Genomic DNA, 72,089 nt, shown 5'->3' on the forward strand with positions numbered 1-72,089 from the left:
GTCTTGGTACCTATTTATTTCAAGAAGCCATAGAAAATGACACTACTGTTCAGAGTGCTAACAAAATGTGAAAAAAAATTATTCCATTACTGATTTAGAAGCTTTAGCTATCGTTTGAGCATTTAACAAATTCCGTTTCTTTCTTTCTGGTAAGCACGTAAAAGTATACAGTGATCATCGGGCATTACAATTTCTTATGTCTTCAAAATTAAACCATGACAAGTTAAAACGTTGGGCATTGTCTCTGCAAGAATTCCACTTCACAATAGCCTACATTCCCGGCAAGGAGAACATTGTTGCGGACGCATTATCACGTGCACCGGCTGGGCTTGAGAAAAATAACACAGAAGGAACCTCGAAAATAATTCAATCTTCTTTACATTCAGAAAGTCGCCTCTAAAAACTTCGTCAGCACATCCTTAAAGGGCATTGCTCACGAACAAGATAAGGATCCAATTTGGAAAGACATCAAAAGTAAAGGGCATGAAAGGACAAACACGCAGATTCGGCATTATTATCTGGTTAGAAACAACATACTCTTTAAACGTTGCACTGTTGATGACAATCTTTGGGTACTTTGCATTCCTGACGATTTGGTTTATAAGCTCATTTGGTTCATTCATTTCAGCTACGAACATTTTGGTCCACGAAAATGTTATCATATTCTTCGGACAACTTGTTATTTTAACAATATTGAAAAGAGAATTCGAAACGTCTTGTCTATTTGTAAACATTGTCAAAAGACTAAACCATCTCCTATTTCACACCTTGCTCCGTTGTTTCCTGTCATTCCTTCTAAATTAAAAGAATTTGCTGCTGTTTATCTTTTGGGAGCCCTTGTCAGAACATCGAATGGATTTTCGTACGTTCTAGTCGCTGTTGAACTTACTTCAAAATTTGTTTCTTTCACACCGTTACTTAAAGCCACTGGACGGTCTGTATTCAACGCCTTTGTTAAAAACTTCTTATGTGAATTTTGACATGTTAATAAAGTCATTTCAGGTAACGGACCGCAATTCAGATCTGCTGTTTGTTCACGCATGCTTCGGAATCATAAAATCAAACCTGTTTTTATTTCATTGTACTCACCACATTGTAACTCATCTGAAGGGATTATGAAAGAAATCAATAAGCTTTGCAGACTTTATTGTCAAAGAAAGCATCAGTATTGGGACAGATATTTACACTTATTTCAAAACGTGCTGAATGAAATGCCTCATGACTCCACTGTTTTATCACCTATTCATGTACTGAAGAATGAAGAACCACCAAAGAGAATCAGAGAGCTTGTACCTTTTCCGAATACACGTAAACTTCGACACAATTACATAATTGATTTGGCTATTAAAAATATAAATTCTGTTGCAGATAACAGGAGAAAACTACACAGTAAGCAAATGCAAAGAAACTATATGCTGGTCAATAAGTTCTCATTAAAAATCATTCGTTGTCACATAAGAAGAAACACTCGAGTCACAAATTCTTTCGGATTTACAATGGACCTTACAGAATCCGATGTATACCACATGAGAATTCCGTTGAAGTTGAAACTCTGCGTGCTAGGAAGAGTAAAGGATTGCATCACATTTTACATGTAAGACCGTTTATTGAGAGATAATCTGCTTTTTAACTTAGTCTTTGCCATAAAAATTTTCACCGCACATTACTGGTACGCTTTGTGACACTTAGAAACTGTTAACATGCTGCAATGATTTAAAGTTAACTATCCAGTCAAGAACCTAGGGAACTTATTTAGACAGTAATTACGAATGCATTTTTGTAGTGAACAGACGACACAGTGTTATTTTGAGTACATTCTTGCTTGTTTGTTGCACTATTATGTAACGACTATAAGGCTTACATACTTAGAACATGTACCAGTACTGATAATGAGATTTTAATGCAACATTTTGGTTTACTTGAAAATACATTCAGGATTTAAAGCACTTTCTGAGAGATACCAGGTGACAGTGGTTAGTTTATTTGACAGCTACATGATTATATCACAACGCTACTAATGGTAGACACAATTTATGTTATTGCTTTTGCGCTGTATCTGTTTTATATCTACTCAGTTTTCCTGAATTCTTCTGGAAAGTAAAACATGTTTTAGTAGTAACTTTTGTGTTATAGCTGCAATGAGACAGCCTTTTCTGTAGCACAACAATACGTTACAGTACAGTACTTTCTTGATCACGGTAATGTACGCAATAACTTCGATATCTGTATGCATAACATTTCACTTTAGTTTATTACGAGGTAAGTACATTGACTTCTACAGAACTTTGCTTATGGACTACGATAATTATGACACTTGGCACATTTTTACCGTTAAGTAATGACAGAGATTATCTTACAACAAGACGCACAGTTTAGTGCTACAGTACACGTATTTGAGTGATTAATTTTGTACTTAAAACATTTATTTTTAAAGATTTTTGAATTATAAAGATACAAAGAAGGTATCCAGTGCTACATTTAATTCCATTGCTGTAATCTGTAACACCTGAGGGTATAATTACATTAATCCTCAGGGGGTACACGCCTACGTTGTGTACTAGGCGTGTGGCAAACGCTAGGAGCCCTAGCTAATATGTTATTTGCTTATACAATTTTAGACATTGGTACCATATTTCTCTAACACAGAATTACACAGCTATCTGACCATTTAAAAGGGACAAACATTTTTTTTATTATGTCAGTGAATTCACACTTATGAAACTGTATTTTGTCTGTACTTTGTGAACTGTTCACAGTTTTTTGAACCATTGTGATACTATGAAAAATTTGAATGAGGTATTTGGTATGGGATCATAATTTTTGAAGTACGTTCGAGGTGGATGACTTTATTGAACCTAGCAGAGAGCTTCTTTTTTTAGGTTTTGAAATTACTGGAGGAAGCTACGACGACTTTGAGATTTGACTGATGTGCTATGATGATATTATTACGACAACGATGTGTATTATGCTGTTGAGGTATGTTTATGATCAATGAGATGATGCTATATGAGGAATTTGATTATGATACGTATTTATTATGATGAAATATTGAAGAAGTGTTGACGAATATGTATATGTGTAATAAGGTAAGGAATAATGAGTTGTGGTTAGGGACTCTGATTTGTGAAAAGGATGTTGGAAACCAAGAATCGCACTTTAACAGTTATGAAATGCATGTACATACGTGAATGTATCACAGCACTGCTATTCATGAGATTCCGTTTCTACACATGTCTACTGTAATTTTTCAAACTGTGAATTTTTTTATCTTATATGAGACTGTCACTGTAGCAGAAATTGCTGTCGTAAATATTTCGGTAAGGAAGGTAAGTGCCCTTGACGTAATGCATTGTGGGCTCCCAGCTGCATGACAGTCGCCTGAAAAAAAGCCATTAGAGGGAGAAAAAAGAGGCCATTAATCTCGCTATTGACATTTCTTTTTAGAACGCATCGCAAAAACAACACGCTCATACTTGAAGACATATGATTACACTTTTTAGCTCGTAATTTCTGATATATACTGAAATTTGATACAGCTAGTCAATGTTTCATGCTTTGAAAAAAGAACACATTGACACCGGTGTGTCAGACCCACCATACTTGCTCCGGATACTGCGAGAGGGCTGTACAAGCAATGATCACACGCACGGCACAGCGGACACACCAGGAACCGCGGTGTTGGCCGTCGAATTGCGCTAGCTGCGCAGCATTTGTGCACCGCCGCCGTCAGTGTCAGCCAGTTTGCCGTGGCATACGGAGCTCCATCGCAGTCTTTAACACTGGTAGCATGCCGCGACAGCGTGGACGTGAACCGTATGTGCAGTTGACGGACTTTGAGCGAGGGTGTATAGTGGGCATGCGGGAGGCCGGGTGGACGTACCGCCGAATTGCTCAACACGTGGGGCGTGAGGTATCCACAGTACATCGATGTTGTCGCCAGTGGTCGGCGGAAGGTGCACGTGCCCGTCGACCTGGAACCGGACCGCAGCGACGCACGGATGCACGTCAAGACCGTAGGATCCTACGCAGTGCCGTAGAGGACCGCACCGCCACTTCCCAGCAAATTAGGGACACTGTTGTTCCTGAGGTATCGGCGAGGACCATTCGCAGCCGTCTCCAAGAAGCTGGGCTACGGTCCTGCACACCGTTAGGCCGTCTTCGAGGGGACACTGAATAGTGCAAGGTACATCCAAACCGTCATCGAACCCATCGTTCTACCATTCCTAGGCCGGCAAGGGAACTTGCTGTTCCAACAGGACAATGCACGTCCGCATGTATCCCGTGCCACCCAACGTGCTCTAGAAGGTGTAAGTCAACTACCCTGGCCAGCAAGATCTCCGGATCTGTCCCCCATTGAGCATTTTTGGGACTGGATGAAGCGTCGTCTCACGCGGTCTGCACGTCCAGCACGAACGCTGGTCCAACTGAGGCACCAGGTGGAAATGGCATGGCAAGCCGTTCCACAGGACTACATCCAGCATCTCTACGATCGTCTCCATGGGAGAATAGCAGCCTGCATTGCTGCGAAAGGTGGATATACACTGTACTAGTGCCGACATTGTGCATGCTCTGTTGCCTGTGTCTATGTGCCTGTGGTTCTGTCAGTGTGATCATGTGATGTATCTGACCCCAGGAATGTGTCAATAAAGTTTCCCCTTCCTGGGACAATGAATTCACGGTGTTCTTATTTCAATTTCCAGGAGTGTATATTTGCTCATTTTGTTTAATATCTTTTTCTTAGTTAAACTGCAGAACTGGTTAAAATAAAATTTAATAGGTGTACTAATATCACTGTTTTATGGATACAGATCCATTAAATAATAATTTCATGATCTACTGTCTTAAAATAGGGAGCACATATATATATTTCCCGTTACAGGAATTGCATACATAATTTTTCAACGATTTGGTATCTTTTTTGGTAGAGTAAGTTATTGTGATGCATCACTCTAGTATTAAGATCTGACGTAGATATTAGACATTTCCTATTTTACGGTAATATTCTTTCTGCTGAGCTTTTGTTTGCCATGCTTAGTTCTACTGAATTTTACAATGCTTGAAGCTAGTTTTACTACAGATTTATTTTTATTTTTGCTTCACAATAGCTCATATTAGTTGTAATATTGCATTTGCTTTGCTAATTTATATACACTCCTGGAAATTGAAATAAGAACACCGTGAATTCATTGTCCCAGGAAGGGGAAACTTTATTGACACATTCCTGGGGTCAGATACATCACATGATCACACTGACAGAACCACAGGCACATAGACACAGGCAACAGAGCATGCACAATGTCGGCACTAGTACAGTGTATATCTACATTCCGCAGCAATGCAGGCTGCTATTCTCCCATGGAGACGATCGTAGAGATGCTGGATGTAGTCCTGTGGAACGGCTTGCCATGCCATTTTCACCTGGTGCCTCAGTTGGTCCAGCGTTCGTGCTGGACGTGCAGACCGCGTGAGACCACGCTTCATCCAGACCCAAACATGCTCAATGGGGGACAGATCCGGAGATCTTGCTGGCCAGGGTAGTTGACTTACACCTTCTAGAGCACGTTGGGTGGCACGGGATACATGCGGACGTGCATTGTCCTGTTGGAACAGCAAGTTCCCTTGCCGGCCTAGGAATGGTAGAACGATGGGTTCGATGACGGTTTGGATGTACCTTGCACTATTCAGTGTCCCCTCGACGATCACCATAGGTGTACGGACAGTGTAGGAGATCGCTCCCCACACCATGATGCCGGGTGTTGGCCCTGTGTGTCTCGATCGTATGCAGTCCTGATTGTGGCGCTCATCTGCACGGCGCCAAACACGCATACGACCATCATTGGCACCAAGGCAGAAGCGACTCTCATCGCTGAAGACGAGACATCTCCATTCGTCCCTCCATTCACGCCTGTCGCGACACCACTTGAGGCGGGCTGCACGATGTTGGGGCGTGAGCGGAAGACGGCCTAACGGTGTGCGGGACCGTAGCCCAGCTTCATGGAGACGGTTGCGAATGGTCCTCGCCGATACCCCAGGAGCAACAGTGTCCCTAATTTTCTGGGAAGTGGCGGTGCGGTCCCCTACGGCACTGCGTAGGATCCTACGGTCTTGGCGTGCATCCGTGCGTCGCTGCGGTCCGGTCCCAGGTCGACGGGCACGTGCACCTTCCGCCGACCACTGGCGACAACATCGATGTACTGTGGAGACCTCACGCCCCACGTGTTGAGCAATTCGGCGGTACGTCCACCCGGCCTCCCGCATGCCCACTATACGCCCTCGCTCAAAGTCCGTCAACTGCACATACGGTTCACGTCCACGCTGTCGCGGCATGCTACCAGTGTTAAAGACTGCGATGGAGCTCCGTATGCCACGGCAAACTGGCTGACACTGACGGCGGCGGTGCACAAATGCTGCTCAGCTAGCGCCATTCGACGTTCAACACCGCGGTTCCTGGTATGTCCGCTGTGCTGTGCGTGTGATCATTGCTTGGACAGCCCTCTCGCAGTGTCCGGAGCAAGTATGGTGGGTCTGACACACCGGTGTCAATGTGTTCTTTTTTCCATTTCCAGGAGTGTATATTGTTGCTTTCTTTGCCAATTTGCATTTTTTGTCATTTCTGTTTGTGTTAATTGTTTTGTGCTGCTGTATTGCCTTGTTCTCTAGTATATGTATCTGAGCTCAGTATATTTAAGTTAACTTATGAGGGGGTAGGCTATATAAGAGAATGAACTGGATGAAATGCATTGAGAAGCTATAAGAAAAAGGTTTGGCCAAACAAGTAGTGTAAAATGAAGAATAATTATTTTGAAAGAGGATATGAATAAAACAGTAAGGTTTAGGGACAACAGGTATAGATAGGACTTTTTGGGAATAATGATGAACTAAGGGAGATCTCCAAGAAGTAAAGAAAGTTTTGTTTGCAAATCAAATACGATAAATATTGCAGTACCAAATGTCATACTGAAACAATCCCTATCCTTTCCTTTTGTATTATTCCGCTATGTGTTTATGTACCCTTGTGTATTTGTGTTCTTCCTGTCTTTATGTGTTTATCTGATAAGATTTATGTCGTAGAATTTTTTTAGTACTAAGCTACATTCACTATGACAAGGAATACTGTTATCCTCAAATATAATTTGCATTAATAATATGATATTTACTTTGTAAATATGTTTAGACATTATTTATTCTGTTTTAATGCTCAAGTGTGAAGCTAATGTTTCGAAAGCTCTTCTCATTTTATAATTATTTTATTTACTTATGTCATAATACCTGTAAAACTGATGTATATGTTTATTTCCATTCTTTTGCAAAGCATGTATTACCACAAATGTTATCTTTATTATTATGTTCTTTATTGATGTATTTTGAACCTTTGTAATTGTATTCTCATGTCTTAATTTGTAATTGTATAGACACCAGATGTTCAAATTAATTTTTATTTCACTGCACATGTATTCGTTGATCATAGCACATGCGCAATATGTGAGAAAAAAAAGGGGGACTGTTAGCGTTTGTATGTGTGTTGATAATTCAGCAAGGGGCTGGTTAACAGCACTGCTGGTTCTAAGGACATTCCAAAATGTTTGTGAGTGTATAAGTGGTGGTTCGTGGACTTCTATATTGTCCGCAAGACTCTGGAATGGTGATTATGCACCCGCACAGTCGCAACAGATGCCTGTTGGCCATCTCTACGAGGACTACAGTGGTTCTACAACTTTGATGGCCCACCAATACCATTATTTCTACAAGGACGTCAGTGGGTCTGCACCTTTCGTGGCCCACCAATACCACAATCTCTAGTAGGACTACAGTTGGTCTGTACGTTTGGTGGTCCACTAATACCATTATCTCTACAAGAAATACTGTGGATCTGCTCTGTCATGAGCTATCTACCAGCTTCCATCAAAACTTCGACTGACTCTGCTGTGGATTTGCTCTGTTGTCGCCTATTACCTGTCTGCATGTCAAGAGTCAGCACTGTCTTTCCATTGGAAGGACAACACTACTTCTTAAAGACTGCATGGAAATCCACTACTTCCACGTGCATTTTCTTTTACTACTCAGACTTTGAAAAAAAACTGCAATCACTAATGTGATGAATGGTCAGGACTGTCTTTATGGAAACAATTCTTGCTTTTGACCAACATTGTATCAACAAATGTGTGCATTTCATATATGTGTCAACATTAATTTAAAAAAAATAGCAAATGTGTATTGATCACTGCTCTACACAATTTGTAAAAATTTTTGTAGGGAGCATGGGGGCTACGTAAGTAGGCTGTTTAGGTCTTTATGTTGGTAACACCACGTAGCGCTCCGTATGAAAATCGCTGACTGTGCTGTGTGCAGTCTGTGGCTGGTTGGCATTGTTGGAATATTCACTATTGTAGTGTTGGGCAGTTGGATGTGAACAGCGCGTAGCATTGTGCAGTTGGAGGTGAGCGGCAAGCAGTGGTGGATGTGGAGAGAGAAATTCCAGAGTTTGAGAGGTCAATATAAGCGGACTATCTGTACGTGTGTCCGCCAGAAAAAGGAAATTTTTAAAGATGGATGTTATGAATTGATATATATGAGACTTTTGAACATTTCTAAGGTAAATATATTGATTGTTCTCTATCAAAATCTTTCATTTGCTAACTAGGCCCATCAGTAGTTAGTGCCTTCAGTAGTTAGAATCTTTTATTTAGCTAGCAGTATTGGCGCTCGCTGTATTACAGTAGTTCGAGTAACGAAGAGTGTTGTGAGGTAAGTGATTCATGAAAGGTAAAGGTTATTGTTAGTCAGGGCCATTCTTTTGTAGGGATTATTGAAAGTCAGATTACGTTGCGCTAAAAAAAATATTGTGTGTCAGTTTAGTGATGGTCAGAATAAGTAAAGAGAGAAATGTCTGAGTACGTCCAGTTTTGCTCAGCTGTTTGAAAAACAAATAACGTAAGAGGTTTTCCAGCACTGTCATGTTTAATCATTTCTAAGGGGACGTTTCAAATTGTACAGAATTGTGGAAAGAAGGCTCCCTCTTGGTAATCCATTCTTTTGGGTTCTCCATCAACTCTTCTTCCCTTTGAGGGCTACGTAGAATCTTCGGTTCTGCAGCACTCACCTTAACATGTATGTTACTTGGATGTCGTTTGTTATTTATTGTGCAACATGGAAGGATCCTCGACGTATGATCGCTGTGTAATGGACACAGTTGAGTGTGTCGTGGAAACGTTTAACTAATGTGTAATACTAACACACAGGTGAATATCTGAGTACCTTCTACGCATTATGCACTGTGACTGGGGTTTCTCTGATCACAATTGCATAAGCTTATTCGGTGAAAGTGTATCGTTGCGAACCCGTTGGCACTCACACTTTAGCAGATTCCACCATGCTCCTGCTAAGAAGAAAATGGAGTGACGCAACCGTTTGACAATATATTCCTTTCTGTAAATGGGGCACTCGATACACAAAGTGGACAGTATGAAAACTATTCGCCTGAACGAATGTGAAAAACCACCTGAAACCAATTACTACGCCAGGTGGCCAAAGGAATCGCTACTCTAACATCTACAGAGTGTGACATAGACTACATTCCTTACAGCTAATTCTGTCTGACTTCAGACGTTTGGCGTCATCCCTGAACGCACATTCTTTCTTTTTTTTTTTAGATTTTAGGTGATCAGTGAATAACTGCATCGGAAGCAGTCTCCCATCTCTTCACCCACCAGTAGATTAATTTAGGTAAAATAACAATAACCTAGTATAAATAACTTACCTCATATCGACGTATATTGACCCCTAAGGAAAAGACATGTACAAAGAAACGAAATGTAAGAGAATTATATGGAAATATTGCATTGCCATAAAATAAGCTGGATCTAGTTTGACAGTTATGATGTTGTAATGACTGGAATGCAAAAGGCATGTATAAGTTTCGAAGTATGATCATCAGCGAAGTGCTAAAAAAGAATGTAATGCGAGAAAATATACGAATGGATCTCGTAGCAGAGGTGTATTTTGTTTTTCGAATTGGGAACGTGTAACAACCGAAGCAGAAAATTGAAATTAATTTTAGGTTAAATACCACATAATTGCCTGTTAGTCTCCGACACCAGAACGGCACATTAGCTTCCTGCCCTTTGTCATTCTATTCCCTTCACTCTCTTTGCATCCCTCCTTCCTTCCTTTTGTCTCTCTCTCTTTCTCCCCCCCCCCCCCTCCCCCCTCTCACTCTCACTCACCCTCTTTGCGCGTTTGTGTGTGTGTGCCGCTCTCTATTTCTCTCTCCCTCTCCTCTATAAACGTAATTCGATACAGACGCAAGCGAACTCCAATACGCCCACACTCACTACCCACGCACTCGCCGCCCACTTATCCACGCTCGCACGCGCGTGTGAGCGCACACACGCGCAACTGGGCCAGTTGATTCAATTACCTTCGGTAGCGTTAACCTAATTTTATTCACGCTTTGTCCCACGTTCTCTAATTTTAACTCAATTTTAGAAATGTAGATCATAAAGGACGGAAATTTTGGATTTAATGTCCTGTCGACGGAGACCTTATGAGCTGAAAGTCGGACTGGGGCAGGATGGGAAAGGAAATGAGCGGTGTACTTTCCATTGGACCCATCCTAGCAATTTATCTTATGGTAGTTAGGGAAAGCACAGACAGTTTAAATAATATTGGCCCCTCGAGAATTTCAGCCGCAGTCCTCCCAAACACGAGTCCAGTACTGATCAGACAATACCACTCGGTACAGCCGCAAAAGTAACTGTTTATACGCAGCGTGTATTTGAAAAGGCCTTCGTCTTTGACAGAAAGCATGCTTGTGTTTGCAGATGGCGTATTGTGACGATACTATTGTAAGATATAATTCCACAGTCGGCCTATCACATTACCGGATGATGTAAAGTGTAAGCAGATTCTGAGCAATACGTGAATGAAAAAACTAATTTGTGATGCAGTAGTTCTAGTATTAACAGTAATAGTGTACCCACTGGCGATGCCAAAGCAATGACAAAATGTAATTGAACCTTTTTTGTTGAAACAGGACTCGAATTCCAAAATTTCGATTGTTTATCTGCATTTATATAAAAAAAACCTCTTGCGTAGGATAGAGGAACATACCCACTAAGACAAGGTGTAGTTAATAAAACTTGGAAGATGCTTCAAATAATTAAAAACATTTGAATTTACCAGGATTCTCGTCTCCCTTGTCGTTCGCCAAGACTGCCCCGCATGATCAGTGAGTCATGTTATTGTACACAAGGCGCAAACTCAGCCGTCAATCATCGAAATGCGGTCGGTTTGTAGCGAGTTCCTCTCCTACTTCACGCAACCGCAGTCTGCGTAGATGGCTTGTTGCTTCATAGGCAGTCGATGCTTGTCGGGTCCTCTTTGTCAAAACAGGCAACTGCAGGAATCTATTGTTGCAAGCCTAAAGCTTTGACCGGAGATGGCCAATCAGAGCGCTAGGAACACATCGTTTGGTTGGCTTCACTATGCTGTTTGAAACACAAATGTACTCTGTTGTCTCGTCTTTCAACCTGGTCACGCCGGAGCAAAAATATTGCATTCATAAGACTGGGAGCAGTGGTACGATCGTGTCCTTTTCGCATTGTCTGTTGCGTATCGGCGTGCCGTGAAAAGTGCTGGGTCTTTGTTGCCGTTTTCGGTTGCAGCAGAACAAGTGTTTACTGATATCCATCTGAGTTATCTATCAGGTAAGTCAAGTGACTCACAACTCAACGTGGTATCATGATGCTCGAAAGCCATGTCAAATGACCTGACTTGATTATTGATCCTAACAACAAAGACTAGTTTATATATAACATCTCTTAATGGATTATATCAGATTTTTCGTACAGCTGGGCTTGGCAGATTTATTATCTCTCACTTGTCCTTTATTCACTAATTATACCACGTGTACCTTTCCTCCATGTTTGAGTATTTAATACTGTTTTACGCAGAACGTGCTCCATTCACTTATGCTGCAATTTGCTCAGGAACCAAGCTGCACATGTTAACGTTGATTCAGTTTCTTCGAGATATCTCGTAGCGGAAGCGACTTCATTCCAAATCATAGCGCGCAATATTCACTTTTCATTTTCGGGTTATTCGGTAATGTACGTAACGGATGACAACAAATTTGTCCTTGCAAAAATCATGCCTATAAGGCACTAATTGTTACACTGAGGCCCTTTGGTATTAGGTTTGCAGTTCACGTTCAATTCAGTATTCAACTGAATTACTTCTAAGTAACTTACCCCCCCCCCCCCCCCCTCCCTTATCCTCACACTTGGCTTATCCCAAGCTTTGCCACGTCCTATTGCTATTCCAAATTCAAAACCCGTTATTAATGGGTCGTCTTCGGTGTCTGTAGCAATATTTCGGGGCACAAACAGGGTATAATACCTCGCACGATCACTCAGGGTCTAGTTTTGAAAGGAGTGGCAGTTCATAACTTTCAGAGGGTGATATGAGTTTTTGTGTGACAAAAGACGGTCAGATTGAAATCGCTAACAGTTGCGATGCTTCAACCAACAACGGAAATACCGTTCGTGTCTGTACGTGTTTGTAGCGCCCTGCCTTTTTTTTTGCCGTGGACTTGATCGTACCAGTATAAGTGCATGGGCGGCATAGCTACGAATTACGTTCGTATTATGAACTAGTGTAGCGTGGAAACGCGTTTAGGTAGGATACTGATTCGTGTGTCATTGTCAAAAACTTGCTGGGCACTACTAGGAACCAAAGTGAGACAATAAAAATAATCACCAGAATATAAGTGAAAATTGGTACTAAACTGAAAATTAGAAAGTAATGAAAGATATCGTTTCATATGATTCATAAATATGCTTGCAGTTATAGATAACTTAAGTCAGAGGAAAGTTCGTGTTGAAAGGAATCCACAAATGTCTAGTGCTAAGAGAATGCAAGAGCTACGGCAGCGTCGAAAAGGAAATGAAAAAACGGCGCAAAGCGATTACCTTGTAATTTATGTATTCTCTACCAATTATATTACTCTGTGTAATCACAGTATTAAAGAGATTAAAAACTAATTTACATACTAATAGGAAACCCTTTTTATGATTTTATCCTTACGTTTCCAGGAAAACTCTACAGAGTGAAGTGAACTACTCACGCAAAATTATTATTTTTGCTTAGCTTTATTATTAGGAACTACTGGTATCCAGTTCTCATTATAATGTAATTTGTTGAGTCTATTATTCACATTGCTGTTTGGTCCCCTCCTCCATATCAACCGTCCAACCAGATTACAATGTGATTCTATGCACATTTTGCACATCAGTGAAAATGCATGTAAAAAGGTACTGAAATGTGGCAAGCCACTCTCTCACTTTAACTACTCTGTTGGTCACATTGATATTCATATTTTAGGTCATGATCTCCATGTTCTCCAATAATACATTTGCTATTTGTGGATTGTGACATTTTTACTTGAACAAATTACGAGCAGAAAGTTATTATAATTGCATGTATAGCTTGTAGAGAAATTGTATCCGAGGGGCCGTAGTGGAGGCGACAGAGAACAGGGAGAAAGATGGATTGTGGGCCATAAATATTGTGTCCAGCGACCTGGCTGTGCGAGTGATTCGGGGAAGCTGTGCTCTGTGAACCATACCTGCTTAGGGACCTCAGGCCATGGTACTACTCTCTTCCCACTTAGAGTCGGAGCAGGAGGGCGCCGACTCGCAAAGCATTTTACCTGTGCCAGGCGACAGTCTGTCGCGAAGGCGGGCATATGGCGGAACGTGGGTGGAGGAAGGCTTTTAAGACAGACTGCTATAATCTGAGATTTTGTCAAAACGGCCGGCCGGTCATTAAATTAGAAGCATTCTCAAGTTAGAAGCTGGTACATTACGATCAGAGAACTCCCCTGAGGCCAGGAAGTCACCAGGTTCTTTCAGCGAGCGGAAAAAAACATATATTTCATAGGCATGACTGTCTGGGAAGCTTAACAGCTTTCTTTCAGAAACTGGGAATGGTCGGCCTGAAAAGATTAGACCTCTTCGTAAATGAGGGACTATGATCGCATCTAGGTAGACGTTTTTGCCAAAATGTGGCCATGCTTACCATGACAACGACGCCTCCCTAGTCTAAAATCTTATTTTTTTAGACGAGAGAGATTTTGAGTCGCTGCTTGGCTCCCCTCAGGATATGAAAAGCAGAGGTTTGTTCCCCCGGCGTGGGAACCCTGGTGCTGCGTCTGAATTTGTTACCAGACCAGCAGAGCAGTCAAGAGAGGAGATTCAGTGAGTGGAAGGTAGTTCGATTGCTTTGTACAACGTGGAGGCGGTTTTTTTCTGGTAATTCGTCTCCTGTACGAGGCGTGGAGGAAAGTGATTGTGATTCTTTTGCCTTTCTTCGTCTTCTGGTCCTCCCCTGGTGGAGAGTTTCAAGTTTTTCCTTAGTGGGTAACCCTTGTGGTATGCAACTTATCGTGCACTAAGAGCCAGTGGCAGATTCCAGCTGTACCGATAGTGGGACTGCATGTCATCTCAGACATACGATGAGTCACGAGGGTGAACTTACTCCTCCTGAGTCGGCCGTCTGACGTTTGTCAATCCCATCAATCGCTGTCGTGCCTGGGAGTCAAATTGGTTGGCCGGACCAGGGTACGGGTACGCCTCACACTTAAATCTGCTGGGATTTCAGGGCTCTGATAGGAAAGTTTCCCGAGTTCTTATGATCAGAACGTCAGTCCATGTAGTTTGCAAGTTTCCGTGGACGCGTTAGAACATTACAGCTGCCGCCGCGCTCGTCCACATGGCTCAAAGCGTGCCAATTTCTGCTGTCATTTGAATCAAGGTGAAAGGGTGAAGTATTGATGCACCAGCGTGTAGCTGCTGTTAAATTATAATCACAGCTCCCTGTTCTCCGTGAACCATAGTTTGTGGTGTACCTGGTCGTAGTTGATTACATTTGAACAGATTTTGGCCTCCCAGTGAATTTATGTAAACGAAGTATGATTCCATTGTGAAAGGAACTAATTCAGGGAAGAAGCTGTACAGTTTCCATCCCAATGAATGCTTTGCCAATCAAGAACCATTCCTTTCCTGATTTATGTTTGTCATTTTATTTGTAGGGTTTATCAGCTCGATTGTAGCTACAAAAATGCGAATAAAAACTTGTCATTATTTTTGTAAACATAGATACGTCACTGTTCTCATTCACACTCCCCAGCCAGTCACTGTTTTTATTTTATTGTAGTGATATATGGATGTTGTTGTGGTCTTGCAACGCGAAGTGACCGCGCGGTTAGAGGCGCCATGTCACGGACTGCGCGGCCTCTCGCACTGCAGATTCGAGTCCTCCCTCGGGCATGGGTGTATGTGTTGCTCTTAGCATAAGTTACTTTAAGTTAGTGTAAGTGTAGGGACCGATGACCTCAGCAGTTTGGTCCCTCAGGACCTCACACACATGTGAACCTTTTTGTTGTGGTCTTCAGACCAGAGACTGGTTCGATGCAGTTTTCCATGATACTCTATCCTGTGCCACACGTGGATACACCAGCATGTCAGAATGCAATCGTACTAAATTAGTTGGTTTGATGATTAATTTGTGTTCTGAAAGTGACTACAGACTAAGGTAAAAAAATTGGTATGACTAAATTCACTAATTTCATATATAAAAATTAAGGGCGTTGCTCACGATTTGAACATGGTTGAGAAGAAACTACTTTTCTATCTGTAAAGATAATGACATTTAGGATCACCAGGACATATACACTCCTGGAAATTGAAATAAGAACACCGTGAATTCATTGTCCCAGGAACGGGAAACTTTATTGACACATTCCTGGGGTCAGATACATCACATGATCACACTGACAGAACCACAGGCACATAGACACAGGCAACAGAGCATGCACAATGTCGGGACTAGTACAGTGTATATCCACATTTCGCAGCAATGCAGGCTGCTATTCTCCCATGGAGACGATCGTAGAGATGCTGGATGTAGTCCTGTGGAACGGCTTGCCATGCCATTTCCACCTAGCGCCTCAGTTGGACCAGCGTTCGTGCTGGACGTGCAGACCGCGTGAGACGACGCTTCATCCAGTCCCAAAAATGCTCCATGGGGGACAGATCCGGAGATCTTGCTGGCCAGGGTAGTTGACTTACACCTTCTAGATCACGTTGGGTGGCACGGGATACATGCGGACGTGCATTGTCCTGTTGGAACAGCAAGTTCCCTTGCCGGTCTAGGAATGGTAGAACGATGGATTCGATGACGGTTTGGATGTACCTTGCACTATTCAGTGTCCCCTCGACGGTCACCAGAGGTGTACGGCCAGTGTAGGAGATCGCTCCCCACACCATGATGCCGGGTGTTGGCCCTGTGTGCCTCGGTCGTATGCAGTCCTGATTGTGGCGCTCACCTGCACGGCGCCAAACACGCATACGACCATCATTGGCACCAAGGTAGAAGCGACTCTCATCGCTGAAGACGACACGTCTCCATTCGTCCCTCCATTCACGCCTGTCTAAACACCACTGGAGGTGGGCTGCACGATGTTGGGGCGTGAGCGGAAGACGGCCTAATGGTGTGCGGGACCGTAGCCCAGCTTCATGGAGACGGTTGCGAATGGTCCTCGCCGATACCCCAGGAGCAACAGTGTCCCTAATTTGCTGGGAAGTGGCGGTGCGGTCCAGTACGGCACTGCGTAGGATCCTACGGTCTTGGCGTGCATCCGTGCGTCGCTGCGGTCCGGTCCCAGGTCGACGGGCACGTGCACCTTCCGCCGACCACTGGCGGCAACATCGATGTACTGTGGAGACCTCACGCCCCACGTGTTGAGCAATTCGGCGGTACATCCACCCGGCCTCCCGCATGTCCACTATACGCCCTCGCTCAAAGTCCGTCAACTGCACATACGGTTCACGTCCACGCTGTCGCGGCATGCTACCAGTGTTAAAGACTGCGATGGAGCTCCGTATGCCACGGCAAACTGGCTGACACTGACGGCGGCGTGCACAAATGCTGCGCAGCTAGCGCCATTCGACGGCCAACACCGCGGTTCCTAGTGTGTCCGCTGTGCCGTGCGTGTGATCATTGCTTGTACAGCCCTCTCACAGTGTCCGGAGCAAGTATGGTGGGTCTGACACACCGGTGTCAATGTGTTCTATTTTCCATTATCAGGAGTGTATTTATGATAAATCACGCGACCTTTTGCAATACGTGTTCCTTGTCTGTAAAAGAAATGTCTGCATTGGCTCATACTAATGGTTATCAGGGCAGTAAGTCTTTGAATACAAGGTGTTTCATGTACCAGGAAAGTGATCTTTCCGACATAAGTGGCAACCAAACTGATTCACGGGGCTTTCCTTGGACACGTCACGATGAGTACTGGTCTTATTCGAGCTACACTGCGGAACAGACTTAAGGGGTCAATCTTTGAAACCCTATGATTGTCTCTCACTGCAAATCAGAAGCCATAAATTTGCCTGACAGGTGCCTTCCTCTCCAATGGTGCAAATGCGTTGCGCCCTGCGACTTCACCTTCAGGCTTTGGCGATGCTTCAGACAGCAAGGTGTCGACACATGCGAAAGAAAGAGCAGAACTTAGACGTTCATGTGAGGTGTCTTGTAAGGTGGATAAATGATGTCACATTGGCACAAAAGTTCACCAGAATTCTGCAGAGCACCACTGCGGACGTGTCGTCACACGTGCTCTTACCCACATTTCACTCCTTTATTTGACGCCTCTGCGATAGACCCGCGATGCCCGGCGTCTAAATCACGCGATTTTCATATGGTCTCCCAAGCAAATCGTTTCGGGTTCACGGCCACTCAGAATTGTTGTGACGGCTGCCGGAATTTGAAGTGATGGAAAGCGCGGCCCGCGACAAAATACAACGGGAGAGGACGGGCACGACCAACGAAGGACAGAACGAACAAAAACAAGATCGAAACAACGGAGTCACGAGGAAACTTAACAACCATGTCCACTCGTACACAGAACAAGAAAGTAAATACGCTGTCTAAGGCGAGGCGATATGTCCAGAGACGTACGCAAGGTTAGACTGGCTGGGTGAGCGAGAGGCAGGCGCTTAAGTACTCTATCGGGGACGCCGCTATTGGCCACTGGAACCACGTGTTCTACTGTGACGCCCTCACACCGCCACAGCTTACGGCGTGATGGTGTAGAGACCTTTAGGGGTCTTCGACGTCCATGACGTCTGGCGGGGATTCAAATTCCGCGGCGCGCGGTACCAGAAGAATCGACACTAAAAGAGCTCAGACAGCCATTTACTGATTCCTAGGTGCCAGTTCGACGCAAGTCAGCTGAGTGGCGCTCTGCGTTGAACCAGCGCCTGCTGGCTGCATGCGAAATCTGAGAACTGTCGAAATAGATGCCTGTCAGCCAGGTATCTGGGAATCAGTGAGTGTCTATTTTTGTACAGCAAAATATCCAACAGAAGCGTGCTGTGGAACCGAGGGTCTTCTCAAACTGAGAGGGGAGGGGGGGGGGGGGGGGGACTTGGGGGATCATTTTGTATGCACATGTGTAATAAATATCGCACTCTCGTGATCTAGCGACAGGATGTAATGGGACAGGAGGGCTGAAAAAGCATAGGTATTCTTTGTTCCTTCGAAGAGGATTCAGATTTCGCTGAGTTGTTTTGAACAGACGCTAGTGCTTCCAACCTGTACACGTGAGCAAAAATCATGGTTACGCTACACTCCAAAGGGTGCGGTCCCGTTTAGTGCTGTTGCAAGCCGACTATGCTTTTAGAGAATGGTTGAGTCGTCCGGGAGGGGGAGGGATGCAGCGTCAGAGGGAATGAAGAGCATCGTTCTGTTGCTCATCGCACTACAAGCTGTCCTTTTTGACCGCAAAATGTGTGGGAATGAGCGCCCCTAGGAATGAGGTAGCTTTGTTGACGCCCTTCATGCCCCTCCTGCGGTCTTTTCGCGTCGGTTCTCAGCGGCGGTGTGACTTTTGTCGGACATCCATAAGAAAACTGCTTGATTTTGAGTCTGACACTGGACGTAACGGTTCTGACCTCTAACGCAGAGGTGTCAAAAGAAGGGGTGAAATGTGGATAAGTGGGAGTGTAACGACATTCCAACAGTGTGACACGTCCACAGTGGCGTTGGACAGGTCTGTGATGAAATCTGGTGCCAAGTGAAATCATTAACGTACCTTACACATCACATGAACTTCGGGGCTCTGGCCTCTTTTCGCATGTATCGACACCTTTGCTGTTTAAAGTGTGTCGCCGACCTCGAGGGTGACGTCGTAGGGCACCACGATTTTGGCTATAGGCAACTTTGAGCCAAATTTCAAACTTTTTTGCGTCACAATGCCATAAAACTACGGGGTTTCGAAATAGTGACACTTTAATTCTTTTCAGGAATGTTGATGAGTTAGGAGCGGTCCGGAGAGGTCCGAAAAGTCGCTGAGGCATTTAGAATAAAGCGACGATCGAATGGATCGGTTAAAAAAAAAAAAAAAAAAAAAAAAGAAGGAGAAGTGACTGTATACTGGCCACTATTTCGACTGTACAAGACGTGAGATTCTTCCTACATGTAGGCCAGGGCGCCTGACTATGGTGTAGTGTAGCGCTGAAACTGATAGCAAAAGTAAAATAAAACTGGAAATTTAGAGGCAGAAGATGTTTCGATTTGACATTCCATACTGGTCAGCCGTGGTTCCGCCAGCAACTGTATGAAGATGGACTTACAGAGACTTAATCGCTTCGGTCTGGTGTAGCAGTAACATCTACTCCAAGAACACAGAGTTGTGCAGAAACTCAGACTGAAAACTTGCCAAGTAGCAGTAGGGCACCAATTGACTAATTCAGATGATGTTCCTCGGAGTCAGTATTGCAGATAACTATTGCAGCCTCTCCACGAAAGAGAGCTTCATCCTTAAATGCCTTTTTTCCTGAAGAATCATAACTGCATTTATTTAGGTACGCGAATTCACAAAACAATTGAGAATTCTCACTAGTTGCTTCAAGAATATTTAGGTGTTGTGTAAATTGGAGCGTGGTGTGGAATTAGTGCTACGCGAATTATCAGCACTGGACGTGACGGGATACCAACTCGATTCTACACAGAGTACGCGAAAGAACTTGCCCCCCTTCTAACAGTCCTGTACCGCAAGTCTCTAGAGGAACGGAAGGTTCCAAATGATTGGAAAAGAGCACAGGTAGTCCCAGTCTTCAAGAAGGGTCGTCGAGCAGATGCGCAAAACTATAGACCTATATCTCTGACGTCGATCTGTTGTAGAATTTTAGAACATGTTTTTTGCTCGAGTATCATGTCGTTTTTGGAAACCCAGAATCTACTCTGCAGGAATCAACATGGATTCCGGAAACAGAGATCGTGTGAGACCCAACTCGCTTTATTTGTTCATGAGACCCAGAAAATATTAGATACAGGCTCCCAGGTAGATGCTATTTTTCTTGACTTCCGGAAGGCGTTCGATACAGTTCCGCACTGTCGCCTGATAAACGAAGTAAGAGCCTACGGAATATCAGACCAGCTGTGTGGCTGGATTGAAAAGTTTTTAGCAAACAGAACACAGCATGTTGTTATCAATGGAGAGACGTCTACAGACGTTAAAGTAACCTCTGGTGTGCCACAGGGGAGTGTTATGGGACCATTGCTTTTCACAATATATATAAATGACCTACATCGCGGTGTAGCTTGCTCGCCAGGTTTCGAGAGGGTGCGTTTCTGGATGAGGTATCGAATATATTGCTTCCCCCTACTTATACCTCCCGAAGAGATCACGAATGTAAAATTAGAGAGATTAGAGCGCGCACGGAGGCTTTCAGACAGTCGTTCTTCCCGCGAACCATACGAGACTGGAACAGGAAAGAGAGGTAATGACAGTGGCACGTAAAGTGCCCTCCGCCACACACCGTTGCGTGGCTTGCGGAGTATAAATGTAGATGTAGATGTAGATCAGACCGAATGTTTCAGCCAAACCATAACTTTTCATGAATATGTAAATATGTGAACAACCTTCTTACTCCGACATGAACAGCTACATACACACTCAGCGAGCATGGCAGAGAGTACCATGTACCACTACTAGACATTCCCTTTCCTGTTCCATTCGAAAATGGAGCGAGGGGAAAAGGATTGCCTAAATTCCATCGTACGAGCCCTAATCTCTTTATATTATCTTCCCAGTCCTTACGCGATTGTAATTTGGTGGCAGTAGAATCGATCTGCAGCCAGCTGCAAATGCCTGTTCTCAAAATTTTCTAAAGAGTGTTTCATGAAAAGGACGTCGCCTTTCCTCCACGGATTCCCATCTGAGTTCGCAAAGCATCTCCGTAGTACATGCATGCTGATCGAACATAACGGTCACAAATCTAGGAGCACGCGTCTGCATTACTTCATTGTCTGCCTTTAACCTAAGCTGGTGGGTATTCGAAACAATCGAACAGCACTCAAGTAAGGTGCGCACAAGCGTTCGGTCGGCGGTACTAATCTCTAACGGAAAGATCTACGGTTATTGCACGCAACGCATTGCAAGAGCACGCCCGCATCTCGTGGTCGTGCGGAAGCGTTCTCGCTTCCCACGCCTGGGTTCCCAGGTTAGATTCCCGGCGGGGTCAGAGATTTTCTCTGCCTGGATGTTCTGTGATGTCCTTAGGTTAGTTAGGTTTAATTTTTTTAGCGGAGGTTCGAGTCCTCCCTTGGGCATTGGTGGGTGTGTTTGTCCTTAGGTTAATTTAGGTTAAGTATTGTGCAAGCTTAGGGACTGATGACCTTAGCAGTTAACTCCCATAAGATTTCACACACATTTGAACATTTCAATATTATGAAATTTTTTGATGATGGGAGCTATCCTACAAACAATGTGAACTGAAACAACGCAATGAACAGTCCCTCATCCATCACACCGGTTCACTAAATATCCTGGAAAGATATCAGGTCTGCTCACTTTCCAGCAGGGGCTTTGCCTGTAGGGTTACTGACTGTTCTACCTCTTACGTTCCATCTCTTACTACCACAAATATATTCTGTAGTAATCGGTGACTCTCCATTTGTTATCTAATGCTACAGTAACATTAAAAAAATATTTAAACCTAGACACTGACTGAAAACTACTAACATAAAAGCTAGTTCCCAAATGATTTTTAAGATCGCTCCTAGCGAACGTCACTATCACCACAGAAGTCATACTAAGCTGCACCTGTAGTCGTGGCAGACGAGGATATTGAAGTAGATAGTGCCGTTTAGCCTCCTTCAACCGGTGAAACACACTTCGAATAAACATCACAAACACTTTTGCTAAAAACATTACTTGCACTGTTGCTGTTACTATATTCACTACCATTGGCTCTAGCCCCATGTATCCTCGACTATGTATGGTTGCTCGACTCAGAGACAAAAGATGAGGAGCATTCAATAAGTAATGAAACACGTTTAGTTTTTTTCTGAAAGTAGTTTGTTTTTATCGAGTATTCCAATACACCATATTATTCCCCACTCTTTTGGCTACAAACCCCTGTTTATCAACACAATCTCCGTTCGATGCAACGGCCTTACGCCGCCTTACTAGGATGGCCCGTATGACCGAATGACATCACTCTACTAGTCGTCGTCGGAGTCAGCGTCTTGCTGCATCAATAACCTTCCCATCATCCACGTTTTCCTTCCTGCGGAGTGCATACTTCATTGAGCCATATGGAAGTCGGAAGGTGCGAGATCCGTGTTGTAGTGTGGATGAGGAAGAACAGTCCAATGAAGTTATGAGAGCTCCTCTCGGGTGCGCAGGCTTTTGTGATGCCTTGCGTTGTCATGGAAAAGGTGAACGTCATTTGCTCTTTTGTGGCAACGAAGACTCTGAGTTCGTTTCTTAAATCTCCTGAGGGTAACCAGTACACTTAAAAGTTAACCAATGCACCGCGAGGGAGGACATAAAACGGAATAACCGCTCCAGAGTTCCTGAAGAACGTGACCATGACTTTACAGGCTGAGGGAGAAGGAGAGATGGTGTGGCGCCACTCCATGGATTGCTGTTTCGTCTCCGGATCGAAGTGATGAACCCATGTTTCATAGCTTGTGACGATGTTAGACAAAAAGTTTTCTCGATAAGCTTCGTAATTCACATAAAATTGGTCTTTCTGGTCTTGTGTTAGGAGGCTCAAAAATGGCTCTAAGCACTACGGGACTTAACATCTAAGGTCATCAGTCTCCTAGACTTAGAACTACTTAAACCTAACTATGCTGAGAAGATCACACACAGCCATGCCAGAGGCAGGATTCGAACCTGCGACGGTAGCAACAGTGCGTTTCCTGACTGAAGCGTCTAGAACCGTTCGGTCACAAAGGCCGGCTTGTTAGGCGGCGATGAACCCACGGGGCATACACCTTCGTGTACCTCAACTTGTCGACGAGTGAACTAAGAACAGGGACGTCCAGTTTAGCAGCGAGGTGTTTGATTGTGATCCGTTGATCACCTCGATTGAGAGTGTCCGCACGTTCCAATATTGCAGGTGTCACAGCTATGTGTGGCCGGCCGGCACACGGGAGATCGGACAGATTTGCGCGAACTTCTTTCGATGGTGACAACGCCTCGCTCATTATTCACCGCGCTTTTGTTCACTGCCAGGTCTCCGTAGACGTTTTCCAAGCGCCTATGAATATCTGCGACGCTATTGTTTTCCGCCAAAAGAAACTCAGTAACAGCTCTTTATTTCGAGCACACCTCCGTTACAGACGCCATTTTGAATTTATGCATAAAGCCGCCATCTATCGGGACTTCAATAAAATGTAGGGGCTGAAGCGGGAATATTGCACAATGTCCATTAACGAAGTCCGCATTTTTCAACCAAAACTGGTCGAGAAAGAAGTGTCGTATTATTTATTGAATGCTCCTCTTATAACCGGGAGTAGTTTTTACACTACCGTCACGTGGTGCCGACAGAAATCCTATGGGGGTGCTCGGAATAAGGGTCGAACACGGTTACCAGGTGAATGAGCTCTCTATTAGGTGAGACATAACGGAGCTCAAAAGTTTTGCTAATATTCGGGAAGATTTCGTGGACTCGAAAACTCTTGTCAGATGTAGCCCAGCCCAACTGTTAGAATCACGTGATTTAGCTGAACTTAGATGGTAATTACAACAAACATTAAGCTTTCTACGGGACAAATCCCCAATTGAGACGTAACGAATTCATTGGAATAGTACCAGTTATTAGCAGCATCACGTGCCTCCCTGCGCTGTCCAAAGTGCTCTTATATCGAGCGCAACAACTGAGGTGCGCCCACGCATTGGTAATGGCATTGAATATAGCCTTATCGCGTGCCGCGTCAGCTGTAATGCTACTGCCACTGCCGTAACTGTAAAACTTTACGAGAGGCCGTCCACGCACTTACCTTGAAGCTTATGATGGCAACACTTGTACTAGCGACCGTGGGAAGTTAAGATTACGAAGCAGCCGATTAGTGTAGCACTCGGAGTAAGCTGCATATCAGTCTGTCTCCAGAACTGTGACCTCATACTCACATTTTTTGACTCAGCCATCTCTCAACCAAACTATCCCTTTCCAACATTGCTTAGACCTCGACTTACGCTAATAATCAATCTGTAGCCACAACCGAGTTTCCGCACTTTAGACGAATTCATTAGTTGCCGGTACTGTTTCAACATCACAAGTGAAACGTCACAGCCTACTTCTACGACAGAAAAGTCATTATTCAACAAAAGCAAAATGTGAAGTAGTCAACCACGCATTGTTAGGAATCCGTATTTTTTGGCAAAGGAACATTATTCTGTTACTAGCTGAATATTTGCTACCGGCCGTAGTATCTTACTATTGGCTGTCGCCATCATGATACCGAGAGGCTTTGGCAACATCTACCCTATATACAAGCACAACCTCTGGACGAGCATTAGTAAATATTAGCCACGGTAATTTATTTCTGCGTTGTTTTACGGGCTTTTTCTGCTGTTGGACTAATACGGTTTAGAAAACTAAGCTTCTCCTCCAACTACACCCACGTACCTACTCCGCAAGCCACTACACGGTGCATGGCGGAAGGTACCTTGTACCAGTGCTAATCGCCAGCCGATGTGACCGTGCGGTTCTAGGCACTTCAGTCTGGAATCGCGCTACCGCTACGGTCGCAGGTTCGAATCCTGCCTCGGGCATGGATGTGCGTGAAGTCCATAGGTTAGTTAGGTTTAAGTAGTTCTAAGTTGTAGGGGGACTGATGACCTCAGAAGTTAAGTCCCATAGTCGTCAGGGCCATTTGAACCATCTAGGCGATTGATTACCTCAGAAGTTAAGTCGCATAGTGCTCAGAGTCATTTTGAACCAGTGCTAATCGTTTCCTTTCTGGTTCCACTAGCAAATAGCAAATGAAGCGAAGGAGAAAGACACTGTCTGTACGCTTTTCTGCAAGCCATGATTTTTCCTATCTTGTCAGCGCTGTTCTTACGTCAGACGTTGGACAAAAATATGGAAACACTACGATAAGCGCATACTAGCATAAATGCAGACGCTAGCTAAGTCTGTAGGGTACATTATCGTATTTGGCCACGAACAGCACCTTTGCAATGTCCTCAGTACGTTGTGTCACTCGTGATCAGAACAGTGCTCTGTGTAGCTGCGAGTGCATTGTGTTGGATCTAACAAGGAGGAAATGGTCCAATCCGACATGTCGTAACTTACCCTTAAATTTTTTATTCGGGAAGAGTACAGTCAAAGCAATAATGACAAAACAGTATCTGCTAAGACAACGCACTGTACTTTTTTTAACAATGGAACTAGCCATTCGTACGTCAGGTGGCTGGAGGAATGTACCGGGTGATCAAAAAGTTAGTATAAATTTGAAAACTGAATAAATCACGGAATAATGTAGATAGAGAGGTAAAAATTGACACAATGCTTGGAATGACATGGGGTTTTATTACAACAAAAAAAAGTATTGCTAGACGCGTGAAAGATCTCTTGCGCGCGTCGTTTGGTGATGATCGTGTGCTCAGCCGCCACTTTCGTCATGCTCCGTGCGATTATTGGCTTTGGGGTTACCTGAAGTCGCAAGTGTATCATGATCGACCGACATCTCTAGGGATGCTGAAAGACAAGATCTGACGCCAATGCCTCACCATAACTCTGGACATGCTTTACAGTGCTGTTCACAACATTATTCTTTTACTACAGCTATTGTTGAGGAATGATGGTGGACATATTGAGCATTTCCTATAAAGAACATCGTCATTGCTTTGTCTTACTTTGTTATGCTAATTGTTGATATTCTGATCAGATGAAGCGCCATCTGTCGGACATTTTTTGAACGTTTGTATGTTTTCGGTTCTAATAAAACCCCATGTCATTCCAAGCATGTGTGTCAATTTGTATCTCTATATCTACATTATTCCATGATTTATTCCGTTTTCAAATTTATACTGACTTTTTGATCACACGGCACATCCCTACCGGAGCTGTGGCTTACTGCGCGTGTGCAGCACAACGCGCCTGTACCTGACTGACAGCCCACCGATAAGCAGATAACACAACGCGATCGTAATTCTAAAGCGAATTTCGGTGACGGCGCATCGGTAAACAGATAACACAACGCAAGCCCAATTTTCAAGTGAATTTCTGTGAGTGGAAATAAAACTGAATTAATATTTATTGTGTTTTTTCACCTATGCCTGCTTATAGCATCTGTCTCTTTCTTGGACATTGATTCGAATGATATCGACGTTTCGTTAGAAACTGTGGAAACCTTAGAAGAAATAGGTGATAATTGACGATTTAGTGAACTGTGGGTAGAACGATGATTGTTGCTTCAATAAGGGACCTACCCCAAAGAAAAGATGTACAGCAATATCTATCAGTAACAAAGAATAGGCTGTGAATTTCTCTTAAACGAAGGAGGGAGAAAACATTAAATCTAAGTAGTGAGCAAAAACGGTTTCGTTTCGTAACACCTGAACGTGAACTATGTAAACGGAAAAAAGGCTGACACGAAATAAGAAATATGCACCAAAGTGAAAGAAGAACTATTGGAGAGATTTAGAATTGCTCGTGAGGGATGGTCCACCATTTCCGAGACCGCGCCCTCCGAATTGCAAGTGAGAGGAAAATTTGTGGTTTTCAAGCTTCTTCGACATTATTAAGCAGATTCAAGAAATCATATAGAATAGGAAGTCGCGCGGATCGTGACAAGACGCCCTAGACCGCGTGGCTACCATGCATGGCAACAATTTCAAACAGTGTCACCTGGTTGATTCCTCCCACCTGTTGTGCAGCTCATCTGATCGATTGCCTGAAGCTGGTTTGAAACATAGCGGGTGTCTTCTCGCATTTTTTCAAGCGTTTTCACTCTGTTTGGACTACCGACATTGCCAACACTGTCATCACGAACGCTACCCCTGTCCGTGTCTCGTGGTCTAGTGGCTAGCGTTGTTACCTCTGGATCACGGAGTCCTGGGTTCGATTCCCGGCCGACTTGGGGATTTTCTCTGCCTGGGGACTGGGTGTTTGTGTTGTCAGCATCATTCCATCATCATTCATGTAAGTGGCTTGATTGGCCTTTGTACATATTGGGAATGTGTACGGGCGCCGATGACCGCGCTGTTGAGCGCCCCACAAACCTAACATCACGAACACTACCCATTCTCTCAAACTTGCGAATCAAATTATTAATTGTTAGCGCACTTGAACCGGTTGTCTTCAGCTTGAAGTCGGTCGCACACTTCCTTTGAGCCGCAGTTGGGCTGTTATTGCTCCCATAGTATGCCTTCCAAATCGTCTATATTTGGCTGACAACAACAAGCCCCGTGCGCATGCACGTACTAATTCCCATCATGCCCCATGGCCAACCGTGCAGTCTGAATGTCCTAATACAAGCTTTTCAGCAGTTATGATGATTTTATTTCATACAATTCAGTAATTGTCACCTTAGATGATGGTTCTGAGCACTATGGTACTTAACTTCTTAGGCCATCAGTCCTCTAGACCTTTGAACTACTTAAACCTATCTAACCTAAGGACATCACACACATCCATGCACGATGCAGGATTCGAACCTGCGACCGCAGCGGTCGCGCGGTTCCAGAATGTAGCGCCTAGAACCGCTCGGTCACTCCGGCCGGACTCATCCTGGATGAGTGGATTACTGTTTTTGCAGCTTTATATCTATCGTTAGGAACCTCAGAGCAAATTACGACCCTAAATAAAAAGAGAGCAGTGTTGAAAGGCAAAATTCTTCTAATATACGTACCAATATCAGGAAAATTTGAAATAATAATTTAAAAATTTTTTCGAACGTTTTATCACCAGCTGCACAAAATAATTCATCACTTTGGTTACATGTTTGGCCTGGACATAAGAGCACCTCTGTCTTTGAGGTGGACGACGAAAAGACTGTTAATAGAATTCGGAGTCCTACTGGAACAAGTGATGTGGCTGAACCTCTAGATAAATGATTTTTACGGCAATGGAAGACATTTTTCAGGAAACTTTCGGGCAATACAATGTCTGATAGCTTTTCGTCATTTCAGAATTATTATTGAAACAGTATGCCTAAACTTCGGTCATTTGCGCATTATCACGTTTTAGGAATTTGATGAGCTATGCCTGGTACACAGCGCACTGTGCAGAACAACGACAGCCACCCACAAGCTGTCTCATATAATATCTCGATGACGGATGTCGTCTGTCATGTAACATCAAACACGGGCTTGATTTTGGTTCCTCTGCTAGACAACCTTGTAAGAATTATATCTGAAATAGTTTAGCTGTCGATATGACCTGCAAGTTATTCAAGAAATTTATGGTACACGATATCTATGGTGTGGTTTAGGTGTTTAAAATTCGCAAAAGTGCAGCCAGGACTTTCGCGCTACTCTCTCTTGCCAAGGTTGCTTCTGTTCTTCGTCGAGTTGCAAGCTAAGCAGAAGATCTGAAAAAACCGCTCTTATGAGTGGTCATTCAACGGTAAAAATGAGTAGCCTACCTTCAACATAGTTTAAAAATACTTGCAGTGCGTCTTAGCAGCTAAAATTTTGACGTTGTATTTCTTTCGGTGTATTCTTCCTGTGTTCAAAATTCCAGGACGTGTCGGATTGCGTAAGTGAAGCCGAACGTGGGCAAACTGTTGACGCTCGTATAGTGGGTGCCTTCGTAAACAAGAGGGCCGGAGAAGCTACATATCGAATATTTACACCTTATAAAAGGGAAGCGAAAAAACATCATCCCCTAAGTCACAAAGCAGACGAAAGTGTATTCAATAATCGTAATGGATGACCATTGAAAAGGATTGTGACGAAATAAGAAGAAGATAGTTGTGAAGTCACTGCAAAACTGAATGTAGCACTCGCGAACCCTGTCAGCAATAAAACAATACGAAAGGCGCTCCAGAAGCAGGGAACTTCAGTGCGAGCTGGAATTCGAAAACCACTCATCAGTGATGTAATGTCCGTAAGAAAAAAACGCGGTGCCGAAGCCATATGAGCTAGACTATTTGCACGGATGACTCTTGTTGTAACCGTCTATAACTTCTGGCCGACTTTCTGTCTCAAGAGTGAAACGAGGCGGGAGTTCAGTGATGATCTGGATAGCCACAATGTGGTGTTGCATGGGCCCTACGGCTAATTTGCAAGTTCGCATACTGCCAAGGATTATGTGAACATTTTTGTCCATGTGGTCCATCATGTGGCACTTTGTTTCTTCCCCAATGGTGATGCTGTGTTCCTAAATGACAGTGCTCCTGTACGCATAGATCGCATCGTTCAGGACAGGTTTTGTGACGACGAGAATTAATTTCCACTACTCCCCTGGCCAACAGAGTCACGAGGACTCAATATTATTGCGCCTTTGTTCCCTACTTTGGAGAGAAAGGTGCGTGATTGCTATCCACATCCATCATCTTAACCCGAAATTACCGCTATTTTGCAGGACGTATGGTATAAGACTCCCTTAAAAACCGTACGGAACCTACGCTTATACGTTTCAAGTCGGCCGTAAGATGTTTTGAATGCCAACGATTTTCCTATAGCGTATTAGGCGCGGATTCCGGTTCTGGTAACTTTCTCAATAGCGTATTACATAAAGAACATCTTCTCCTTTGCAGAGGAGTTCACAGAGCATTTCGATAATATTCAGGTGCTGATAGAAATTACAGGTAACAAAACTGGCAGCACGCCACTGAAATGCTTCGATAGTGAGGATAGCAAAGTATCGAGTAGTGACCAAGAATGGATTGCACAAATGTCCTATACCCTATCTGCTTTATGGATGAGCTACACTTTCCTATGATGCTCCCAATAAACCAAAGTTGACAGTTTGCCTTCCCTTCTACTAACCGTAGTACTAGTTGCACTTCATACCATTTTGCATCGTTTTTCCTAGAAATTTAATCAACGTGGCAGTGCCAAGCAGTACATCTCTAATACTGTAATTGAACGTGACAGTGTTAGGTTCCCTACTGATTTGCATTAACTAACATTTGTCCATACATAGAGCAACGTGTCTTTCTTCCAACCAAAATCTATCCACGTCATCCTGTATCTTCCCACAGTGATTCAAAGATGACACCTTCCCGTGTACTACAGCGTCATCAGCTAACAATCCTAGATTGCTGATCTTTTATGTTCATAGGGAACAATGGAGATCCTATCATACTTCACTCGGGTGCTCCTCAAAATATCATTGTCTCCAATTAACAGTCGCCGTGAAAGAGAACATATTGGGTTGTAAGGGGTTGTATTACTTGAAAAATTTCCGAGCCATTCAATGGACACTACGCCTGTTTGTACAACACAGCACTAAAAAGAAGGAACGAAGATTAAGGTTTTACGTCGCGTCGGCGACGAAGCCACTAGAGATGATTAACAAGCTTTGATTCGGGAAGGATTTGCAAGTAATACAGCAGTGACCTTTCAACGGAACCACCCTACAATTTGCCTCAAGCGATTTGGTGAAAACACTATCAAACTAAATGTGATTCACTAGACTGAGATTTGAACCGCTCAGGGACTGGGTGTTGTGTTCTCCTAATCATCATCATTTCATCCCCATCGGCGCGCAAATCGTCGAAGTGGCGTCAAATCGAAGGACTTGCACCCGGCGAACGGTCTACCCGACGGGAGGCCCCAGTCACACAACATTTACATTTACTGATCAACCAGAACATTATGATCACTGCGTAATATACGGGGTGTCCAGCTTTGGCATGGATAACAGCGGCGACACGTCGTGGAAGCAACGACGGGGGTCGCTGGAGGGTGTTGGCACCACATCTGCACAGAGAAGTCACCTAATTCCTGTAAATTCCAGGGAGGGGGCGATGAGCTCTGACGCCACGTTCAATCAAATCCCAGATATATTCGATCGGGCTCAGATCTGGCAAGTTAGTGGTCCAGAACGTCGTTTAAAACTCGCCACTGTGTTCCTCAAACCACATCACAATCCTGGCCTTGTGACACGGGCAGACGACCTACGACGTACAGAAAAATGGAGAATGTGATGTTTGGCTTTGTAAAGCAGTTTTCATCCATCATCCGCCATACACAAAATAGTGACGATAATGTTCGCAGTTTTGTTCAAATTCGAATAGGCCTCCACCTCTCCTTCCTAGACTAAAGAACCAAAGAAACGTACACCTGCCTAGTATCTTGTAGGGGCCACGCGGGCGCCGTAGAAGCGCCAAAACACGACGTGGCATTTTCAAATGTGTGTGACATATCCCAAAGGTATTGTATAGGATTCACGTGAAGACTCTGTGCAGGCCAGTCCATTGCAGGGAAGTTTATGTCGTATAACCACTCCGCCACAGGCCGTGGATGCGTGGATCGTGTTAAAAGATGTAATCGCCATTTCCGAATTGCTCTTCAACAGTGGGAAGCAAGAAGATGTTCAAAATGTTCAAATGTGTGTGAAATCTTATGGGACTTAACTGCTAAGGTCATCAGTCCCTAAGCTTACACACTACTTAACCTAAATTATCCTAAGGACAAACACACACACCCATGCCCGAGAGAGGACTCGAACCCCCGCCGGGACCAGCCGCACAGTCCATGACTGCAGCGCCTCAGACCGCTAGGCTAATCCCGCGCGGTGACGTGGCATGGACTCGATTAATGTCTGACGTATTGCTGGAAGGTACTGACACCATAATCCTGCAGAGCTGTCTACAAATCAGTAAGAGTATGAGAGAGTGGAGACCTCTTCTGAACAGCAAGTTGCAAGGCGTCCCAGACATGCTCAATAATATTCATGTCTTCATGTCTGGGGAGTTTGGTGGCTAGCGGAAGAGTTTAAACTCAGAAGAGTGTTTCTGGAGCCCCTTTGTAGCAGTTCTGAAGATCTGGGGTGTCGCATTGTTCTGCTGGAATTTCTCAAGCCTGCCGGAATGCACAATGGACATGATGGATGCAGGTGATCAGACAGGGTGGTTACGTACGTGTTACCTGTCAGAGTCGTATCTAGACGTATCGGGGGTCCCATGTCACTCCAGCTGCACACATACCACACCATTACAGCGCCTCCACCAGCTTGAACAATCCCTTGCTAATATGCAGGGTCCATGGACGGGAGCCCACATCGATGATGTTTCTTTGCATTGTTCGCACGCTGACACTTGTTGATGGCCCAGCATTGAAATCTGTAGCAATTCGCGGAAGGTTTGTACTTCTGTACCGGGTTCCTGATATTCATGGTACACTCGTAAAATGGTCGTACGGGAAAATCCGCACTTCATCGCTATCTCGGAGATGCTGTGTCCTATCGCTAGTCCGCCGACTATAACACCACATTCAAACTAACTTAAATTTTGATAACGTGCCATTGTAGCAGCAGTAACCGATCTAACAACTGCGCCAGCGACTTGTTGTCTTATGTAGGCGTTGCCGACCGCAGTGCCGTAGTCTGCCTGGTTACATATCTCTGTATTTGGATACGCATGCCTATACCAGTTTCTTTGGCGCTTCATTGTATCTTGAGGCGAACATTACTGTTAAAGAAGATGCGCAACCACAATTTTTTCGCGCGAGACCTATCTCCCATGGTACATGTGAGCAAGTTGATCAAAAACTACAAGGATGGAAAGACAAATGGGTGATTCAACCCAACTCCTGCAAGACAGTGCGCGTCCCCTTTGGTCTTACTTAAAAAGCAGTTAGGAGGGTTATGTCCGTATGCTGTAGATTCATTTCCTCGCACATGACCAGAAGAATTAATGGACGGATTGGAACAGGGCATATTCTTTTCCGACACTGATTTACACAAAGCACATTTACAGTTACTGCTGGATGAGCAGTCCAAGCAGTATTTTGTGATCAACACTCACCCAGGATTGTTCGAATTTCAAAGACTGCCGTTCGGAAGTGATTCAGCTCCTGCTATTTTTTGTGTTTCCTGGAACAATTAACAGCTGAAATCTTTTCATGTACTAACTACGGGGAAGATATTGCCGTCGCGTGTCGTACACCTGATGAACGTTTGGCAAAATTGGATTTTTTGTTTAAAGCGCTCAATGAGCTTGCCTAAAGCTGTAACAAGGAAAGGTGCTCCTTCTTCGACGAAGGACTTGGATATTTAGCAAATGTCATAAACGCGCAGGGGATTCATCTTGCTCATTCGAACTCATTCGAGAATGAAGATGCACGGGTTCTGATTATTCTCTTCCTCCAGCGGGAAATTTTCTCATTGTCGCATCACAGTCAGTGGATCGTAGCTCATAAGAAACCAATTCGCCAGATGTCACTTTTCTTCGCAGGGCATGGACGCCAAGCGAACAACCTGTCACTGCAATGTTTGTGTGAGCTTCAGTCCATTCCCGCGGAGCTCTTCTTTCCGTGGCCACGTCCCTCTGGACCGTGGCAATCCGTACACATTAATTTCGCGGGTCCATTCTGCAACACGCGATGGTTGTTGTCGGTCCACGTCTGCAGTAAATTTCCATAGGTCATTCGAATGACATTCACTATTACTGCTAATTCATTTAATCTGTTTCCTGCTGCCCCGTGACATGAATGAGTATCAGGCAGTCAGAGGGAAATTAACCTATTGCCTTAAGTTTATAGCAAACACTGCTGAAATAGCTGCTACGATTAAATGGCTGCATCGGAAAAGTGTTCCCTTTGTGTGCTCCAATAATGTCAGGATGCATTTCAGCAGTTAAAGGACGCGGTGTTAAGTCTTTGCTGTCTGATTCATTTTGATTCCGCTAAGCCTGTTGTTTTAGCTGTGGCCCCATCTTCTTACAGATTGGAACTACTCTCTCCAATAAAATTGGTTCGTCTGATAGTCGTATTGCATTCGCCTGGAAAACTCTAAACAAAATACATTTATAGTCAACCTGAAAAAGAGGTGCCCGTCATTGTCTTTGGTGTTGCCAAGCTCCACCAATATTTGTACGATTGGAAGTTCTATTTGACTAAATACTATTGACCTTTAACAGCTTTGTTAAATCCTTCCAAATCCGTCCCACCATGGACAGTGCAAAAATTGCATCATTGCTACTGTTGTCGTCTAATTTTCCGTGTGTGTTGTCGTATAGACCCACTGCACAACTTTGCTCAATGCTCACTTGTTGTCTAGGTTACCGATCAGTACCGACACAGCGTTTGATTCATCTGGGGAATCATGGTATCAATCTGATACTCGAGACTTTGAATCCTTCAGAATTTTCCTCTTGACTTTCAGCGTACTGCTGGAGCAACTTCTTCCAACTAGCTCTTTTGTTAGTTTTACAGTACGTACACCATGGAGGTCCACATATGTTAAAATAAATTCTGCACCCAGTGCCTCCTTACTTCGTGCATCGTCAGGCGCTAACTTCACGATCAGGTGTTGTTTTGGTCCGTACAAAGAATGAAGATGCACGGGTTCTGATTATTCTCTTCCTCCAGCGGGAAATTTTCTCATTGTTGCATCACAGTCAGTGGATCGTAGCTCATAAGAAACCAATTCGCCAGATGTCACTTTTCTTCGCAGGGCATGGACGCCAAGCGAACAACCTGTCACTGCAATGTTTGTGTGAGCTTCAGTCCATTCCCGCGGAGCTCTTCTTTCCGTGGCCACGTCCCTCTGGACCGTGGCAATCCGTACACATTAATTTCGCGGGTCCATTCTGCAACATGCGATGGTTGTTGTCGGTCCACGTCTGCAGTAAATTTCCATAGGTCATTCGAATGACATTCACTATTACTGCTAATTCTGTATCGGTTTTGTCCGCTTTTTTTCTCTCTAGAAGGTCTGCCTGATGTCCTTGTCTTGCACAGTGGACAACAGTTCAGCCGATTTTCAGGAGTTTTGTGCCGACAGCGGTATACACCCAGTAACTACCGCTCCTTTTTACCCTCGCTCTAACGGTGAAGCTGAACGGTTCGTTCGAACTTTCAAAAGTCACGTGTGGAAACTCCATTCCTGCCACACACGGGAGCAAACCTTAAAGACTTATCTTTCCTCCTACCACTCCTTGGCACGTGACGGGAAGTCGCTGATACAATTATTACACGGTCGTCTTCACTGTACCCTTTTGCATCTACTGAAGACGTAATGGGAACAGTTCATAATGGCGCGTAATACGAAGTTCCAGCTGCAGGACAATGTTTTCTTTATATTTTATGGCAATCAATAGTGTCGGGAGCACGATATCACAAAGGTTGGTTCGTTCAAGGTTTCCCTGGGTTGCACCGGCATTACTAGAGTCATCTCCGGTCCTCTTATGTCATTGGTTCTGCCGCAGAACTTCTGCCCGTAGGCCCAGCACGCCGCATGGATCCGCAACCTCTCTGCTCGTCCGCGGCCGGCGCCGTACAGAGCAGTGCAGTCGGGTATCGACGTCGCAGCGCCGGCGCTCCCGCCTCCACTACCGCCGCCGCCCCCGACGTCGCCGCCGGTGATGCCAGTGTCGGTGGAGATACCGGCCCCGGACAGCCGTCACGTCTCCCGTAGAGTTCCTCCCGATCACACTACCTGCTTCCCTGGAGGCAAGCGTTCAGCCCCGCGGCCGGTCTTCCGGAAGGTGTGCCCGGTCACTCGCAGGGTGTGGACTTGGAGTTGCCATCTTCCGTCGCTACAGTCCCTGTCTCCTCAACTATGTCCGCTCCCTCAGCCGTCACGTAACACAACACTATACAGGGCGTATCTTACAGTGTGGTGAAACTGACGTCCACCAACCTCAATGCAAGAATGACATTGGCGAACAAGATTCTGACGCACCATGATAAATATCCCTGGTGTGTTTCGAATAACATCATAGGCAGATGCAATTCTGGCAACTAACTCCATCTCCGTATACACTAGGGTTTCATACTCAAGTGACTTTAGATATCCCCATAGGAAATAATCAAGGGGATTCAGGTCAGGTGACCTCCAAAGGCATGGATTGGGACCTCCCCTTCCAATCCAGCGACCAGGAAATACAGCATTGAGATGGTTGTGAACATCCACACTGAAATGAGACGGTGTACCGTCATACTGTATCCACATCCTCTCACGAACAGCCAAGCGTACGTTCTCCAACAACTCAGATAGATCTCTTTGCACGAACCTCAAGTACAGGTGGCCATTCAGACGGCCAACTGGAAGATATGGCTCAATGACATGGCAAAATCCCGGCATAGATGCATTTGTGAGGGTTTTCCTCATTCCACACATGACTATTCCTGCTGTTCGAAATACCATCACGATCAAATAAGGCCTTGCCAGTAAACACCACTATTTTGAGGAAATATGGTCAATCAATCAATTGTTTGAGCAACCACTGACACAATGTGACCTTTGATGCAAAGTCAGTCACAAGCATTGCAAGGGCGATATTGGAGTATTGTTGTTCGTGGAGTACTCGCCACACGTTAGTAGATGCAGCGCCCATTGCAGGTGCAATACGACGGGTATTTGCAGTGGGATCTGCTGCAACACGTTCGGACACATCCTCCTCCAAATAGGGTGTGCGAGTGGTCATCATGTTGCCAGGTCCCTCGTTTCTTCTTTCCAATGAACCTGTCTCCCGCATTCGTCGATCGAGTGAAATAAATACACTATGTGATCAAAAGTATCCGAACACCATCAAAAACATACGTTTTTCATATTAGGTGCATTGTGCTGCCACCTACTGCCAGGTACTCCATATCAGGGACCTCAGTAGTCATTAGACGTCGTGAGAGACAAGAATGGGGCTTTCCATGCAACTCCCAGTCACTTATGTCATACGTCTGTACGCGAGATTTCCACACTCCTAAACGTCCTTAGGTCCACTGTTTCCGATGTGATAGTGAAGTGGAAATGTGAAGGGATACGTACAGCACAAAAGCGTACAGGCCGACCTCGTCTGTTGATTGACAGTAACCGCCGACTCTTGAAGAGGGTCGTACTGTGTAATAAGCAGACATCTATCCAGACCTTCACACAGGAATTCCAAACTGCATCAGTATCCACTGCAAGTACTATGATAGTTAGACGGAGGGTGAGAAAACTTGCATTTCATGGTCGAGCGACTGCTCATAAGTCACACTTCACGCCGGTAAATGCCAAACGACGTCTCGCTTGGTGTAAGGAGAGTAAAAACTGGACGATTGAACAGTGGAAAAACGCTGTGTGGAGTGACGAATCACGGTGCACAATGTGGTGATCCGATGGCAGTGTGTGCGTATGGCGAATGACCGTTGAACGTCATCTGCCAGTGTATGTAGTGCTAACAGTAAAATTCGGAGGCGGTGGTCATGGTGTGGTCGTGCTTTTCATGGAGTAGGCTTGCACCCCTTGTTGTTTTGCGTGGCACTATCACAGCACAGGCCTACATTGATGTTTTAAGCATCTTCTTGCTTCCCACTTTTGAAGAGCAATTCGGGGATGGCGACTGCATCTTTCAACACGATCCAGCACCTTTGCATAATGCACGGCCTCTGGCGGAGTGCTTATAAGACAATAACATCCCTGCAATGGGCTGACTTGCACAGAGTCCTCACGTGAATCCTACACAAGAGCTTTGGGATGTTATGGAACGCAGAATTCGTACCAGGCCTCACCGACCGTCATCGATACCTCTCCTCAGTGCAGCACTCCGTAAATAGTGGGCTACCATTCCCCAAGAAACTCTTCAGTGCCTGCCTGAACGAATGCCTGCGAGAGTGGGAGCTGTCATCAAGGCTAAGCGTGGACCAACAACATACTGAATTCCAGCATTGCCGATGGAGGGCGTCACGAACTTGTAAGTAATTTTCAGCTAGGTGTCCGGATACTTTTAATCACATAGTGTACTCGTCGTGACGGATGCCTGTTAGGAAATCGTTCCCTGTACAGCCTTTCAGCAGTAAGAGCATTGCAACGTACTTCCCTATACACAAGATGCATGTCAGTGAGTTCTGTGAATCTGTAGTGGCACTGCTCCATCGAACTGTACTGCACGTCTCTGAATAGCACTGAGTAATGAATGGACCTGTGGTTGATTCATAGTACATTCTGTCATGGGAGAATGAAAATACGATACAACAGAGCCACCTTCTAGACAATTAAAGTAACCAAAACCTGCATAATGACTTCGCAGTAATCATGATCGTCCTGCTTGTTCCCTTGGAGGAAATAAGGAATATATAGTAAATAAACAGCACAGTACATATAAACTTGTACGCATGTTATTTGTAAAGAGTGAGGTCCCAGGTTAAAGTGGATACCTGACAACAGAACCACAAGCTAAGGACAGTGGGTGCCAGACGCACCGACGAAGCAGTCGGCGAAGAAATGCCCTCAAGCGATTCCGTACGCATCCACTGCTGGATGTCTACTTCTATCAAAGCGCAGTGCCGCTCGCCTTAGTCTGTGACAATCAACATCATCACAGCTCAGATATCATGTCACAACTATGAGTAGTAGGGCATCCTATGTATGGTCCCAACGTATCGTTATTCAAGATGGCGGCCGTGACGAAAGTACGTGACGTCACGTGACGTCAGCTGATGGAGCGAGAACCGTTTTCCAAGATGTCGGCTTTTGGGGGAATTTCGAATTTTGGATGGAATTTATTTCCTCCACTCACGTGACAAGAATTGGTGGCACACATTCAGTCTTTGCTGAGCTGTTGTTGTGGAAGCATCATGATGTTTTCGATCATCGAGATCATTGTGAAGGATAGAGCAGCTTTCAATAACTGCAATACATGTACACATTCGAAGGAGGACTGTAGCCACAGTACACAAGATGAGGTGTGGAGGTGTATGATAATGGAGGAGTGTTGGAGAAATAAGCAGAATAATTTAGTTCAGCACATTGCGGCAATGCAGAGGGATGGAGCCAAGAAGCATGTCGTAATCAGCACATGCTCATGCAAATGCGCAAACTGCTGACATATTCAACATGAATCATTCACTCTCCCGAAATGGAAGAGGCAGGCAGTTGATGTCAATTTGCTTCAAAAAACGTTCAAATGTGTGTGAAATCTTATGGGACTTAACTGCTAAGGTCATCAGTCCCTAAACTTACACATCACTTAATCGAAATTATCCTAAGGACAAACACACACACCCATGCTCGGGTGGACTCGAACCTCCGCCGGGACCTGCCGCACAGTCCACGACTGTAGCGTTCTAGACCGCTCGGCTAATCCTGCGTGGCAGTTTGCTTTAGTGGGAGCATATTCGTATACGCGATATATACCACTGAAGAGCAGCTGCTCATCCCCATCCACCTTGCTGTGCGGAATGTGTTCTATCGAGCAGTTATTGGTGTCTGACCAGGAGGAGTTTAACAGCCATGTTGCCTGTAAACATACAGCTGGGAACTGCCTTCATAGCCTCCTACATGTAGAATGGATGCGAGCATTAATGCTTGAACATATGAAGAGGAAGAATACACTCCTGAAAATAAATGCTTTGCATCGAGATGCATTAAAGATGCACTACACAACGCATGCAAACATCTGTCTCTACTGGAACTGTCAGACACTTCTTAAACCTACATATAAGCTCCCACCCCACAAGAGACTACCGCCTCCGATCCAGCTGATCTAGTTCGCGAGTTCACTGCTAGAGAGCACTGTGATAGGTCATGTGATCACGTAGTTCAAACAATAGTGGCACAGCATCATGATGACGTAGCCATGGCGAATATGAGGAAGGCCCTACAGGTGCTCAAAATCCATTGTCGTCAGTCAGTCACTCAGCCAGGATGATGAAGCGCCAGTCAGCCCAGCGGATCAGGAGGAGGAAGCAGCAGCAGAATAGTAAGTCTGTATCTAATGTGCTCACCATCTGCAGCATCGTTGACAGAACCGACTGCGGACCTTTGGTGCAGAGCCGGGTGGAGGGTCTGAATCAGAGGTTCAGACGGTTTTGCGACCGTATTGGCTGCAGATTCCTTGACTTGCGCCATAGAGTGGTGGGGTTTCGGGTTCCGCTGAATAGGTCAGGAGTTCACTACACTCAGCTGGCGGCTACGCCGGTAGCGGAGGCTGTGTGGCGTGGACTGGGCGGTTTTTTAGGTTAGAAGGCCTCGGGAAAGTGCGGGATGGGCTGCAATGTCAAAGGGTGCTTGTCAATTACAGGACGTGCTTGGATCAAGGAAGAGTCGGAATTATAGTTGTAAATTGTTGTAGTTGCGCTGGAAAAGTCCCTGAGCTTCAAGCGCTAATAGAAAGCACAGAAGCTGATATCGTTATAGGTACAGAAAGCTGGCTAAAGCCTGAAATAAGTTCTGCAGAAATTTTTACGAAGTCTCAGACGGTGTTCAGGAAAGATAGATTAGGCAGAATTGGTGGTGAAGTGTTTGTGTCTGTCAGTAGTGGTTTATCTTGTAGTGAAGTCGAAGTAGATACTCCGTGCGAATTGGTGTGGGTGGAGGTTATACTTAACAGCCGAATTAAGTTAATAATTGGCTCCTTCTACCGACCCCCAGACTCCGATGGTACAGTTGCGGAACAGTTCAGAGAAAGTTTGAGTCTCGTAACAAATAAATACCCCACTCATACGGTTATAGTTGGTGGGGACTTCAACCTACCCTCGGTATGTTGGCAAAAATACTTGTTCAAAACCGGTGGTAGGCAGAAAACGTCTTCCGAGATTGTCCTAAATGCTTTCTCCGAAAATTATTTCGAGCAGTTAGTCCACGAACCCACGCGAATTGTAAATGGTTGCGAAAACACACTTGACCTCTTAACCACAAACAATCCAGAGCTGATAGAGAGCATCATGACTGATACAGGGATTAGTGATCACAAGGTCATTGTAGCTAGGCTCAATACCATTTCTTCCAAATCCATCAGAAACAAACGCAAAATAATTTTATTTAAAAAAGCGGATAAAGTGCCACTAGAAGCCTTCCTAAAAGACAATTTCCATTCCTTCCGAACTGACTATGCGAATGTAGACGAGATGTGGCTCAAATTCAAAGATATAGTAGCAACAGCAATTGAGATATTCATACTTCATAAACTGGTAAGAGATGGAACGGATCCCCCGTGGTACACAAAAAAGGTCCGAACGCTGTTGTAGAGGCAACGGAAAAAGCATGCGAAGTTCAGAAGAACGCGAAATCCCGAAGATGGGCTAAAATTTACAGACGCGCGAAATTTGGCACGTACTTCGATGCGAGATGCCTTTAATAGGTTCCACAACGAAACATTGTCTCGAAATTTGGTAGAAAATCCGAAGAAATTCTGGTCGTATGTAAAGTACACAAGCGGCAAGACGCAGTCAATACCTTCGCTGCGCAGTGCCGATGGTACTGTTATCGACGACTGTGCCGCTAAAGCGGAGTTATTGAACGCAGTTTTCCGAAATTCCTTCACCAGGGAAGACGAATGGAATATTCCAGAATTTGAAACACGAACATCTGCTAGCATGAGTCTCTTAGAAGTAGATACCTTAGGGGTTGCGAAGCAACTCAAATCGCTTGATACGGGCAAGTCTTCAGGCCCAGATTGTATACCGATTAGGTTCCTTTCAGATTACGCTGATACTATAGCTCCCTACTTAGCACTCATATACAACCGCTCGCTCACCGATAGATCTGTACCTACAGATTGGAAAATTGCGCAGGTCGCACCAGTGTTCAAGAAGGGTAGTAGAAGTAATTCATTTAACTACAGACCTATATCATTGACGTCGGTTTGCAGTAGGGTTTTGGAGCATATACTGTATTCAAACATTATGAATCACCTCGAAGGGAACGATCTATTGACACGTAATCAGAATGGCTTCAGAAAACATCGCTCTTGTGCAACGCAGCTAGCTCTTTATTCGCACGAAGTAATGGCCGCTATCGAAAGGGGATCTCAAGTTGATTCCGTATTTCTAGATTTCCGGAAAGCTTTTGACACCGTTCCTCGCAAGCGACTTCTAATCAAGCTGCGGAGCTATGGGGTATCGTCTCAGTTGTGCGACTGGATTCGTGAATTCCTGTCAGGAAGGTCGCAGTTCGTAGTAATAGACGGCAAATCATCGAGTAAAACTGAAGTGATATCAGGTGTTCCCCAGGGAAGCGTCCTGGGACCTCTACTGTTCCTGATCTATATAAATGACCTGGGTGACAATCTGAGCAGTTCTCTTAGACTGTTCGCAGATGATGCTGTAATTTACCGTCTAGTAAGGTCATCCGAAGACCAGTATCAGTTGCAAAGCGATTTAGAAAAGATTGCTGTATGGTGTGTCAGGTGGCAGTTGACGCTAAATAACGAAAAGTGTGAGATGATCCACATGAGTTCCAAAAGAAATCCGTTGGAATTCGATTACTCGATAAATAGTACAATTCTCAAGGCTGTCAATTCAACTAAGTACCTGGGTGTTAAAATTACGAACAACTTCAGTTGGAAGGACCACATAGATAATATTGTCGGGAAGGCTAGCCAAAGGTTGCGTTTCATTGGCAGGACACTTAGAAGATGCAACAAGTCCACCAAAGAGACAGCTTACACTACACTCGTTCGTCCTCTGTTAGAATATTGCTGCGCGGTGTGGGATCCTTACCAGGTAGGATTGACGGAGGACATCGAAAGGGTGCAAAAAAGGGCAGCTCGTTTTGTATTATCACGTTATAGGGGAGAGAGTGTGGCAGATATGATACACGAGTTGGGATGGAAGTCATTACAGCAGAGACGTTTTTCGTCGCTGCGAGACCTTTTTACGAAATTTCAGTCACCAACTTTCTCTTCCGAATGCGAAAATATTTTGTTGAGCCCAACTTACATAGGTAGCAATGATCATCAAAATAAAATAAGAGAAATCAGAGCTCGAACAGAGAGGTTTAGGTGTTCGTTTTTCCCGCTCGCTGTTCGGGAGTGGAATAGTAGAGAGATAGTATGATTGTGGTTCGATGAACCCTCTGCCGAGCACTTAAATGTGAATTGCAGAGTAGTCATGTAGATTTAGATGTAGATGCTCTATTATTATTAATATTAATATTATTTCTGTAGCTGCAACATATGATGCTGATGATTATTCTTCTCTCTCCTCCAGATGCATCTCATCCATAGAGTCCCCCTCCATCCTGTCGGGATCAGCACCCATACTATTGTCTATTCCATCCCTTCGAGTTGCAATACACAGGTATCCATACCTGGGGCATCGGTGGACCCTCTAGTGCAGTTTCTCAGCATGCTTGATGGCGACAATGAAACTCTATTGTCCGTGCCACCCGTTACTGTCGAGGGAGGAGCATCGTACTGGCCTGCATTGTACGTACCTTCCACTGAGCAATGCACAAGACACATTCCAGCATCAGTGCAAGAACAGATGGCTAACTGCGCTGGTGTGGACGTTGTGGATGAGAAGATACCAACCTCCAGTCCACCGCCACCTTTACTAGTATCCTCATGCTATTTGTTAACGGTTAGCGGTTCAAAACGTATTCATGTGGGAATTGAAGTTTCACAAGATGGTAGCATGCCAAATGTGTTAGTGCTCCAAAATGTGCCGAAAAATATTAATCTTTGGTTTTCAGACTACGAGTGGGATGAACTGTGTCACGCAGACACATACTCAAGAAGCATGTGACTACAGCATATGTTCCACCCACTCATACCAGGACATCCACTGCGGTGGTCTAACAGTGAGTATATTATCAACGTATGAAGATGCAACACTAAGAGTAGAAGTGCTGAGGGTCGGCTTATTTACATGCAGCACTCGACTGTTGATAACTTTTTCGATCGGTGATAACTACTACGATGCAGAGACTAAATAGATGGCTCCCATATGTTCAATCCATATACAGTGATATCTTTAACTGGCTTCACACATTCCTCATTCACAAAGAATGATATATATCATTCTTTTAGTAACTGTATTAGAGCATTGCCAAAGTCTTGTGATATTCGCCGTATAGGTGTGGAAAATTTTGAACTCAAATTTACAGACGTACCCGACTATTGCAATGCACCGAATTTCAGGGATATAAGAAGCAGCTATTTCCCAAATAGCTGCTGCACCGATTAAAAAAGAAGCAGAGATTTTTTCGAAGTTGATGATAATGACATGTACAACAGTAGATCGTGAAAAATAAGTATATTCATGATCTGAAATTTATGTTTGTGTTATTTCTCCAGACAAAATAATCCTACATAGAAACTTCAAGCACGTTTACGCACGTAAATGCACGATTACGCACGCAATTTGTGACAAAATTATCCTACTTAGAATGTCACATCTGATAACGGACATTTTCTTTTTTTATATATAAAAGCCTGTTGCACGCCAGGACCTAACACGGTAGGTATCATGGCAGGCTTGGTTAAGCGCCCTCACCACAAGGACTTTGTTGTAGGTGACTCGTCCTGCGACGATGAACATCGTAGAAGAAGACTAAGAAGAATAGACTGCTCCTCCCGAACAGCATACGAGCTATAATTGTAGGTCCCTCCAACTGTGGCAAGACATACCTTCTCATGGCTCTGCTAACAGACATTGATGGAGTTCGCTTCGAGCATATCTACATATTCTCCAAAACACTATTTCAACCCATACAGGGCGTTCAGTGAAAGTGAAGACATCCCTCCACCGCAAGAAGTAAAGCCAAACACGGTCTTCATATTTCACGGTATAACTGTTGGAAATCAGAACCAGATCTGTAGATATTTCTGCTTTGGTCGTCATATGGGTGTTCACATATTTTATGTGAGTCAAACATATTCTTCGATCCCAAAACAATTGGTCAGGGATAACGCCAACCTCATTATAGCATTCAAACAAGACAATCTAAATTTAAAACACATTAACCAGGCTCATGTGGGGAGAGACATGTCGTACAATGAATTTTTAAAGATATGTGGAGATTGTTGGAATCACTCACAGTACAGGTTTCTCGTTATTTATAAAACTTGAAAACTGAATGATGGTAGGTACAGTCGGAACTTCCAGGAGTTTCTCCATATATAATCGTACAAAATAGGTTAATGCATCGGTATACTCTACACCATGGACAAGTTTGCTCGCATTCGGTCTGTGAGGTTAGCTTTACATAGACAAAATGTTCGCAATTCAGTCTCTTGTTGGAAGGCTCAACATACTCCGTAAGGCTGTAATGGGATTAAAGAACAATCAGAAAGTTTTTGCGCATGACCAACACCAGCGTTGGAAAATAATCAGCGCAACTGATGGGAAAATAGAAACTGAGGTTCTTATTATTGAAAAGGAGGGGAGGAGGATCCGGGAAAGAAGAAGAAGAAGAAGAAGAAGAAGAAGAACAAAGGATATATAAAGCCACGCGACATACAGAGCCCAGATCAGTATGCGTCAAGATGTCGACTAAGCATAAAGTCATTCAGGCTCGGAAAGATATTCGAGAGAAATTACATTCGTTGAGGACGGGGCATATGGAGCGGGAGCAAACACTAGGAGAGACATTTAAACCCGTTACCGAATATGTCAGAAAGCTAGCATAACGAGATGATGACAGTGGTGAGAACGATCCAATTACTGACTTCACTAACCAGTACACGACAGGGATAGATAGAACATTCAGCGTCAGCAAGGAGAAACCGTACATGTTCGGCTCTCAGTCTGTAAGTTTAACCGATAGCGCAATATGAATCGGGGATAAGGAGTTTAAAATAACACCTTGCTTAATGAAACTCATCTTGCAAAAAGACTAAAAAAACAGTACTCTGCCAATGCTCGCAATACGCATCATGAAATACTACAGTTGACTGAAGCATATAAGAATGCAGACAGAACATTGAAAAGGCGACAAAACTCTAAATACACTAGCATTATACAACCTTCACTTAATGAACAACTCCAAAGCATAGGTGTGGGTCTTGACATTCAACATAAAAGAGTGAGCAATCAACCTACCCAGTATATACACTCCTGTAAATGGAAAAAAGAACACATTGACACCGGTGTGTCAGACACACCATACTTGCTCCGGACACTGCGAGAGGGCTGTACAAGCAATGATCACACGCACGGCACAGCGGACACACCAGGAACCGCGGTGTTGGCCGTCGAATGGCGCTAGCTGAGCAGCATTTGTGCACCGCCGCCGTCAGTGTCAGCCAGTTTGCCGTGGCATACGGAGCTCCATCGCAGTCTTTAACACTGGTAGCATGCCGCGACAGCGTGGACGTGAACCGTATGTGCAGTTGACGGACTTTGAGCGAGGGTGTATAGTGGGCATGCGGGAGGCCAGGTGGACGTACCGCCGAATTGCTCAACACGTGGGGCGTGAGGTCTCCACAGTACATCGATGTTGTCGCCAGTGGTCGGCGGAAGGTGCACGTGCCCGTCGACCTGGGACCGGACCGCAGCGACGCACGGATGCACGCCAAGACCGTAGGATCCTACGCAGAGCCGTAGGGGACCGCACCGCCACCTCCCAGCAAATTAGGGACACTGTTGCTCCTGGGGTATCGGCGAGGACCATTCGCAACCGTCTCCATGAAGCTGGGCTACGGTCCCGCACACCGTTAGGCCGTCTTCCGCTCACGCCCCAACATCGTGCATCCCGCCTCCAGTGGTGTCGCGACAGGCGTGAATGGAGGGACGAATGGAGACGTGTCGTCTTCAGCGATGAGAGTCGCTTCTGCCTTGGTGCCAATGATGGTCGTATGCGTGTTTGGCGCCGTGCAGGTGAGCGCCACAATCAGGACTGCATACGACCGAGGCACACAGGGCCAACACCCGGCATCATGGTGTGGGGAGCGATCTCCTACACTGGCCGTACACCTCTGGTGATCGTCGAGGGGACACTGAATAGTGCACGGTACATCCAAACCGTCATCGAACCCATCGTTCTACCATTCCTAGACCGGCAAGGGAACTTGCTGTTACAACAGGACAATGCACGTCCGCATGTATCCCGTGCCACCCAACGTGCTCTAGAAGGTGTAAGTCAACTACCCTGGCCAGCAAGATCTCCGGATCTGTCCCCCATTGAGCATGTTTGGGACTGGATGAAGCGTCGTCTCACGCGGTCTGCACGTCCAGCACGAATGCTGGTCCAACTGAGGCGCCAGGTGGAAATGGCATGGCAAGCCGTTCCACAGGACTACATCCAGCATCTCTACGATCGTCTCCATGGGAGAATAGCAGCCTGCATTGCTGCGAAAGGTGGATATACACTGTACTAGTGCCGACATTGTGCATGCTCTGTTGCCTGTGCCTATGTGCCTGTGGTTCTGTCAGTGTGATCATGTGATGTGTCTGACCCCAGGAATGTGTCAATAAAGTTTCCCCCTCCTGGGACAATGAATTCACGGTGTTCTTATTTCAATTTCCAGGAGTGTATATTACGATGAGGCAGATGAACTAATAAAGAGAACTCGGCTGTTGATGGTTTCAGGGGCAGTGGGTAATACAGCACATTCGAATGAGGTTGTCTCTACGATTTCAGAACTTAGAGAAAGAGGAATCATCGAATAATAATAGCAAGTATGGAAACTGTAGTTCATGAGCTGCACAAATCAGCACGCTGAACATACCCTCACAGACATGTGATGACTAAAGGACTGGATGACTTATGGCAGGCGGATCTTGTGAATAGGGATCTGTACAACCGTGAGAATAAAGGTTTAAAGTATATTTTAATGGCCATTGATACATACTCTAAATTCACATGGGCATTACCTGTGAAAACATAGACAGGGTGAGATGTTGCTGCGGTGTTCGAGCGTTTGCTGCAAACAGGAACGAATCGATGTCCAGACGACCTTCAAACCGATCATTGTAGAGAGTTTTACAATGAACATTTCAAGACTGTGATGGAGCGGTACGGAATACACCACAACGTTGAGTAGTGGTGTATTGCCCATCACATTCTTGAAATGTTCATTGTAACAGGACCCGTAGGACTCCCTCTTGGAAAAAAATATGGCCCTACGATAAAAGCGCTCTCAAAGATGGAGAGGTCTGGGTAACAAGTCTGTTAGTAGCATCTCTCCTCCCGAGATCATGCCAGATGTTCCATCAGAGATTATCTATATGATTACCTGTTTGCTGTGGTAGTTATTCATATGGTAAACGAGCACGCTATTTGCAACATTACCTACTAAAACTGCACAATGACATATACAGGATCAGTCCTAAGACTAACTACAAAGTTTCGGAGGTTGTTCAGGTGTATTTTCTGAGTATTTTGGTATAAGGGACCCGTGGCTCCAGCGGCTCATGACAGAGTAATACTGTAATTAATATTTATTTTGTCTGTTATCACAATTACCTACGTTACTGTGGAAATACCTTTAGATAAGTGAAAAGCCCTTTAATGTGCCATCAACAAAACGTACGACACAAAACATAGAGTAATACAGTAACCCTCAGATGCAACAGTGCTATGATGTGATTGGCATCACTGCAGGATTACCTTACATTAGATTAAATGTACTTTTCGTTGCAGCTGATTCATACTGAGAAGATCCTCCAGGATGTAGAGCATGTCAGTAAATCGTCATGGATGTGGAATGAGCCAAAAAATTTTAAACATGTTTTCCTTTAGATGCTGATAAATACTAAACAGAAAAATAATTTTCCAACACTTATTTGCAATGATCACATTACTGCACTGAATTTATACAGAAGTCAGATTACAGAAATACGTTATTTCATATTATTACTAAGACACTCACATTAAGTGGTTATAATAACAAATACATCAGCGGAGTGGAAGGAGATGGCCGCCAATGAACCCTGTAGGCTCCCCTTAAACTGAACTTTATTGGCAGTTAAACTTTTAAGATTATTCTTATTTCTAGTATCTATTTCATGAACTTAGCTATTGGTTTGAAAGTAGATATGTTTAATGATAAATTTCGATAATGTATAAATATTTTCCTAGTTGCACAAAAAGCTCTCTGCAGGATCTTTTTGAGTTCACACCACAAATAATTCCTATTACACGTTTTTTGACCTGGAAAATTTCAGCTTGGTCTCATGAAGTACCCGAAAAAGTAAACCCCAACGACATTATGGAACGAAAGTAAGCACAGCATGCCAGAGTTTTCTGACAACATAGGCATTGTAAATAGAGATCTGTTGACGCGCATCTCGAGTGCAGCGATGTACTCCTCCCAGTTGAATTTATTATGAAGCTACAATTCCAAGAATCTATCACTGTCTACTTTTTCTGTCTGTTTGTCAATATGTTTTAGGCATCTACTGGTGGGAAATCACTTTTAAAAGTTCTGAACTGCATGTTGTAAGTTTCTTCAAAGTGCAATGACAAATTTATTAATCACCGTGGAACCGATATTTCTAAGACTAGACTTGATTTTCTATTTAATGCAGTGTTTGTATGATCTGCAAACAAATCAAGCTTGATATATGATTATGTTACTGATGAAAGGTGGTTGATATGTACAAGAAAAAGTAAGGGACCTAAGATGAAACTTCGTGGACGCAACATGTAATTAGTGCCCAGTTCGATGATGCCTGATAGCTTAATGCATGTGTCGTTCCTAATGACAGCTTTTATTATCTCTCAAAGATATAGGATTTGAACCATTTTGCAAGATTTCATTTCACAACATAATATTCTAATTTTCTTAAAAGGATGCTGTGATTTCCACAGTCAAATGCCTTTGACGGACCGCAAAATACACCAATAGGCTGTAATTTATTGTCTAATGAGTCAAGTACGTTTCCACTCTGTGTGTAGACAGCCTTCTCATTATCAGAACCCTTTATAAATCCGAACTGCGACTTTGATAATATATTATTTTCTATAATATGGTCAGAAGCTAACTGTACATTACCTTTTCTGAAATTTTTAAGAATGCTTGCAGAAGTTAAATTGGAAGGAAATTTAGTGGTATTACTTTACCTTCTTTCTTAAACAAAGGCTTAGCTTCTGAACATTGCAACCATTCAGGAAATGTTGAATTGATAAATGACTGGTTATAAAGATAACTTAATATGTTACTACACTCAGAAACAAACTCTATAATTAATTTTGTTGATTTTATCATAAACACTAAAATCTTTTATTTCAAAGATTTTATGCTGGCCATTACCTCTATTGCGGTAGTGAGTATCATATTCATGTTAGTGAAGTTATGTGTAATGACTGCTCTGACATACTCCATGGCAGCATCTACTGAACCTGACAACCCCACGTTCTCGGTAACAATTGTGAAATGCTTGTTAAAACGTTTTCTAACACTGCACACATCTGTTAGGAATGTATCATTTACTCTTAATACTATCTGCCCATTTTTAAATGTGGTACTACCGGTCTCCTCCTTCATTATATCCCCTATTACTTTTATTTTGTTATTTGATGTGATTACATTTTTCTTGTTATATATTTATTTTGATGTCCACATTTCAGTGTCGCTATAGTATCAACAGCAAAGCTGTTTCTGACTGACAGATACAATGTCCTTTTTGTTTTAAAAGATACCCATACTTCTTTAGTAATCCATGGCTTCTTTGTAAACTCTGGTCTTATCTGAGTTACTTGTATTTTATAATTTTCATTCCTTCCTTGTGGGCTGTATACATCACTCCAGTTTGTATCTATGAGGGGTGTCCTAAATTAATTAGTGTTTGGCTTACTGTTTCCCTCATTAATTCTGGTTTAATAGATTTTATATACTGCTTATTGTTAGCATATAACAAAACGAACTACATGTCATGGTCTGAGAGGCCATTGACTATCGGTTTTGTAATTTAATTTTGTTCATTTACTCTTTCTGTAAAGTCATTATCTATGGGTGTTTGTGAGCAACTAGCTATCCCAGTTGCGAAGTTTACAGTAGGAATGAAGATGCATGATAGTGTTACTGTCTCACTGGGAGAGCCTACAAAAAAAATCAACACTAAGGTCATCAGCAACCACAATTTCTTTGTTTTTCGTTGTTAATTATGCCAGTAGAGCTTCGAGATGGTTCATGAATAGACTAAAGTTACTGCAGGAGCTCGGTATACATTTACTATTGTGAAGGATTTATTATTTATTATGAAATTATGCGTCGTATATCCTTCGATATGATGCTCTAGGCAAAATTTGTGAATGTCTGCGTTCTTAAACTGATGAAAGTTCCTGATGAATGTGGCAACTCCTCCTCTCTCCATTTCTGCTCTACAAAAGTGAGATGCTTACCTAAATCCCGTAACACATCTGTAACAGTGGTCACATGTTGTGCAGAGGGAAAAATACGTATGTAGTGAATCAATAAATACAAGTAATTCATTAATTTTACTTCCTAGTCTCCGAATATTCTAACGTATTTCACCTTGATTGTGCTAAAATTGGGTGGAAATAAGATTGCTACCGATTGCTAAAAAATTTTAACCAACTACTTCGTGCTGATGCAATATGTGAGACTTACGTTGTTTGGTTTCTTTCTCAAACTGAATGTTTGTTTCGGTATTAAACTTTCTCAAAACTTTGTTTCTTTCTTACGTCTCTACCCTAAAAACGTACTTTTCCGAATCCTGTAACCAGGTATTTATCACTCATGACAACACCTCTCCCTTAAATTTCCTGTTGTTATTCTTGGCCGTTTACCATCCCCTTTCTTGGTGAGATGTAGGCCATGCATAACGTAGTACTGTCCTCCGAGGGAATCGACAGGAACAATAGTGAAGCTGCACCCTTCATCACTCAAAATTAAGAAGGGCTGAAATGAGGTCGGTCATTGCGTCTGAGAGCAGATGGAAACTCAACACATGTATGTCTTATTGCTGATGCAATCCCTGTCAGATCACACTCTATACTACCCCCAGAATCTCTGTCAGTAATATTACGTGGCCCACCTACTACAACCATTGTGTCTTCCTTGTGATGTCCTTGCAAAGTGATCCTAAATCGTTTGTCACCTGCTCCAGACCATCACCAAGTTGAAAAAGTGTTGGTGATCTGGCATTCTGGTCCTAGTTCATCCTACAACAATCGCCAAAACTTCTTGCATGAGAAATACCTTACAAAAATCTAGCTTTCTCGTTTCCCTACATTTTTGCATTTCAGTTTCCTGCTAAAATTTTGTTGTGTCCTGTTTACACTTGCACCTGCTCTTGAGACTCTTCAGTTAATAACTGAAGCAACAAACTTATTTTTCACATTCACCAGAAACCCGCCAGATGAAATTCTAAGCCCGTTCCTTGTGTTGCCTGTTGCCGCTCCCGACCTCTCTTTACCCTTCTCCCTCATTAGCCTGTCCAGATCTTTCTTGGCCTTGTCTAATTGAGCCTCACAGCGCAGCAATTTTCTCCTCCTTTTCACTATCTTTCTATTTCTACTTCATATCCTACAAAACCACTGAAGAGCTCATTTACCTACCCAATTCCCTTAGCACTTTAGTAACCCACATGGAAAAACTACAGCACACATTACACGAAAGCCAAATCCTGAAATCTCTACGCCAAATCAGGCACTTTTCGCTCCGCTCATGATAAATGTAATAATTCAGTAAGAATGTGTGAGTTAAATTACCTATAAACAATAGAAACGTTTACAAAAATTTCACTACACCCAATGTGTGTCAACAAGCTACTAGTGCAAAATTTCTGCGTCAACGACTCTAAATTTACTCTGCTTTCCGGAAATGTGAGCTAAATAATGAAGAGGTCCGCTCTACATAAATTACTGGAAAGAAAAAAAGAACAATAAAACGAGATTCTCTAGGATTACTGTACCTAAAGATAAACAAAAATACGACAGCAACCCGACTGAACGACCTTTTTAAGTTTTTTGGTATATTACGTAAATAAGAGTGAAACCTTTTGTACAAGAACACACTAATGCATCTATTTACCGAGTCATCTCTACTAAACTAACTATTATTACAGTCTAAGCGCCTTGTCTTTAGGAGAACACAAGAACTAGCGTTTGTTGCCTGACGCAGGGCTGCAGAAACAATTGAGAATAGCTTCTTTGTGCTGCTTTTCGATTGCATTCAGTGGAACCATATGAGAGGTGCATACTAGTCAACCCCCATCGTTATACCGATCCATACGGCTGTGTTGTACTTTTAACGTGTAAATAGTACTGCCGAAAAAACGACCTGAGACGGTACTGAGCAGTACTGACTGCAACCTTGAGGGCAGAGGGTGAAATTCTTAAACTTGTCAACAGAAGATATCGTGAGTGGCCGGCTGGCTGAATCGTCCAGTACCTGGATTTGAGCGGCATTCTAATGTGACAGTGGTCCGATGTTGGGCTGCATGCGAACGTGAGGGCAGGCAGAGTAAAAAAAAAAAAAAAGAATAAAAGGTTCAAATGGCTCTGAGAACTATGTGACTTAACATCTATGGTCATCAGTCCCCTAGAACTTAGAAACCTAACTAACCTAAGGACAGCACTCAACATCCAGTCATCACGAGGCGTAGGCATAGTCGTCAAAGTTCCGGTGGACCACGTCTTACCACCACAAGACAGGATCGCCGTGTTGTGCACCAAGCACATCATAACCGTATCACATTTGCGCCTGCCATCCGAGAACAAACAATTGACTACTCGCAATATTTTGTGTCATTTCGCACATTGGCCGGAGACTAGCACCAACTGGACTGGGAAGGAAAGTGAGCCGTCGACAGCGCGGTCACTAGAGATGGACCACAAGCTCAGAATGTGAAAGGGTGGGGCAGGAAATCGGCCTTGCTCTTTCCAAAGGAGCCATGTGGGCATTTGCATGGAGCTATTTAGGCAAATCACGAAGAAACTGGATCTGGATAAACAGTCAGACATTTGAACCCTCGTCCTCCCGGATGCGAGTCCTGTTTGCCACCCACCCTGCCACGCCACTTAGTGCTGGACTATTGAATTACTGTCTGTGCGTAGGCTGCCATCAACATCACAAAACCAATGGCTGCGTTTGGAGCGGAACCGAGACCTGGAAGCGTGGACTTCTGATGAACTGCATCACACTGTGTTCAGCAATGAATCGCGGTTCTACACTACCGTGGATTGGCCGTCATTGGCGAGTATGTCGGCAACCTGCGGAGAAGTTCCATTCCTCCAATGTTTTGCAAAGACAAAGCAGTTTTACACCTGGTATCATTCTGATGGAAACCATTAAGAATGAGTACAGGTTACCGCTAGTAGTGACTAACGGAAGCCTGACGGCACACCGGTATATCACAGTCTTGTTGTGTCCTCATGTGCCAGGTGACAGTATCGTGCACTTTTCAACAGGACAATGATCGTCCACACACGACATGTGTCACTATGAATTGCTTGAATGATGTTCACCTGTGGCCAGAATGATCAGCAGATCTGTACTGCATAGCACATGAGTGGGACCAGCTCCGTTCCAGTTCCAATATCTAGTAATCAACGAGCAGATTCAACAGTTGTGGGTCAGCTTGCCTCACGTGAGGACGTGCATTCATCTTGACCAGAGGGGGTTCAATGTCATTCTGATAAATGGGCTCACACTCCTATGTTCTTTGTAAGCCTGGATCGATAGTGTAATCACTGCAGTAAAAGTAGTTTCTTTCTAAACCTGTGAAGTTTCACTTCTGAGTGCTTCACTCTTTTGTCAAGTAGTGTAGATACAACTTTCAGAGCTTTAATGTACTTCAAATTAATCACCTGTACTTTACACAATAGCTTGGCCACGATGTGAAAGTCGTATGATGCCTTTAGCAGCACTAGTTACGGTGATTGTTCGAATGGAGCCGTGTATGGCCCTACGAATCTCTTTTGCAGTTCTGAACCGAATGTCACGAAGTATTTCAGTCATCTTATTAATCAGTTCGAAGCTACAAGGGCCTAAGTTCAGGGAATATGGTGGATGTATACGTCCAAGTATTTTCCTGTGTAGTTGATGGTCTGCATTTGAAGAACAGTATCCATTACGATAAACACCAGCTCAGTTATTAACAAATTCACCATAACTTTCACATTCCTGGGGTTCTGACGATTTTTCTATCCTAGAGCTGACCCGTAATGACTCCATTCATATGACTGGCGTTTCAGATATGGCTCATTCAATTGGGCCCACATCTCATCCAGATGTAATGATAAAGTGTAGGATAGACTGTGCTTGAATTCATAGCGCCCCAAGTGGGTACGTGCAATGTGCTGTCTCAGCCGTGCATTTCCGTCAAATCATCCAGAGTTCACTATGATACAATTTTTCTCATATCCAGACATTCATTCAGAATGTGTGCAGGACAGCTGTGTGCTCTATTGCTATCTCTCCATCCAGCCTCTCCAGTAAAGCGGTGAGTGCACTGATAGGGGAACGACGAGTCTGATGAATCTTTGCGTCATTTTAGCGTCCGTGGCAGAAAGTTGTATCCATCTCGTCACCGAGCGAGGTGGCGCAATGCTTAGCATACTGTACTCGCATTCGGGAGGATGACGGTTGAAACCCGCGTTCGGCCATCCTGATTTAAGTTACCGTGATTTCTCTAAATCGCTTCAGGCAAATGCCGGGATGATTCCTTTGAAAGGGCACAGCCGACTCCCTTCCCCATCCTTCACTAATCCAATGTGACTGATGACCTCGCTATTTGGTCTCCTATCCCAAATTAACCAACCAACCCACCTCGCCACAGTTCTCTAAGGGAATGCAGATTCCCTACAAGTCTCTTCAAGACTTTGATTACACTGCTGTGTTGTATGTCATCTAGCATATCCAGTTTTTATCCAGTCCCGCTGTTCTTGTTTCGAAAACACGATATGAGACCGTCGGCTATACGATACTCCATTCGTCTCCTAACTACACATTCACATAGTATGGGGAAGAGAGTCCATTTGCACTGAGGTGAGGTAGTAGTATGTAAATAACGTGTCGTATAAGGGATATTATTTGATTCCATTGCGTTACATCTTTATGACAGTGTTGTACGATTAAAGATCAAACCCTCACAGAGCCAATCTTTTTTCTTTAGTAAGGCTAAACTGGAGATTACCCGTGAGGAAAAGGGTCCTCTTGTAATATCCAGTTAATTGTAGACTTTGACTTGATCAGTGAAAATGAAAACGTTTCTTCTTGTGACGAACAGAGAGCGTTGAATGTCAAAAGGTAATCTACTTTTTTCTATTTTTTTCTGTACAAATGGCTCTGAGCACTGCGGGACTTAACATCTGTCCCCTAGAGCTTAGAACTACTTAAACCTAACATCACACACATCCATGCTCGAGGCAGGACTCGAACCTGCAACCGTAGCAGTCGCGTGGTTCCGGACTGGAGCGCCTAGAACCGCTCGGCCAACGCGGCCGGCTTTTCTGTATAACTTCTTATTGTTAGAACACTGCATATGGTTGAAGAGTGCTGTAGAAATCAACATATGGTTTTGTCTTACAGTTAAGACAAGTGCCAAGTAAAGTAATTGTACACAGGAAAGCTATTACCAAATGTTTTGCTAACTTATCTAGGTATGAGAACTTTATGAAAAGGTGTATTGTTGCCTTGGCTTAATGAAGTATAACTATACTTCGAGTCTTTGTTCTCATTTATCAGTCGTTACGATTGGTACCTCATTTTCATTTAATTTCCTGACTTCGTTTGGACACTCGCATTGCACGTCGCGAGCTGTGTACTGAGAAGCATTTGTATGAAGACTGGTAAGATACCAACTCGAACTGCACATCGGAAGTAGCGCAAATGAAATTTGGGTTTGGACAGTCACTGCCAGTTCTTGGGTGTGTGTGTGTGTGTGTATGGGGGGGGATTGGGATGGGACAGTAACACAGCCCTGGGGTAAAGAAATTCCCACCAAACTTCGAAATCCCCGTGAAGGGGGGAGGGGTGAGGAGGGGAGAGAGTGTGGGGATCTATGTGCTGGCTGAGAAAAACACATGACGTCATTCAGGGGTGGGGCTGGGCGTGGTTGGAAGGGGGCTGATTAATTGATAAGTTCAATTAATTTGTGTACCATTTTGATATCAAAATTGGGGTGGTGCCAGCAGTACCCTACTACTATTAACCTAATTTAAAAAATCAAATTGCTCTCATGTTTTAATCGCTAGGAGCCACAATTATTATATTAAAGTTTTAAGACTGTAAGTCAAGTATGTAACTCATGGCGCGCAAATTACCCTAACTATATTCATCTAGTATTGAAATGTGAACGCTTAATGACTTCCAGCAAACCATGCTCATACTTCTAAACTTATGCAAAACATTTTTTAGCTCACACTCCATACAAAATGATGAAATTAAAAGAAGTTTATCACTTATTGCATTTTGACTGTTCATGCAGTAAAATTTTAGGCATGACATTTTAATTTATCAAATCTTTACTGTTGACTCTATTCACAATACGTTTTTCAGACAGTGTCCATGTCTATCTTTAAATCTATCTGCAAAATTACTTCATTTCATGGCACATAGTTTTGGAGATACGACATTCTATATATAGGAATTCGATTCTTGAAAGAAATACGAGTAGGGGTTTAGTGGTTCTACACTGTTCATGCATTTTAATTTATAAAATCTTTACTGTTAACTCTATTCACAATACGTTTCTCAGACAGTGTCCATGTCGATCTTTAAATCTATCTGCAAAATTACTTCATTGCATGGCACATAGTTTTGGAGATACGACATTCTATATATAGGAATTCGATTCTTGAAAGAAATAGGAGTAGGGGTTTAGTGGTTCTATACTAAGCCACAAGTATAACCTACATTGCCCTGGAGGGATGGTTCTGACACCGGAGGATGTCACATCTGCAACAGCTCTCATAAGACTGCTTGTTTACAGGGTGTTTGTTTCAACCTAAGACAGTGAAATATCTAGAAAAAAAATGTTCCAGGTAAAAGGTAAATTAGTAAAGGGAATATCTGTCTGTGCTACTACACCTGGCCGCCTCCTTACCAAACCTCTTCTGTAGATATGGTAAACTTTGTATTGTCAAATGGAATTCCCAAATTTTATTGCATATTCAAATTTTGTGCCAAAAAATACGTACGTTTCAGTCAAATCATTCTTCCCCAATTGACAAATATCAAATTTACCTGTTTTTGGAATTAAGAATCGATGTATTTGGTTCTACGTTTCACTGACGAAGTAAATGTAAATCTTTGTGTTCTAATGGTTGCTACTGAAGTTCAAACGTTAATTGAGTGTTACAAATGTGATCCGCCACTAATGTGAAACAAAGATTTCAGTAAATCGTTCGTATCTTTGGCATATAATCCGAATATACAATAAAAATGATTGGGGGGTCGGGGGGGAGGGGCTGACTTTTGAAAATATCACGTTGCCCAGAGAGAAGGTGTAGTTAGGGGATGGCCAGCTGTAGCACTGACGGATGTCCGCTTTTCTGACTTCTGACCTATAACGTAGTTTTCTAGATATATCGTAGTTTCAAGTCTGCAGAGTACACCAGTATGGAATTCAGACACCCTTAATGGTAGGAAAATTAAAATGTATTTCACTTATTTATTGTATCACTCTCAGTTGTAATTAGAAAGTCTGACTTATTGCAGCAGAGACTGCTACAAAAGAGTGTTTTTAAAAGTTACGCATTTGCAGCACGTGTCGTGACAGTAAGTCAACATTATTAAAATTCATTTTTCCAAATGCACGATGCAGTTCTGAGTACCAGGAGTAGGGCGTTTCAAATCCTCACACATCTTTTTTTGCAGACAAAGGGAAAGAGGGGCCCTTGTAAGTAAACTTAACCAGCGTCATTGCTCGAAGTAAAAACTGCAAAATGTGCCATAATGAAGAGAATGTGAATCACAGTTTCTGAATCTATGACGTATATTAGTTACGATAGCGTGCATCTCAGAAGCTGGAAAGAACGGAGTATCTTACGCAGAAGCTCTTTGCTGTGCAACCCGACCTTGAGCGAGCCAGCTGACTCCGGTTGTCACTTAACAAGATGCCAATAGGGAATATGAGCGCTAACAAGGCGCTCTATTGCTGTTTGTGTTTTGTTCTCTTTGCAGAATTACCTGCAGCCTGTGTCCTCGGACACGCGCACTGCTCGGTTATTCGAGTCGTCTAGCACACACGGCGAGCCACCGGCTCGGCTTTCCTTCGGTTGATCAGCAGTGAAATTAGTACCCAGTTGTTTGAACAGTTGAGTAACTCGGACTGAAGTGAATACTGTATTTGGGGCATAGGTAGTGCAAATCTATTAAAATTCGCACCGGTTTCAACAAATCATCGAAGTTACAAAGGCATCCACTACATAGGAAAGATAAAGCGGTTCATTCTGAAGTTTGATGTATTGTCACCATAATATGTTTCTGCGGTGAAAGTGAGAGAAGGGAACCGGAATAGCTAATCTGATCCAGTGATGTCGTGTACGAATGGTTAGCGGTGAACAACCATAGGTCCACCGAGGAAGTGGTTAGGCAGTTAAATTTTTGTGCATCTGTTGTTCGCATAATGTGACAGCAGCGTTTAGTGTCAGCTTTGACAGCCATAACGTTGAGCAAAGAGCTACATGTCATGTTGATGATCGATACTTCACGTTATGCACAGGAAGAAACAGGATAACTATGTGTACTGTCTGCTTGCGCTTTCTACCGGACGTGCGGTGTAATAGAGTATTGGATGTGACGTGTATACTATGGAATGATATAACACTCATTGCCAGGTAACACGGCGTAAGAGTAGTAGTCGTCGTCAAAATATACTAGCTGACGGGAACAGGCAACGAGTGTAACCGCTTGTCAGTAGCAGTCGGTTTCAAATCATACAGAAATTGCTGCCGCCGGTGAATGCAGTTTACACTCACGTTTCCTAGCGAACATTTGATGGCTAATTACACGCAATGAAAATTTCGGGCCTGGTACTTCGCAAAAAGCCACTTCTTACGTTGGCACATACGGCTGTACATGTATGTCCTCAAAGGCCCGAACACAGAGACTTTAAGTCACAATGTTGCCTCATTTCAAATGATGCAAGGCATGTAGTGCGACAATGATGGCGTTTAATCCGTTGAGGGTGGAGGGTCGGACGTCGAAGTTGGGTCTGTGATGTAATGTTTATATTTCTCGTACCACGACTAAAGCCCACTCACACCGTTTACCGTGCTGTTTTTCCAACATTCCCGGTGAACTGCCAGTCCCACAATAAAGTGTACGCCGTTATCAGCATGAAATAAAAGAGACTGTTGTAAATATATGTTTAGATGAAAATGCATGTTACTACTAATTGCAGAACTACCTACAAGTTAATCCCATCGCCGCCATTATCGATTATAGCTTGGCAGCTTTATGGCATGTTTTTCACGAAATCTTCTGCATATTCTCTCGGTAACGATCTCCATATCGTCCTTGTTTTATATGACAACTACTTCAAAGTACGTACTGGCGTTCCTTTAAGCGTCATCTTGATATAAGACTCAATATTTCCGATCGGATTTGCATTTGGACACATCTTGGACACCCCACTTCTTGTTTCCACGCTGTACAGAGACGACTGCGACGTTTCGGATCATTATCCTCTTGAAGCACCCAGTTTGCCTCGTTCGAAGCAAATAGTTTCTTAGCCGATCTCAGAACGCAGTTTTGATAAATATTGAACATTTTTACAGCGTTTAAATTGGATGTAAATAAACCGATAAACAAAACATTCAACTCTCACACTCTTCGTCTATACAATGTGCAAAAGCGCATTGATTACAGATCCGAGACCACTACCAGAGATGACGTTCCAGATGTTACATTTAAAATTATGGCGTACACTTTCTTGTGGAACAGACTGTACTATTCAAAGGCAACGACTTAAGTCTAAGAAACGCTCCTGGAGACTTGGCAAAAGGCTCACTTCTGCAGGATTCCAGCTAAAAACAGCAAAACGGGGTGAATGGTTTGCGACCAGTCCTGACTCTTAAGGTCCTACTGTCGATCCTACACGAGCCCGTCGTGGACTCAACCTACCTAGGAGGTTGTCGACCCCGTAAACCGCATACGTACAAAGTATGTAAGTTTCCAGGAGACGAAGCTCAAGTGGGGAATCGCTTAAAGTGTCAAGTGCGACTGCGGACACCGGTGCAAACAATATACCGTATAGTCACAGAATGTCCTCTACAGAGCTACGGTCGCAGGTTTCGAATCCTGCCTCCTTAGGTTGGTTAGGTTTAAGAAGTTCTACGTTCTATGGGACTGATGACCTCAGAAGTTAAGTACCATAGTGCTCAGAGCCATTTGAACCTTTTTTTTTTTTTTTGTCCTCTGCAGAAATGTGCTGGAGGTCTCTGAGGATGCAGTCTCCTGGTGGAAACTTTAGACACACACCTATAACCAATTTCTCGAAAATTATTCAAGAACATTCCTATCTATTACTATCTTAAACTTTGTTCTGTTTATAAAAATTACCTTTCTTTCTTCTATGTGTAATTTATCCAAATGTTTTTAAATTTATTCTATTCACATGCATAATATTTTGTTTCTCATTTAATCTAAGTCTTTCTTAATCAGGAATGAATGTAATATATTTTATCTATACTTTGTGTATATTGTTCTATCATTAACGCTGTTACTGTTCAATCTAAGTAATCTATTCTTGAAGCGATACGAAATAAATGAAATAAAAAATGGGTCTTCTGTGTACACTCCTGTCTTTGACGATAAAACAGTGGTGTTCAGAGGATTCATGGTTTCCCGAACGCTCAGACATTCTACCACACCACGCCCAAACATTACTCAAATGGTTCTGGGCACTATGGGACTTAACATCCCCTAGAACTTAGAACTACTTAAACCTAACTAACCTAAGGACATCACACAACACCCAGCCATCACGAGGCAGAGAAAATCCCTGACCACGCCGGGAATTGAAACCGAGAACCCGGGCGTGGGAAGCGAGAACGCTACCGCACGACTACGAGATGCGGGCAACCATTGCTCAACAGAACATATTTATAACTGTTTTGCAATCAGCATCTCCGCACTTTAGAAACTTCGAGATCTTATAATCAATGAGTGGCTGGTGCTGCATACGGCATTCCTGAACAAACTTGTGGACACTCTTCCTCGCCGAATTTAGGCCGTTATCAAGGCTAGAGGCAGGGCGCGATGTCTTCTGAGGGTGAATAATTTTCCATCTGACCTGCTTATCTGCCATTTAGCTTCAGCAACGTGTAGAATGAGTCATCCCATACAAGTACTGCTCATCACATGTTTCATACGACGCCCATTGGCAACAGAAAAACGTGGTTAGCCTCTCGTTCCAAGTAAAATATTTCTTAAAGTGGAATTTTAAACACCTGTTTGATGTAACAGTCTAATATCATATTCGATTAAACTCTAGAAGTGACACCAGGGTCACTTTGTTTGTCACTGCGCATGCGCCACTGCACATCCGGTGCACTGAGTGAGACCTCATAAAGGTTGGAAGTTCGAAGTTGTGAGACACTGTTGTTTAATTAATTTAACAGAAATGTTTTTCATGGGTCACTGGGACCCTGGACTACACATCGTGTAACTATTCTGTCGCCGAGTGTGAAGTATATTTACCTGAAAAGCGCAAGTAGGTGTTATATTTTGCTAAGGGAATACGTTATACTAGAAGCATTGTTAGAACAACTCAATTGTGAAACTGACGTAGATGACTTTAGAGATGAAAGTGATTCAGACGCTGATAGCAGTTATGGAGAATGGCCAAACTTATCATACAGCGATGAAGAAAACATAGTCGTCCACGCTAAGAATTGTCATTGTTCGAACGCAGCTGTCGCTAATAGAAGAGGTCTGCCTGTTTCCTGGAACACTGTAGTCCATATCCCAAAAATGTGGAAATAATCGATGAATCGATTTCCGAATAACTGAGAGCAAGTCAAAATATTTGTGTAATATGAGCATTTCATTAAATTAATAGCATCTAATTAAACTGCGAAGAGAGCGTTTAGATTCAGATCTATTTAGAGTTTCATCGTTGAAAAGCTTGGATGGAAGCTTTTAATTAGTCTCGAATTTTGGACGTATGCATATTAATATTGACTGAAAAAGTACATGACAGAGCTGAAATAAAATGCATTTGTAAGTGAGAGTCCAATTTCGCTATAAAATAATCTATGTTCAGACAGTTTCTCCAGCAAATAATTAAAGGTCACTGTGACCCTGGCGTATAGTTCGAGTGAAAGTTTCAAATATGTACACTACTAGAGTTAACAATGCATGTTAACAGTGGCAGCATGAAACGTGGAGTAACCAGCATTCCCGCAGCAGCTGCGTAGCGTGGAGGTAGCAGACAGCGCGGCGCTGGCTGGTAAATAAGAAGGTGCAAGGCGCCGCTTACAATGTTTACCTATCTCTCAGCGTGTGTTCTTGTTATCGACTACATTAGAGCGTGTCCGCGGCCGAGACACGTAACCACAGCACTGGTACAATATCACTTTATGAGAACCGTCCGGTGTTGCCCTAACACCATATTTACGGGTTCCTACTAAATTTACTATGATCTGGGATCAGAAAAAGTACAGAAGGCAGTGGAGGCAATACCCTCAAATGACACACGTTTTCCTTTCCCGACTTCTTGTCCTGCGTCTCGCTTTTCTGCTGTCGCGGTTACTACGGAGGACCGAACATTCTTCGTGTTTTGCTGTGATTATTAACACATATAGCATTAGACTATCATGGAACTGTTCTATTGAATAGGTACATAAAATTTCACTTCGATAAACTTTTTGTTCGTAATGAGAAACAAACCGACGAATTCCTTTGACAATGAGCATCGGTTTGCAAACGGGATGATCAGAATACGACTGATTATGTAGTTCCTTACGGCTGCGCCAGACGTGATGACGTTCCGACACATAGGTTCATCTGAGTAACTATCATCTTCAAGGTTAAACAGTTCTACGTACTGATCGGCCACGTTGATGCAACATTTGGTATCCAATCGGAAGGCGAGATCTACATCTAGATCTATACTCCGAAAGATATCTTATGGTGTGTGGCGGATGGCATTTTGGTATCATTATAATTCCTCGCCTTTTTTTTTCCATCCACGAATGGTGCCTGGAAATATACTGCTGTTGATAAACCTCCATATCAGCTGTAAGCAGACCAGAACAGACAAAGAAAGCATTCCACGACAAAATTAGTCAACTAGTATCAAAAATATGCCTCCATTTGCGAAAGGTGTTTCTGAGAAAGTACATCTGGAGTACAGCATTTTATGCAAGTGAATTATAGGCTGTGAGAAAAGCGGGAAGTAAGAGAACCGAAGCGTTTTAGATGTCGTCTCACAGAAGGATGCACAAACAAGGTGGCTTCGTAACACATGAAATGAGGAGGTTCTCCGTAGCGTCAGTGACGAAAGGAATACTGAGGGAAAGTATTAAACACGCAAGCGAAGTTGACACTCGGCGCGATGGCTGATGGGAGAGACTGCAAAGGCATTTGCCATGTATATCCGCTCCCATCAGCCAGTGCGCCGAGTGTCAACTTTATTTGCGCGTTTATTACACTCCATTCCTTGACAATTACTTAAGAACAGAAACATTATTGTACAGAACTAATCACAAGCGACGATGAACGACATACACATAATAGATGTGGAGTGGTATATTTATAACGAAAATTGTTACAGATTCCAGCAGATGGTTCAAATGGTTCAAATGGATTGAAGCGCTATGGGATTTAACATCTGAGGTCATCAGTCACCTAGACTTAGAACTACTGAAACCTAACTAACCTAAGGACATCATACACATCCATGCTCGAGATAAGATTCGAACCTGCGAGCGTAGCAGCAGGGCGGTTCCGGACTGAAGCGCCTTGAACCGCTCGGCCACAGCGGCCGGCCCACGAGATAGGAAAGAAGGATAACAGATATAAATATAGGTAATGTTTGACACAGGCCAGATTCCAAACATAAACGTCGATATCGGACTTTCAGTAAGGGATACGCCCTCCTCGTGCACTGACGCACATTTTGCACGTGTTATGTATGCTGCCTACTAAACTGGTGAGAGGGGATTGTCCCATTGATCTGTCAAGGCGGTTTCCAGTTCTTGCACAATTCTGGAAAGTGATGTCCGCCCCCGTCAGCTGAGTGGTCAGCGCGGTGGAATGCCATACCAAGGGGCCCGGGTTTGATTCCTGGTTGGGGAAGGAGATTTTCTCCGCTCAGGGACTGAATGTTGTCCTCATTATCATTTCATCCCCATCTCCGACGCGCAAGTCTCCCAATGTGGCGTCGAATGCAATAAGTACTTGCCCTCGGCAGCCGAACTTCCCCGAATGGGGTACTCCCGGCCCGCAGCGCCGTAAGCTCATTACCATTTCTGGAAAGGGGTTTTCATTAACAAACACGTGTGCCAAGAGCATCCCAGCCGTACACTATAGAGTTTGGGTCCAGGGAATATGTTCAATATTTTCACCTTCCAGAGTGACCAACACGTCAGCGTTCCTGTATGGGCAGGTATTGTCGTCCATAAACAGAAAATCGGGACCTAGCGCACCCCTAAATAGAGGGACATGATCCAGAATAATCTTCCTGCAATACTGCTGCGCTGTAACGGCACCTCGCGGTAAGATACGCGGACGACTTCGGCCGTTATGCATAATGCCTGCCAACACCTTAACGCCTAGGCCATACAGATGGCGTTCATAAACATTCTGTGGTATGTAGCGTGGCCCCATTGTCTCCACACTAACTGGTGGCCACAATCACTTGCCACAGCGAACCAGGATTCGTCCGAGAACACCACTATGGACTGCTGTTGCTGAAGCCCAACTAACATTCTCCTTCCGAGCGTACAAATCAGTCTAGTTTAATCACCGCACAATGTTTCTGACCGAGACATGTGTACCGGTAGTGGCTGCAAAATCTGCAGCGACCTGCCACATGAGCTGTCTCTTCCCTTTTGCCACTAGTGCTATGTATCGATCCCCTTGAGATGTAGTAGTCCTCTAAGACCACTGGCATTGCTTTCGCTCAGCATTTATTCCTTTTTTAATCGCGAGATGACACTTTCGGGCATATCCATTACTCTGGCCACACCACACTCTGATGATACTATGACCGGCTCCGAGTCTTCCAACTGCTCGTCCACGGTTGTATGTTCTCAGCTGACAGCTTGGGGTTATAAGGGTCAATAAACAGTTCAGTGACATAGCTGAGATCAGTCTCTACAAATAAGTTTAGTAAAACAGAAATGACACTCACTTTTCCACAGAGAAGTACCGTCCATCATAGAATTCTTAAAATCAAAGTTTCTAGTGCTTATATCAACATATCAACGAAGTTTATCAAAGAGTGTTCATGTGAGTCGAGTTCTGTTTTCAGTTATTTTTGTAATCAATCTCTCATCAGTGGAACATTTCCAGACTGGGTAAAATGTGCTGAAGTTAAGCCTCTTTCAAGAAGGGGTATAAAGAGACAACGTCAAACTATCAACCAATCCCACTTTTGCAAGTGGAATTGAAAAAAGTTGTATTCAACCATCTACTTAAACATCTAAATATGTTGTCCAAGTCACAGTTTGGTTTCCTTACAGGTTACGATATAAAGAACACTACTTACACATACAGTGAGAATGTCCTTAATTAATTAGACACTAAATCAGAAGCTACTGCCATTTTCTGTGACTTGTCAAAAACCTTTGACGGTGTTAATCACACCATTATCTTTAGTAAATTAGAATACTGTGGTGTCACTGGCATTGCTGCAAAAAGGTTCGAGTCGTGCCTAACTAACGGGAAACAGTGTGTCGCCCAGAAATACCTGTTGAGTAAGCAATCAGTCTTCATGTGACTGGGAATTAATTACGTGCGGTGTTCCTCAAGGTTCTCCCTTGTGTCTGTTGCTTTTTATCGTGTACATTAATGGCATCATGTCTGTTACATTGCCAAATACTAAGTTTGTTTTGTTTGCAGATGGTACAGACATTGCAGTAAATAGAAGTCAAGTACAGATTTAGAAATGGCTGCTAAACAAATTTTCACGGACATTAATAAATGGCTGAAAGCTAATTCACTGCTATTAAATTTTGAAAACACCCCCTATTTGCAATTCAGAACCTGTAAGAGACTTCCTGGCAGCATGTATATAACATCTGAAGACATGCAGATAGAAGAGGTCGATGGTGTTAAATTCTGGGTCTATAACTCGATAATAATTTCAGTTGGGGAGGGCATACCAGAGAACTGCTGAAGCACCTAAACAAGTCTGTATTTGCAATGCGAATGGTGTCAGATGAAGGAGATACACATATAAAAAAAGCTTGCAGACTTTGCTCACTTTCACTCTATTACGTCATATGAGATCATACTTTGGGGTAACTTGTCAAAGTGAGAAAAATTTTTAGTGTAAAAGGCTGTAATAAGATTCATTTCTGGCGTAAATTCAAGAACATCATGTAGAGACCTGTTCAAGGAACTGGGTATTCTAACCACTCCTTCTCAGTATACAGGGTGTTACAAAAAGGTACGGCCAAACTTTCAGGAAACATTCCTCACACACAAATAAAGAAAAGGTGTTATATGGACATGTGTCCGGAAACGCTTAATTTCCATGTTAGAGCTCATTTTAGTTTCATCGGTATGTACTGTACTTCCTCGGTTCACGGCCAGTTGGCCCAATTGAACGAAGGTAATGTTGACTTCGGTGCTTATGTTGACATGCGACTCATTGCTCTACAGTACTAGCATCAAGCAGATCAGTACGTAGCATCAACAGGTTAGTGCTCATCACGAACGTGGTTTTGCAGTCAGTGCAATGTTTACAAATGCGGAGTTGGCACATGCCCATTTGATGTATGGATTAGCACGGGGCAATAGCCGTGGCGCGGTACGTGTGTATCGAGACAGATTTCCAGAACGAAGGTGTCCCGACAGGAAGACGTTCGAAACAATTGATCGGCGTCTTAGGGAGGACGGAACATTCCAGCCTATGACTCGCGACTGTGAAAGACCTAGAACGACGAGGACACCTGCAATGGACGAGGCAATTTTTCGTGCAGTTGGCGATAACCCTAATGTCAGAGTCAGAGAAGTTGCTGCTGTACAAGGTAACGTTGACCACGTCACTGTATGGAGAGTGCTACGGGAGAACCAGTTGTTTCCGTACCATGTACAGCGTGTGCAGGCACTATCAGCAGCTGATTGGCCTCCACGGGTACACTTCTGCGAATGGTTCATCCAACAATGTGTCAATCCTCATTTCAGTGCAAATGTTCTCTTTACGGATGAGGATTCATTCCAACGTGATCAAATTGAAAATTTTCACAGTCAACATGTGTGGGCTGACGAGAATCTGCACGCAATTGTCCAATCACATCATCATCACAGATTTTCTGTGAACGTTTGGGCAGACATTGTTGGTGATGTCTTGATTGGGCCCCATGTTCTTCCACCTACGCTCAATGGAGCACGTTATCATGATTTCATACGGGATACTCTACCTGTGCTGCTAGAACATGTGCCTTTACAAGTACGACACAACATGTGGTTCATGCACGATGGACCTCCTGCACATTTCAGTCGAAGTGTTCGTACGCTTCTCAACAACACATTCGGTGACCGATGGATTGGTAGAGGCGGACCAATTCCATGGCCCCCACGCTCTTCTGACCTCAACCCTATTGACTTTCATTTATGGGGGCATTTGAAAGCTCTTGTCTACGCAACGCCGGTACCAAATGTAGAGACTTTTCATGGTCGTATTGTGGACGGCTGTGATACAATACGCCATTCCCCAGGGCTGCATCAGCGCATCAGGGATTCCATGCGACGGAGGGTGGATGCATGTATCCTCGCTAACGGATGACATTTTGAACATTTTGCCTAATAAAATGATTGAAGTCACGCTGGTACGTTCTATTGCTCTGTGTTTCCATTCCATGATTAACGTGATCTGAAGAGAAGTAATAAAATGAGCTGTAACATGGAAAGTAAGTGTTTCCGGACACATGTCCACATAACATGTTTTCTTTCTTTGTGTGTGAGGAATGTTTCCTGGACGTTTGGCCGTACCTTTTTGTAATACCCTGTATATTTTTCTTAATGAAATTTGTTGCAGATAAAATATCTCTATTTACAGCCAGTAGCCCACTATATAGTACCAATACTAGGAATCAGAACAATCTACATAAAGACCTAAAATCACATACCTTGGCCCAGAACGGGTTCCAATATTCAGGAACACGCATTTTCAATGAACTGCCACCAACCATTAAAAACTTGTTCTCAGATAAAGCAAAGTTCAAAGAGAATTTGAAAGACTTTTTTGTAGGCAACTCTTTTTACTCTCTAAAGGAATATGTTAACAAGGACTGTTAGACCAGCTAACGTAAAAATGTATGTTAGATTTCAGTTTTGACAGCACTTGATCGCAACAGCCAAGATTAGTTATTTTTTATATGATAAATTTATTAAAAGTGCACAACAATGTTTCATTCTGACTGTGTATTAATTTTAGAAATGTTAGCAGTTCCAGTTTACAGCACTATATTCACATATTTTGACAATTTGCTGACAAATGATCGGGGAAGTGAGTATTATATTCAAATATTCTATGTTTTCCATGTTATACTTTCTGTCATGTTCCAACCCACAAGAACAATCTCATTTTTGGGTCTATGAAACGAAATCTGAATGTAATCTAATCTAATTAAAAAATATTGTCTTGTAGACATGTTGCCGTACCATAGGGAATGTCGCACTCATCGGTTCCACAAAATCCTTCACTAAACACGGTAATGTATGACTTGGATTTATACAGAATGTTCATGCACAGGCTTGCAGGTAAAATTTCCGCCCTCGACATTAATAGCAGGGTAAAATGGGTATCAGCGCATTTTGTTAGTGTTAGTTGCATACATTCAGCAGCAAACTTGATTGATGTATGACCCCTCTCTCGCTCCCCTTAACCTATTGTTTTGCTAAGTGGTTTGGGACTCCCTTGGGTTGTTGTATGACATCCTGAGGATAATCCATCCTTCAAAGAACCCCCCAACCGTCCCTGTCCCCTCTTCCTCTCGCACCCCTCTGGGAACCCCCTTGCCAATACAAGCACACATTTTATATCAAATTAATCGATTAATTAATTACATCGATCAATTAATTAACTATTCTTCCTATGGGAAATCCCACAGCCTTCCCCTGCCCTCCCCACTTAGAAACTGTCAGGTCTGTGGTGGAGTGGAAGGATCTTACAATTCAAAAATTCAATTACACACATCAAAAAAGTTTTGTAACACCCTGGTTCCCAGATCTCCTGAGGATAGACGCTGCCTGTGGATATTGTATCACAGACACAGTCACTTTGTTCAGAGATGTCACTAAACTTGCCCAAAGATGTAAACAACCATGCATGAGCAGCACCTATTAGATGGAGGGGGTCCAACAGCCGATCAGTTCCTGCCATTCCACCAGGAAGGAGGTACACGGCTCGTGTTGTCTGTAGTTCAACCATGCCTAGACGGCCAATACCGTGGTTCGATCGCGTCCGCATTGTTACCTTGTGCCAGGAAGGGCTCTCAACAAGGGAAGTGTCCAAGCGTCTCGGAGTGAACCAAAGTGATGTTGTTCGGACACAGAGGTTCTTCAGTCTCTCCAACAATGCGGACTGAAACTTAATCAAAGAAAGTGTCACTTTGGAGCAAAATTAATCAAAATACTTGGACACATTGTGTCAAACGAAGGTGTGCGGCCAGACCCAGAAAAGGTGATATCTATAACGGAATTTCCTATTCCTAAAAGTATTAGAAATGTGAGAAGCTTCCTCAGATTACATTCTTATTACCGTCGTTTTATCAAAGACTTTTGTATCAAAGCCAGGACAATCCAAGAGTTGTTACAAGCTGATGCTAGATTTATCTGGGATGGTGCTCAACAAGATTCTTTCGATGTGCTGCAAAAAGCAATGACGACTGACCCTGTACTTGGACTGTATGATGAGAGAGCACCTACAGAAGTATACACAGATGCCGGTGGGTATGGGATCGGTGCTGATCTGGTGCAAATATCGGATGGAAAAGAAAAGGTTATAGCCTGTACTTCTAGGACGCGTACAAAAGCCGAGAGAAACTACTAATCTACAGAAAGAGAATTTCTTGCTGTGATCTGGACCATGTGCAAATTTCGACAGTATCTCTATGGAAGGCCATTCACAGTTGTTCCATCATTCATTTTGCTGGGTGACAGCTCTTAAGGATCCAACAGGGCGATTCGCCAGGTGGGCACTACGTCTTCAAGAGTATGACACTACCATAGTGTACAAAAGTGGAAGAAAGCAGCAAGACGCCGACTATCTCTCAAGAAACCCTGTGCAAGACCATCAAGAATTTGATGAAGATAGTGACTGTCTCGCTGAACTCCAGAATCTCTCTACTGAACAGACGAAGGAAGCCAATATATCTCAAATTATGCTTGCCTTAAATCGGTCAGAGGATGTGAAAGGACAATTTAAGGTAGTTAATGGATTACCTTCCAAGAAAAGCTTTGATCAAATTGGAATGAGATGGCTTCCAGTGATTCCTAAACACATGCGCTTAGATGATCTACAGAAATACCATGACACAACTGAGGCCGGACATTTAGGATTTATTAAGACATATGATAGAATCCGCAAGAGATTTTTCTGGCCAGGTTTATTTAGGAGTGCCCGTCATTATGTGTCACACTTTCGAGAGTGCCAGAGGAGAAAAGCAGTTCCTCAGAAACCACCTGGCCGACTCATACCAATTTCACCAAACGAAACGCCTTTCCAGGGTCTTGGAATTGACCTCCTCGGACAACTTCCAACGTGTGCTAGAGGCAATAGATGGATTATAGTTTGCACTGATTATCTGACACGCTATGCCATTACAAAAGCCGTGAAATCACTCTAAGGATTCGAGGTAGCCCAATTCATCGTG

Source organism: Schistocerca gregaria, chromosome X (assembly GCF_023897955.1).
Source record: "Schistocerca gregaria isolate iqSchGreg1 chromosome X, iqSchGreg1.2, whole genome shotgun sequence".
Taxonomy (NCBI): Eukaryota; Metazoa; Arthropoda; class Insecta; order Orthoptera; family Acrididae; genus Schistocerca; species Schistocerca gregaria.